Source organism: Amborella trichopoda, chromosome 10 (assembly GCF_054954075.1).
Source record: "Amborella trichopoda isolate Santa Cruz 75 chromosome 10, AtrichopodaSantaCruz75HAP2 v2.0, whole genome shotgun sequence".
Classification (NCBI taxonomy): Eukaryota; Viridiplantae; Streptophyta; class Magnoliopsida; order Amborellales; family Amborellaceae; genus Amborella; species Amborella trichopoda.
In genome coordinates, this window is record NC_142345.1 from 20,815,054 (window position 1) to 20,887,142 (window position 72,089).

The 72,089-nt window shown below is 30.4% G+C and overlaps 1 long non-coding RNA gene across 1 annotated transcript; it reads right to left on the minus strand.

The window, feature by feature from the left end:
* Positions 1–20,565: 20,565 nt before the first annotated feature.
* Positions 20,566–44,457, minus strand: LOC148780078 (uncharacterized). Its single transcript, XR_016042472.1, has 3 exons — positions 44,383–44,457; positions 34,302–34,375; positions 20,566–20,733 (listed from the first exon to the last, which is right to left on the minus strand). It is a non-coding gene; the product is annotated as an uncharacterized LOC148780078 (long non-coding RNA).
* Positions 44,458–72,089: the final 27,632 nt, after the last annotated feature.

The following is a 72,089-nucleotide window of genomic DNA, read 5'->3' on the forward strand; positions in this document are numbered from 1 at the left end:
TCCCTAAAAAATACTTTCAGAAAACAACACAAGTATTAAATAAGGCCGATGGAAGTAAATTAAAAATAAATTATAAATTATCAAATATTGCTATATGTAATAATGGTATTTGCTTAGAAATACCATTTATTATAGTCAGAGGACTAAATCAAGCTGTAATATTAGGAACTCCATTTCTTAGCATGCTATACCCTATTTATATAGATCATACTGGCGTCGAATCAACAATAAAAGGAATAAAAGTCAAATTTAAATTTATTGATAAACAAAAAATAAAAGAAATAAATAATGTCAAACAAAACATAAAAAACAAAGAAACATTTTTATATCAGTTACAAGCCGAAATTAAATATAAAACAAGTGAAGAACAACTGTTACTACCTGAAATTCAGAAAACAATAAGTCAAATTAAAAAGCAAATAGAAACATAAATTTGTAGCGAAATACATACTGCTTTTTAGAATCGATATAAACATATAGTATCACTACCTTAAGAAGAGAACTTTTCTGAATCTAAAATACCAACTAAAGCTCGACCGATTCAGATGAATACAAAAATGGAAGAAATATGTAAAACCGAAATAGATTCTCTCTTAGCTAAAGGATTAATACGGCCTAGCTCATCATCATGGAGCTGTGCCGCCTTCTATGTAGAAAATAATGCAAAAAAGGAACAAGGCATTCCCAGATTAGTTATCAACTATAAACCCCTAAATAACGTTTTAAAATTTATAAGATATCCAGTTCCAAATAAAAAGGATTTATTAGATAGACTACTAAATGCCTACATTTTTTCGAAATTTGATTTAAAGTCAGGATACTGGCAAATACAAATAAAAGAACAAGATCGTTATAAAACAGCATTTAATGTTCCTTTTGGACAATATGAATGGAACGTTATGCCATTTGGAGTAAAAAATGCCCCATCTGAATTTCAAAAAATTATGAATGATGTATTCAATCCCTATTTAAAATTTATGATAGTCTACATAGATGATGTTCTTATTTTTTCTACTGATATACATCAACATTTTAAACATTTATATATATTTCTTAATACAGTAAAAACTGCAGAACTCGTCGTCTTTGCCAAAAAATTAGCTCTTTGTCAAACAAAAGTTCGCTTTTTTGGACATAACATTTTTCAAGGTACAATCATTCTTATTGATAGAGCTATTGAATTTTCTAGTAAATTTCCAGATGTAATATTAACAAAAGTTGAATTACAACGCTTCCAAGGATGTTTAAATTATATAGCCGATTTATTCAAGACTTTGCTACTATTGCTAAACCAATATTTGATCGATTAAAAAAGAATCCGTCTAAATGGACGGATCAACACACTAATGCTATTCGACTTCTAAAAAGCAAATCAAAAGCACTACCCTGTTTAGTTTTATCCGATCCTATTGCATTTAAAATTATTGAATGTGATGCTTCAAAAATAGGATTAGGTGGAATTCTTAAACATCAAAGTAGTTACAATAAAGAACAATTAGTTCGATATACATCTAAAGCTTGGAACCCTGCACAGCAAAACTATTCGACTATTAAAAAAGAAATTTTAGCAATCGTTCTATGTGTGAATAAGTTTCAAAGTGATATTCTAAATACTTTTTTTCTTATCCGAACAGACTGTAAATCTGCTAAAGATATTCTGCAAAAAGATGTTCAAAATCTTGTTTCTAAACAAATTTTTGCTCGTTGGCAAGCTATTTTATCAGCATTTGATTTTTCCATCGAACATCTTCACGACTCTGCTAACTCTCTTCCTGACTTCCTTACCCGTGAATTTTTGCAGGGGGGTCTAGATCTACCACAGTTTGAAATTGTTACCACATTTGGTTGAACAAAATAATTATACAAATTTATTTTTAAAAACCATAGGAAACAAACTATTAGGATAGAAAATATTATCCAGCAACCACAACAGAAAATAGAAGAAAAGAAAAAAACAATCTTATTTAAACCTCCTCCTCTAATAAATAAAGACAGATTTCAAATGAAAGAAGAATCTTCATTTGAACTAATGTAACAGTTAATTACTAAATTAGCTACTCTAGATATTAAAGAAAAGGAGAAATCTAAAAGCAAAGAATCCGTCATAAAAATAGCAGAACCAGCAACTATGATGTCCCATGAAATTCCAGAAATTCCAAATACTATTACTAATATTAAAGATGCCTTCACCCAAGAAGATAAGATTAATAGAATCGATTATGGTAGGAAAATGCGAATTACAGCCCCATCTAGAATGTACCATCATAGACCTACTCCGGTCTATGTACAATTTGAAGAAGATCTGATATCTCATACTGTATCCTATTCTGGAAGAACTATAGTAGACTGGAATATAGACGGAACGTCTGAACTACAAATTCTAGACATAATGAGACATATGACCATGTATGCCACTGCATGCCAGGTTTCGGGCGCCCATAACCAAGATGTAGCGAAAGCTACTATCTGTGGGTTTATAGGCTGGCTTAGAGGATGGTGGGATTTCCACTTATGTGATATATCCAAACAACAAATTTTATCTGCCACCAAACAATCCTATATTAAAAACGAAGTAAATCAAGATATAGTACAATCAGAAATTGATTATGTGAATACTTTATATACACAATTACACTCCATTTTGTTGGAAGTACAGCTTTACTCGAAGCCCGATCTGAAGACTTTCTAAATAACCTACGATGTCCCACTCTTTGTCATTATAAATGGTATAAAGATGTTTTCTTTTCCCCGACTCCTCATACGTGATAGCAGTGCCGATAGATGGAAAGAAAAATTCATCTTCGGCCTTCCCTATTTGTTTGTTGAAAAAGTCCGTAATCGTCTCAAAACAAAAGCCTTTTCTGAAAGCTTTGCCGACTTCTCTTCCTTGAGGCAAGCTCTTATTGAGTAAGATCTTTTCATACTCCTTTTTATATTTCGTTTTCTTTGTACGATGTACACAGATGTGTGAGTGTGTAAGAACTTTTCATATTTTCTTTGTTTATACGATGTATACAAATGTGTGATTGTAATTTTCATAAAGTACTATCGTTTCTTTCGGACGAATGGGCACTCTTTTCTAGTTACTGCATTTGTAAATTGTAAGTGTTTTGATTTGAACCTTATGAACTAAATTTTGTTTATATGCAGTTCAAATTAATTTTTAGCGTAAAAATTAGAGATAGTATTCATACGACTTGGATTATAATTGACAGCTCTGTTATTTCCCTGCTTATCATTCTTTGTTGTTTCCTATATTATACTACGCTTTTATGTTCCTTATTAGACTATACTACAGTATTTTCAATGATTTTAAAATAAAATCAGAATTTAGATCTTGGCGTTCACTTTGGTATCAGAGCCACTAGACCTTCTTACTATTTACCGTTAGACTAATTTTAGTTGTGAATAGTGTTTAGTTGATAAAGTGTTAAGAAAAATAGCTATTTATACGAGCGTGTCAAAACTCATTGCCGCCTAGTCGCTACAGACCATTTAGGCCAGGAAGAGCCGCTCAGGTCATCAAAGACGTAAGAGGTTGACTAGAGTTATTGACTATATCGATAAATGGAGAATTTTATTAAAACCTTATCAAATAAAACGCTATCTACATCTAAACATACTCTAAGGGTAAAAAACAAAGAAGAAGTAGTTATAGATGATATTGAACAACACATCCAGAACTGGAACATACCAAAAGTCCTAATTGCAGATGTTTATAAAAAAAGAAATTTTAATCTAAAGATAGGTTATGCTATTAAAACCGTCGAACAAAGTTTACCTGTTCAAGAAGAACAAGAAAACCTACAACTATTAACAAATAAAATATTACAATCACATAAAAATAAAGAGTATCAATATCTTCATATAGGGTTGATACAAGTAGCGGTAAAACCATTAACTAGATTAGGATTAAATACTTCTATCTTATTATGTCTACGAGATGAAAGACAATATAATTTTTCGGATTCCCTTTTAGGAATAATTGACTCAAGTTTATGTAATGGACCAATATATTTTAATTGTTTTTCAAATTATGCCATGTTTTTACATGATCCTAACGTACTTAAAGTATTAACTTTAAATATTAAAACACAAGTTTTTGATATGTTACAAGGATCTCAGAATTTAGCTATTGTATATCGAATCTATTATAAAGTAATGACTACTTTATGTCATAATGTCATACAAATAGATACGTAAGGACAGACAACCTTCTTTCAAACAAATTCTGCAAGATCAAATATAATAATTCCTAAAACAATTCAATGGTCTCAAATAAAACTTCCACAAGATTGGAAGATTCAAACATCCAATCACTCAGTAAAAACTCTGAAAAATTCTCTCTTAACTAAAGGATTATTATGGCCTAGCTCATCACCATGGAGCTGTGCCGCCTTCTACGTAGAAAATAATGCAGAAAAGGAACGAGGCGTTCCCAGATTAGTTATCAACTTTAAACCCCTAAATAAAGTTTTAAAATGGATAAGATATCCAATTCCAAATAAAAAGGATTCATTAGATAGACTACTAAATGCCGTATCAGATCTTCTTCAAATTGTACATTGACTGGAGTAGGTCTATGATGGTACATTCTAGATGGGGCTGTAATTCGCATTTTCCTACCATAATCGATTCTATTAATCTTATATTCTTGGGTGAAGGCATCTTTAATATTAGTAATAGTATTTGGGATTTCTGGAATTTCATGGAGCATCATAACTGCTGGTTCTGCTATTTTTATGATGGAGTCTTTGCTTTTAGATTTCTCCTTTTCTTTAATATCTAGAGTAGTTAATTTAGTAATTAACTGTTGCATTAGTTCAGATGAAGATTCTTTTTTCATTTGAAATCAGTCTTTATTTATTAGAGGAGGAGGTTTAAATAAGATTGCTTTTTTCTTTTTTTCTATTTTCTGTTGTGGTTGTTGGATAATATTTTCTATCCTAGTAGTTTGTTTTCCTATGATTTGTAAATATAAATTTGTATAATTATTTTGTTCAACCAAATGTGGTAACAATTCTATTTTCAAATAATTTTCTTCAGGAAGCGTTTTATACGGAGTAGCTAGAGTTTCTAATTCTTGTTTTTTATCTATTATTTTTATACTTTCTTCAGGAGGATGAATACTACGGATATGTTTCTGTTGACTTGTAATATAGGTTTCATATTGATTTTCTAAAGTATGTAGTTTAAATTCTAGGATTTTTATTCCTTTTAATAATAAGGTAGTTTTAAGCCATTCAAAAAATCCTAAAGTTATATTTATGAGTCATATCAATTAGTTCTTTTGGAAGATAAGTGTCATCAGTACTGGTTATAGATGGAGATCTATGATTAAATTGTATTTCTATTTCACCATCTAAGTGTTCAATAATTTGATTTGGAAGATTATTTTTCGGAGTTTTTACTGAGTGATTGGATGTTTGAATCTTCCAATCTTGTGGAAGTTTTATTTGAGACCATTGAATTGTTTTAGGAATTATTATATTTGATCTTTCGGAATTTGTTTGAAAGAAGGTTGTATGTCCTTTCGTATCTATTTGTATGACATTAGGACATAAAGTAGTCGTTACTTTATAATAGATTCGATATACAATAGCTAAATTCTGAGATCCTTGTAACATATCAAAACCTTGTGTTTTAATATTTAAAGTTAATACTTTAAGTAGGTTAGGATCATGTAAAGAAATGGCATAATTTGGAAAACAATTAACATTAATTGGTCCATTACATAAACGTGACTCAATTATTCCTAAAAGGGAATCCGAAAACTTATTATGTCTTTCATCTCGTAGACATAATAAGATAGAAGTATTTAATCGTAATCTAGTTAACGGTTTTACCGCTACTTGTATCAACCCTATTTGAAGATATTGATACTCTTTATTTTTATATGATTGTAATATTTTATTTGTTAATAGTTGTAAGTTTTCTTGTTCTTCTTGAACAGGTAAACTTTATCCGACGGTTTTAACAACATAATCTATCTTTAGATTAAAATTTCCTTTTTTATAAACATCTGAAATTGGGACTTTTGGTATGTTCCAGTTCTGGATGTGTTGTTCAATATCTTCTATAACTACTTATTCTTTGTTTTTTACCCTTAGAGTATGTTTAGATGTAGATAGTGTTTTATTTGATAAGGTTTTAATAAAATTCTCCATTTATCGATACAGTTAATAACTCTAGTCAACCTCTTACGTCTTTGATGATCTGAGCAGCTCTTCCTGGCCAAAATGGTCTGTAGCGACTGGGCGACAATGAGTTTTGACACGCTCGTATAAATAGCTAATTTTCTTAACACTTTATCAACTAAACACTATTCACAACTAAAATTAGTCTAACGGTAAATAGTAAGAAGGTCTAGTGGCTTTGATACCAAAGTGAACGCCAAGATCTAAATTCTGATTTTATCTTAAAATATTTGAAAATACTGTAGTATAGTCTAATAAGGAACGTAAAAGCGTAGTATAATATAGGAAACAACACAGAATGATAAGCAGGGAAATAACAGAGATGTCTATTATAATCCATGTCGTATGAATACTATCTCTAATTTTTACGCTAAAAATTAATTTGAACTGCATGTAAACAAACTTTATTTCATAAGGTTCAAATCAAAACACTTACAATTTACAAATGCAGTAACTGGAAAAGATTGCCCATTCGTCCGAAAAAAACGAAGGTACTTTATGCAATTTACAATCACACATTTGTATACATCGTATAAACAAAGAAAATATGAAAAGTTCTTACACACTCACACATCTGTGTACACCATACAAAGAAAACGAAATATAAAAAGGAGTATGAAAAGATCTTACTCAATAAGAGCTTGCCTCAAGGAAGAAAAGTTGGCAAAGCTTTCAGAAAAGGCTTTGGAGTAAGTACGGGAGAGAGAAGGCTTTCGAAAAGAAATCGCAGAGAGGAAGAGTTCGACCTGCTCTTCGAATGAGGGTTCTGAGGGAATTTATAGGCGAAGGAAGTAGCTGTGGATTATTCGAGGTAGCTGAGGTCGATTATTCGAGGCTCAGGGAGGTGATAGAAAGTTGCGGTAGCCGAGGATAGGTGGAAGATTCGCGAGGAGAGGTGGAAGATTCGTGACTCAGGGATGAGACAGAAAGGAATGAGGTGGAAGATTCGTGTCTAAGCATAAATGGATACAAAGAACCGTAGGTGCGAGGATAAAAAGGTGAGGTGACATAAAGAGATGAAATGAGGTAAAGTAGAAGAAAAGACATAAAGAAAGCGAGACTAGACATAAAGCAAACGGAAAAGTTTTTTGCATAGTGTCTTCTGTCGGTCGGTGGCATCTTATTTTGTCTTTTTCTAGGTTGGTGGCATCTTATTTTGTCTTTTTCTTGTGGCAGCATCTTTTTTGTGTTACTTCGTCTTTTGGTCGTGGTTGTGGTCCGGCGGTAGCATCGAAGGTCGTGGTCGTGGTCTGGGTCTGGTGGTAGTAGAGCTTTTTGTAGGGAATCTTTATACAGTGTGTACTGGTGATTTTTACAGGGACTCTTTATACAGTGATTATTTAGGCCATCATTCGGGCCTTTGACTGAATTCTTCTTCGATCAGTTCAGGTCATCAAAAGCTTCTTCTTCAATAATTCGTAATAATTGAGTTTCAAGCTCTTCTTTTGTAGCTCTTGGGTTTTGTCTTTTCATTTATCTAATATATTAGGAGAATTTATTTAGGTCAAATTCAGGAGTATTCTCAGTCTGATATTTGGTAGGAGAAGGAGAGATTCGTTTTAGTCAGATTGAATTCGGGTCCATGCTGAATACATCCCACCATTTAACAAATATTCGTTTTCCCAATCGAGGGATATATTCATAACTATTACTAGTATTTTTTGATATTCCGTATTCCCATTTGAGGATCCATGGTATTTGATGTATAGCCATAAAGTATAAATGATAATCAATATCAATATCTATGGTATTATATTCAGCAAATTTAGCCTGAGCAACTTGGAATGCATCAGGTAATATTTGGGTTCCTGATCCCCATATGATGAACCAATATCTGAACCAACTTGGGAATCTTTCAAGAATTGGCATTTTAAATTGGATATACCAAGTATGTGAATTATTCATATTTTGATAGGAAAATATTTTGTGCCAAGCATCTATATATTCAGTGTATCTATATGATTTGTATTGATATTCTTGAGCTTTCAGCTTTTTTTCTTATGTTGGGGTACATCCCCAATCATCATATGATAATATATTCTTCATCTGTAACTTAGAGTAAGATATTATTTTAGTTGTAGGATTGAAAAAATGTACAAGAGATATGGAGCCTGTTTCCATGAGAACGGTTTCGTACCATTCTCGGGTTTTGTTTCCATTAAAAGGGTTAAGATGATTTTGGAGATATAGAGGGGCTAATTTATTTGGGTCTTTATGGATGTGTTTATCATCAATAGCAATATCTATTAAAAAGGCTGTTTCTTCAAATATTGCCTTGTGTGAGGTAGAGCTGGTTGGTTTATTTTGGTTTGATACAAGAGTAAATATTGAGCTTGGAATTTGGGTAGAGTGTTCAAGGTAATTCAAAGATCTGGCTGGTGATAACGGTGGATGCATAGATACAGGTGAGCCGGGGTTTACTATAGGGACAATGTCCATTAGTGTCTGTAAATTCTTACCTGGTCGTTGATTAGGAGTATTAGTATTCATTGGAGTATTAATATTCATATTAAAGAGCTGTATTGCTAATGGAGTTAATTATATAGCCGATTTTATTCATGACTTTGCTACTATTGCTAAACCATTATTTGATCGATTAAAAAAGAATCCGCCTAAATGGACGGATCAACACACCAATGCTATTCGACTTCTAAAAAGCAAATCAAAATAACTATCCTGTTTAGTTTTATCCGATCCTACTGCATTTAAAATTATTGAATGTGATGCTTCAGAAATAGGATTAAGTGGATATCTTAAACAGCGAAGTAGTCACAATAAAGAACAATTAGTTCGATATACATCTAAAGCTTGAAACCCTGCACAGCAAAACTATTCGACTATTAAAAAAGAAATTTTAGCTATCGTTCATTGTGTGAATAAGTTCCAAAGTGATATTCTAAATACTTCTTTTCTTATCCGAACAGATTGTAAATCTGCTAAAGATATTCTGCAAAAAGATGTTCAAAATCTTGTTTCTAAACAAATTTTATCTTGTTGGCAAGCTATCTCATCAGCATTTGATTTTTCCATTGAACATCTTCACGGCTCTGCTTGCTCTCTTCCTGAGCGTTGTAATTCTAGTTTTGTTAATTTGACTTATTGTTTTCTGAATTTCAGATAGTAACAGTTGTTCTTCAATTGTTTTATATTTAATTTTAGCTTGTAACTGATATAAGAATGTTTCTTTGTTTTGTATGTTTTGTTTGACATTATTTATTTCTTTTATTTTTGGTTTATCAATAAATTTAAATTTGACTTTTATTCCTTTTATTGTTGATTTGATGCCAGTATGATCTATATAAATAGGGTATAACATGCTAAGAAAGGGAGTTCCTAATATTACAGCTTGATTTAGTCCTCTGACCATATTAAATGTTAATTCTAAGCAAATACTATTATTACATATAGCAGTATTTGATAATTTATAATTTATTTTTTATTTACTTCCATCGGCTGTATTTAATACTCGTGTTGTTTTTTGAAAGTAGTTTGCAAGGATTAATCCTTCGTTTATACAATTTAAATCAGCACCTAAGTCGATGAAGGCTAATGTTTGGAAGGTAAATTCGTTCTGGACTATGATTTTAATTAGTGTGTACCATTTTTTATTTAGAATTTTGTTGATTAAATTTAATTGTAGTTCTTGGTTAAGTTTAGAGGATTCAGGTTTACCTTCCATGTTATGTAATAAATTTGCAAATTCTATGTCTTCTTCATCTTCAGAATTATTATCTGTTAATTCGGTTAATTTCAATAATTTAATTCTGTTTTTTAATTTAATCAGTTCAGATTTTACTTCATTGATTTCATGCTTTAGCTTAGCAATAGTAGTTTCCTTTTGACTGTTATTCTTTTGGCCAATTCGTTTCAGAATTTTCGAGAAACTATATTCTTCTGGTGGTTTAATCAATGGAGTTGGTTTATTCCTAGCTTTTGCTATTTGAATATATTGACTGATGATAATTCTTTTATCTTCAGTATTAGGTATTTTCTCTATAATTTCTAGAATTAAATTGTCTTCTTTGGTAAGGGTATGACAAGAACATTTATTGTCTTGGTCAGATAAAGAGGATGTTTCATTTAATAAATCTTCATCTTTTATTATTCCTATGTCTGATTCGTCATCAGAACTATCTGAGGATGAGGAAGAAGTTGTACGAAGATCATTATCGTTATCATAAAGCTGAATGATTTCATATAACCGATTTCTTATATTTTCATCTACTATTAAGGATTCTATCTTTTTCTTAACATTACAGTTATTTTTATAATGTCCTAATTTTCCACATTTATAACACCGATGTATTTTTCTTTTATATCTTTTTCCGTCTTTGGGTTTTTTCTCATATTTTTCGTCTTTATATTTATGTTTCCATTTTGATATAGTTTTTTGTATTATTTTTGTCTTTTTTCTAGCTTTCTATGTTTATGAGGTTTATTATGGGAAAGATCTATACTATATTCGAATTATTCGCAAAAGTCGCCTAATTCTTTTTTGCCAGTCATTTTTTGTTTCTCAAGTTGTCGTTTCAATTTTAGGTCGGTGCAGAGAGATAACCCTTCTACACAAATTTCGACTGACAATTCGATTAGGGCAAAGAGAGGATAAAGAATAATCCCCCCATGTTCTGTTTTGAGACGATTACGGACTTTTTCAGCAAACAAATAGGGAAGGCTGGAGATGAATTTTTCTTTCCAATGATCGACACTAATATCTTCACGTATGAGGAGTCGGAAAAAGAAAACATCTTTATACCATTTATAATGAGAAAGAGTGGGACATCGCAGGTTATTTAGCAAGTCTTCAGATCGGGCTTCGAGTAAAGCCGTACTTCCAACAAAATGGAGTGTAATTGTGTATATTAAAGTATTCACTGCATCACTTTCGGATTGTACTATATCTTGATTTACTTCGTTTTTAAGATAGGATAGTTTGGTGGCAGATAAAATTTGTTGTTTGGATATGTCATTTAAGTGGAAATCCCACCACCTCTAAGCCAGCCTGTAAACCCACAGATAATAGCTTTCGCTACATCTTGGTCATGGGCGCCCGAAACCTTGCATGCAGTGGCATACATGGTCATATCAAATAAAACACTATCTACATCTAAACGTACTCTAAGGGTAAAAAACAAAGAAGAAGTAGTTATAGATGATATTGAACAACACATCCAGAACTGGAACATACCAAAGTCCTAGTTTCAGATGTTTATAAAAAAGGAAATTTTAATCTAAAGATAGGTTATGCTATTAAAACCGTCAAACAAAGTTTACTTTTTCAAGAAGATCAAGAAAACCTACAACTATTAACAAATAAAATATTACAATCACATAAAAATAAAGAGTATCAATATCTTCATATAGGGTTGACACAAGTAGCAATAAAACCGTTAACTAGATTAGGATTAAATACTTCTATCTTATTATGTCTACGAGATGAAAGACATAATAATTTTTCGGATTCCCTTTTAGGAATAATTGAGTCAAGTTTATATAATGGATCAATATATTTTAATTGTTTTCCAAATTATGCCATTTTTTACATGATCCTAACGTACTTAAAGTATTAACTTTAAATATTAAAACACAAGGTTTTGATATGTTACAAGGATCTCAGAATTTAGCTATTGTATATCGAATCTAATATAAAGTAGTGACTACTTTATTTCCTAATGTCGTACAAATAGATACGAAAGGACAGACAACCTTCTTTCAAACAAATTTCGAAAGATCAAATTTAATAATTCCTAAAACAATTCAATGGTCTCAAATAAAACTTTCACAAGATTGGAAGATTCAAACATCCAATCACTCAGTAAAAACTCCGAAAAATAATCTTCCAAATCAAATTATTGAACACTTAGATGGTGAAATAGAAATACAATTTAATCATAGATCTCCACCTATAACCAATACTGATGATACTTATCTTCCAATACCAAGACGAACGTTACCTGCAACTTTCCTAGCCTCATGAAAGTCTGTGTCTAGTATTACTAGACCCGTAACGCCTTCGACTTCAGAATCTGAGTCTGAAATACAAGGACTAGTAAGAACTCAAGAAAATATACTCAAACCAGTATACCAATCCATCCATAATGAATCACCAGATACTGATTTTCAATTATTAACACTACAAAAAGAAAATAAAATAAACAGAGATTATATACAACAAGATTATGTTAGTAAAACTAATAAAGATCTTCAAAATTGGTATTTAACCACTTTCTCAAAAGAATTAATTGATATGACTCATAAACAATATAATAAATTTTTGAAAAAAGAAAAAATTAGAACATTATAAAAATAACTGTAATGTTAATAGTAGATGAAAATATAAGAAATCAGTTATATGAAATCATTCAGGTTTATGATAAAGATAATGATCTTAGTACAACTTCTTCCTCATCCTCAAGTAGTTCTGATGACGAATCAGACATAAGAATAATAAATGATGAAGATTTATTAAATGATATATATATATATATATATATATATATATATATATATATATATATATATATATATATATATATATATATATATATATATATATATATATATATATATATATATATCAATGATAAGTTGAACGTTACCGTTCAAAAAAAAAAAAAAAATGTAGTTTATTGTTAAAGAAAAAAAAAAAAAAACTTGTTTTTGAATCAATGAGAAGTCGCATGTTACCGTACGAAAAAGAATGATATTTTTGAATTAATGATAAGAAAAAAAAAAAATTTGATTGAATGATAATTTGTACGTTAGGATTCAATATATATATATATATATATAATGATAAGTTGTATGTTACCATTCAAAGGAATAATAATATTCTTGAATCAATGATAAGTTGTACGTTATCGTTAAAAAAAAAGAAATATTTTTGAACGAATGGTAAGTCGTATGTCATTGTATCTATGATAAGTCGTAGTTTACAGTTGAAAAAAAAAAAAAATATTTTTGAATCAATGATAAGTCGTAGTTTACCATTCTAGAAAATCATTATTTCTTGAATCAATGAGAAGTCGTACGATACCTTTAAAATAATAATAATAATAATCAACGATGTCGGACGTTATTGTTCCAAAAAAATTTATTTTTGAAACAATGGTAAGTCGTATGTTACCTTTCAAAAAGATATATATATATATATATATATATATATATATATATATATATATATATATATATATTTTGAATCTATGATTAGTCGTAGTTTATCGTTCATTTTTTTTTTTGAATCACTGATAAGTCGTATGTTATCATTCAAACAATAATAATAGTTTTGAATCATTGATAAGTCATATATTATCGTTCAAAAAATTTATAAATATATATTTGAATGAACGATAAGTCGTATGTTACCATTCAAAAAAATAATAATGTGTTCGAATGTTTGATAAGTTATACATTATCGTTCAAATTATTGCTTAAAAAAAAAAAAAATTCTTTTTGAATCAATGATGAGGCGTACGTTACCATTCAAAAATAATATTTTTGAATCAATAATTAGTCGTATGTTACAATTCAAAAAAACAATATTTTTTAATCAATGTAAGTCGTAGTTTACCATTCAAAAACGATATTATTTTTGAATCAATGATAAGTCGTATATTACCGTTCAAATAAATAAATATATATTAAAAAATAAAACTTTTTTTAAACGGTAAACTACGACTTATTATTGATTCAAAAATAAATTTTTTTTGACGATAACATATGACTTATCATTGATTCAAAAGTATTTTTTTTTAACGATAACGTACGACTTATCATTGATTCAAAAATAAATTTTTTTTAAACGGTATGTTGAATATTTTGAACGGTAATGTACGACTTATCATAGATTCCAAAACATTTTTTTTTGAATGGTAATATACGACTTATCGTTCATTCAAATAAATATTTATAAATTTTTTATCCTTGATTGACAATTATTGTTATTTTTGGAACAGTAACAATCAACTTATCATTGATTCTTATATATATATATATATATATATATATATATATATATATATATGTTTAATATGTTGATCTATAGATTCAGAGAAAATCAAAACATCATCTATGTATACTATGAACTGATGGTATGCATTAAAAACATCATTCATTATTTTCTGAAATTCAGATGGAGCATTCTTTAAGCCGAATGGCATAACATTCCATTCATATTGTCCGAATGGGACATTAAATGCCGTTTTATATCTATCTTGTTCTTGGATTTGTATTTGCCAATATCCAGATTTCATATCAAATTTTGAAAAGATACAAGCTTGAGCAACTCTATCTAATAAATCTTTTTTATTAGGGATAGGATATCTGATCCATTTTAAAACTTTATTTAAAGGTTTATAGTTAATAACTAACCTAGGAACCCCTCGTTCCTTTTCAGCATTCTTATTAACATAAAAGGCTGCACAGCTCTAAGGTGAGGAGCTTGGTCTTATGAGCTTTTTATTTTGGAGATCAGTAATCTCTTTGCGACACATATCTAATAAGATGGTATTCATTTGTATTGGTCTAGCTTTTGTAGGTATTTGTTTTTCATCAAATCCTTGTTCATAAGGTAGACTAATGTTATGCTTTTTTCTTTCCCAAAAAGCATTGGGGTGCTCACTGCATATAGAAGTTTCTATATGGTGTTGTATTGATTGGATTTTTTGTTGAATTGAAGGAGTATTTAATGCCAGGGACAGTGGTGATTCGTCGTTTGTGTCAGTATTGCCCCCCTGCAAAAATTCACGGGTTAAAAAGTCAGGGAGTGAGTTGGAAGACCCGGGAAGGTGTTCGATGGAAAAATAAAAGGCGAATAATATATCCTGCCATCGAGCAAATATTTGTTTGGAAACCAAATTCTGAACATCTTTTTGCAAAATATCTTTGGCTGCTTTGCAGTCAGTTCGTATAAGAAATGGTTGATTAAGAACATCACTTTGGAATTTAGAAACACAGTGGACAATGGCTAATAACTCTTTTTTGACCATTGAATAGTTTTTTTTTGTAGAATTCCAAACCTTAGAAGTATACCAGAGTATTTGTTCGTGATTATCAATTTTTTGTTTGAGAATACCGCCTAGACCTATATCTAAAGCATCACATTCTAGGATTTTAAAAGCAGTTGGATGTGGAAGAGAAAGACAATCATGAGTCTTTACCTTTCGTTTGATTACTTGATGGGAGGTGTTTTTTCTTTATTTTTTGTTATAGAAATAAATTGAGTAATGACAGATCTTTTTTCATCTGGATCAGTAATTTTGTCAATAATGTCCAAGATGAAATTATCTTCTTGGATAAGTGTATGTACATTATGTGTAGGTATAGGACAACTACAATCATTATTTTTTATTGAACTAAATGATTATGTATTAGAAGTATTGGAAGAATCAGAGGATTCTGCCCAAATAAGATCATCATCCTGAATTTGGTCTATATGGGAATCAGTAGAGGTAGAAGAAGTTGAATCATAATTGATTATATTATATAATTTTGATTTTATTGTTTCATCTAAATGTAATGATTCTATTTAATTTTTTAATTTAGATGCTTATAATGTCCTACTTTACCACACTTATAACATACTGGTAGTTTTCTCTTACCTTTTGTATTGGGAGAAAATTTATTGATCAGTTTTCTTTTAGACTTTTTATAATATTTTTCCTTATCTTTATCTTTAGATTTATATTTTTCCTTTTTATATTTTTTCGTTTTCTTAAATAATTGTTCAGGCATATTTTTTCTATCATGATAATATCCAAATTGTTCACAAACGTCACCAAGTTCCTTACGCTTAAGGATTTTTTGTTTATCTAAATGCCTTTTGAGTTTCATATCTGTGCATAAGGCTAATTCCTTAGCACATATTTCTGCAGATAACTCTCCAAGTGTATATGATGAATATATTATGATTCCATTATGTTTCTTTCGCAGTTTTTCTTTGACTTTTTCTGTGAATAAATATGGTAAACCAGCTATAAATTTTTCTTTCCAGTGATCTAACAGGCAATCTTCTCTTATTAATAATCTTGAGAAAAATACATCTTTATACCATTTATAATGAGATAGTGTAGGACAGCGGAGATTTGAAAGCAGATCTTCCGATCTTGCTGCTAACAGTGCTATACTGCCTACAAAGTGCAATGTAATGGTATATATCAAAGTGTTGACAGCATCACTTTCTGTATAAATTATTTCTTGATTCTGTTCATTTCTGGCAGTCCATTATCTAGTGTTTGTGAGGATTCTATTCTTGGTTTCATCATCTACATAGAAATCCCACCAACCTCTTAACCAGCCAGTAAATCCATTAACTATTGCTTTTGCAACCTCTTGATCTGGGTTGCCTGCCATTTTATTTGCAGAGGCAAACATTGTCATATGTCTCATGACATCTAATATTTTTAATTCAGATAAGTCATCTATTGTCCAGTTTATTATTGATCTTCCTGAATATGATACTAATTGTTGTATAGCATCTTCTTCCATTTGAATATCAACAGGTGTAAGTCTTTTATGATATGGTAAAGCTGTAATGGGTTTCCAGTTTTTGCCATAAGCTATTCTGTTGAGATCTATGAGAGTGGTATCCATAAATGCATTTTCTTGATTTTGGATCGTATCTTCTATGATTGGTTCTTCTTGGAGCATCATTGTTTCATGCTCAGGCAGCTTTGTTTTTCCTTTATCTGAAGATTCAGGTAATGAACTGCTAATAGTGGGTGAAGGAATATTTATTTTGGGAGAAGGTATTCCTTTAATTTCTAATTGGGATAATTTTGCTATTAATTGATCCATTAAGGACTTATTGTTATCACCAATATGGAATTTATTTTTATTTAATTCTGGAGGTGGTTTAAATAGAACTGCTTTAGGTATAGGTGAAGCAGAAGGTTGTTCTTTTGAAACAGATCTTTCTATTCGTTCTGCCTGTTTACCTAAAGATTGCATATACAAATTTGTATAATTATTTTGTTCCACAATATGAAGAATCAATTCATGTTTCTTACCAAGCTCTTTTGGTAAGACTTTATAAGAAGTAGCTATTATATCATATATTGATTGTGGCTATGGTGGTTCATCCTTAGATGGGATGACTGCTTTGAGTATTATACTCTTTTCAGGAGGGTGTGTACTAGCAGTGGTAGTACCATCCGTACTGATATAGGTTTTTTCTTCTATTGTTTGAATGTTGCAAATGAGGGAATAGTAATACTATATTGACTACACATTTCTTTTAACCATATAAAAATCCTTTGGTTACTCTTTCTTTTTTAAGAAATTTATTATATTTTATGTGCATTAATTCTATTAATCTAGGTTGAAATGTTTTCAAATACCATTCTCGAAATTGTTTATTTTCATCAGATAAATAATCTTGTCTGATATAATCTTTATTAATTTTCCTTCTTTTCCTTTCTAATTTGGCTGCCAAGTATGCTGCCATATATTCATCAGAATATTGATCATAGGGATTTATTTCTTCTTCCATATCATCTTCAATTTGTAATGTTAATATTTGAAATTCTTCTATACTAGGTTCAGGAGTGTATGCTATATTTGATTCAGGGGTATATGTGGGAATAACAACATGATCAGTTGTTCTTCTTATTCCTTGTAATTGTAAATCTGAACGAGGTATTGATTGTGAAGAAGATTGGGAAGGTGAAGGTAGTATAATAACATCAGGAGTAGTAGAATAAGATTTTCTACTAGGTATTAATGGAGTTTTATTCTTTTTCCGATTAATATTTATATCATCCTGTATTTTCGATTGTTGGAATTTGATTTCAATATTTCTATCTGGATGTTCTATTATTTGATTTGGAATACTATTTCTTGGAATTTCTTGGGGTTGATTTGCATGTTGTAGTGCCCATGACTGTGGTAGAACAATGTCTGACCACTTAATGGTTTTGGGTACTATTGTATGATATTTTTCCATATTTGTTTGAAATAATATAGTTTGATCTTTTTCATCTATTCTCATAATATTTGGACACAAGGTGTTCATGACTTTGTAATATATTCTGTATACTATAGCTAAATTTTGGGAACCATGTGTCATATTAAAACCATGAGTTTTTAAATTTATTGTTAGTATATCTAGAATATTTGGATTAGTTAAAGAAACCACAAAATGTGGAAAACAGTTAAAATATATTGGACCACTACATAGGCTTGATTCAACCATGCCAAGTAGAGAGTCTGTGAAATTATTGTGTCTTGTATCTCTTAGGCATACAAGCACTGAGGTGTTCAACCCTAGTGGGGTCAAAGGTTTAACAGCTATTTGAATGAGGCCAATGTGTAAATATTTGTAATTATTTTCTTTATGTTTTTCAATAACTTTTCTTGATAGTAGTTGAAAGTCTTCTTGATTCTGAGTTACAGATAAACTTTCTTCTACTGTCTTGATGGCAAAACCCATCTTGAATTTAAATGATCCCATATGATAAATGTCATGTATTGGTACCTTTGGTATATTCCAATTTTGAATATGATCTTCAATATCATTTATTATGATTTGCTCCTTATTTTTCACTCTAAGTGTTTGAGATGAAGTTGTACTGTTACTTCTAAGATTCCTAATTATATTTGCCATCTGTAGATTGCGGATAATGACAATCTGGACGATCAAGGGTCCAGCGTGTTCCCCTAAGCGGCTCTTCCTGGCCTTGAAGTACCTAGACTTGTCCTTTCGTCTCTTGTCTTAACTCTCGGACCAACTTGCTCAGTGGTAAATTTAAGTCGGTTTCCCTAGTAATAGTATAACTTTTACTCTAACAGGACTAGTGAACTATTGGGACAGGTTATAGTGTACTGTTTATGTACTGTATAAACAGATTCCTGTTTGCACAGTTTTTACTGTATGGCTCTGATACCACAAACGCCCAGGATCTACAGTCCGATCATATTTACATATCTACTTTAGATTCAATTATCACCTGCAAAAATACGATAAATAGGATCGGACTGTAGATCCTGGGCGTTTGTCCCGGGTCTTCCAACTCACTCCCTGACTTTTTACTATTCCTTCTTAATTATTATAAAATTATGCAAGAATTAATTAAATACAATAGTCTCATATTTACATATCTACTTTAGATTCAATTATCACCTGCAAAAATACTATAAATAGGATTGGACTGTTGATCCTGGGCGTTTGTAGTATCAGAGGCATACAGTAAAAACTGTGCAAGCATTGGGGTGCTCACTGCTTATAGAAGTTTCTATATGGTGTTGTATTGATTGGATTTTTTGTTGAATTGAAGGAGTATTTATTTGTTCTTCAATAGACTTATATTTAAGTTCTTGTTTTAGGGTGCAAAGAAATTTTTCTTTATTCTGTAACTGACTTTTGACATTATTTAGTTCTTTTAATTTGGGTTTATGGATAAAATTAAAATGTATTGGTATATTTTGAATAATTGAAGATATTCCTATTTGATCTATGGTCAAAGGATATAGCAGAGTAAGGAATGGGACTCCAAGTATTACCGCTTGGCTTAATCCTTTTACAATAATAAATGGTGTATCAAGGCATTGGCGATTATAGATTCAGAGAAAATCAAAACATCATCTATGTATACTATCATGAATTGATGGTATGCATTAAAAACATCATTCATTATTTTCTGAAATTCAGATGGAGCATTCTTTAAGCCGAATGGCATAACATTCCATTCATATTGTCCGAATGGGACATTAAATGTCGTTTTATATCTATCTTGTTCTTGGATTTGTATTTGCCAATATCCAGATTTCATATCAAATTTTGAAAAGATACAAGCTTGAGCAACTCTATCTAATAAATATTTATATCATCCTGTACTTTCGATTGTTGGAATTTGATTTCAATATTTCCATCTGGATGTTCTATTATTTGATTTGGAATACTATTTCTTGGAATTTCTTGGGGTTGATTTGCATGTTGTAGTACCCATGACTGTGGTAGAACAATGTCTGACCACTTAATGGTTTTGGGTACTATTGTATAAGATTTTTCCATATTTGTTTGAAATAATATAGTTTGATCTTTTTTATCTATTCTCATAATATTTGGACATAAGGTGATCATGACTTTGTAATATATTCTGTATATTATAGCTAAATTTTGGGAACCATGTGTCATATTAAAACCATGAGTTTTTAAATTTATTGTTAGTATATCTAGAATATTTGGATCAGTTAAAGAAACCGTAAAATTTGGAAAACAGTTAAAATATATTGGACCACTACATAGGCTTGATTCAACCATGCCAAGTAGAGAGTCTGTGAAATTATTGTGTCTTGTATCTCTTAGACATACAAGCACTGAGGTGTTCAACCCTGTCCCAATAGTTCACTAGTCCTGTTAGAGTAAAAGTTATACTATTACTAGGGAAACCTACTTAAATTTACCACTGAGAAAGTTGGTCCGAGAGTTAAGACAAGAGACGAAATGACAAGTCTAGGCAAAGTACACGCCAAGGCCAGGAAGAGCCGCTTAGGGGAACACGCTGGACCCTTGATCGTCCAGATTGTCATTATCCGCAACCTACAGATGGCAAATATAATTAGGAATCTTAGAAGTAACAGTATAACTTCATCTCAAACACTTAGAGTGAAAAATAAGGAACAAATCGTAATAAATGATATTGAAGATCATATTCAAAATTGGAATATACCAAAAGTACCAATACATGACATTTATCATAAGGGATCATTTAAATTCAAGATGGGTTATGCCATCAAGACAGTAGAAGAAAGTTTATCTGTAACTCAGAATCAAGAAGACTTTCAACTACTATCAAGAAAAGTAATCTTTTTTGCTGAGACTACCAATCCAGCATTCTGGACTGCATGTATAAAAGTATTAATATGTTTAATATGTTGATCTATAGATTCAGAGAAAATCAAAACATCATCTATGTATACTATCATGAATTGAAGGTATGCATTAAAAACATCATTCATTATTTTCTGAAATTCAGATGGAGCATTCTTTAAGCCGAATGGCATAACATTCCATTCATATTGTCCGAATGGGACATTAAATGCCGTTTTATATCTATCTTGTTCTCTGATTTGTATTTGCCAATATCCAGATTTCATATCAAATTTTGAAAAGATACAAGCTTGAGCAACTCTATCTAATAAATCTTTTTTATTAGGGATAGGATATCTGATCCATTTTAAAACTTTATTTAAAGGTTTATAGTTAATAACAAACCTAGGAACCCCTCGTTCCTTTTTAGCATTCTTATTAACATAAAAGGCTGCACAACTCCAAGGTGAGGAGCTTGGTCTTATGAGCTTTTTATTTTAGAGATCAGTAATCTCTTTGCGACACATATGTAATAAGATAGTATTCATTTGTATTGGTCTAGCTTTTGTAGCTATTTGTTTTTCATCAAATCCTTGTTCATAAGGTAGACTAATGTTATGCTTTTTTCTTTCCCAAAAAGCATTGGGGTGCTCACTGCATATAGAAGTTTCTATATGGTGTTGTATTGATTGGATTTTTTATTGAATTGATGGAGTATTTATTTGTTCTTCAATAGACTTATATTTAAGTTCTTATTTTAGGGTGTAAAGAAATTTTTCTTTATTCTGTAACTGACTTTTGACATTATTTAGTTCTTTTAATTTTGATTTATGGATAAAATTAAAATGTATTGGTATATTTTGAATAATTGAAGATATTCCTGTTTGATCTATGGTCAAAGGATATAGCAGAGTAAGGAATGGGACTCCAAGTATTACCGCTTGGTTTAATCCTTTTCCCATAATAAATGGTGTATCAAGGCATTGGTGATTATTACAAACAGAAGCATTAGATAATTTATAATTGATAAATAATCTACTTCCATCTACTGTATTTAATATTTGAGTAGTCTTATCAAAATATTTTGAAGGTACTAGACCTTCATTGATATAATTCAAGTCGGCGCCTGAGTCTATTAAGGTTGAAGTTTCAAAACTATAAATATTTTTGGTTGCTTTGCAGTCAGTTCGTATAAGAAATGGTTGATTAAGAACATCACTTTGGAATTTAGAAACACAATGGACAATGGCTAATAATTCTTTTTTGACCATTGAATGGTTCTTTTGTGTGGAATTCCAAACCTTAGAAGTATACCGGAGTAATTGTTCGTGATTATCAATTTTTTGTTTGAGAATACCGCCTAGACCTATATCTGAAGCATCACATTCTATGATTTTAAAAGCAGTTGGATGTGGAAGAGAAAGACAATCAAGTGTCTTTACCTTTCATTTGATTACTTGTACGGCCTGAGTATGAATATTGGTCCATGGTGGAGGATTCTTTTTGAGTCTATCATATAGCGGCTTAGAATCGATAGCAAGATTAGGATAAAAGTCGAGAGTAAGTGAACAACATACTTCTCAATAAAAAGAACCTACAATTTCAGATCTCAAAAGAGAAATTAAAGAAATAAAAACCGAAGTATTCCAATTAAAAAATAGGATTAAATCTTTAGAATTACAACAACTATCTCAACAAGATACTGATACTGATGAAATAGAATTTGATCAACTTATGACATATGTACCAGATCCACCATCAGATATTCCAGAAACATCAGAAGCCAAACCACATGTAATAACCATTCCCTCTGTCAATTTAATAGACAAAATAGTAATTCAAAAATGGTTTGTCCAAGTCAAAATTATAGTGGCAAAAGATTATAGTTTTGAAACTTCAGCCTTAATAGACTTAGGCGCCGACTTGAATTGTATCAATGAAGGTCTAGTACCTTCAAAATATTTTGATAAGACTACTCAAATATTAAATACAGCAGATGGAAGTAGATTATTTACCAATTATAAATTATCTAATGCTTCTGTTTGTAATAATCACCAATGCCTTGATACACCATTTATTATGGTAAAAGGATTAAGCCAAGCGGTAATACTTGGAGTCCCATTCCTTACTCTGCTACATCCTTTGACCATAGATCAAACAGGAATATCTTCAATTATTCAAAATATACCAATACATTTTAATTTTATCCATAAACCAAAATTAAAAGAACTAAATAATGTCAAAAGTCAGTTACAGAATAAAGAAAAATTTCTTTGCACCCTAAAACAAGAACTTAAATATAAGTATATTGAAGAACAAATAAATACTCCTTCAATTCAACAAAAAATCCAATCAATACAAACGGGATCCATTTCCATTGTTCACTATTACCAACAGAATACCAGGACCATTGCATACTCAAAGGTCCAAATTAAAAACTTACTTTCCTATGAAGAGTGGGGTTACAATCCCGCGCAAGGAAAGAAACTTCACAACCCAGACTTTTCTTATAAATATTATACGTATGCCGAATATATTGAAGCTTGGCATAAGTTTTTCTATTACCAAAATCCAAATAACACACACAGCTGGTACATTCAGTTTCGGCTCCCTATTTTCGAAAGATTCCCCACATGGTTTAAAAATTGGTTTTTTGTGTGGGGCTCAACATCTCAAGTTTTACCTCCTGCTTTTAAAACTGTGCAGGAACAATTCAAAGAATATAACCATGCTGATAATACCATTGATATCCATTTATATTTCATGGCCTTATATCAAATCCCTTGGATCATGAAATGGGATTATTCAATCTCAGTTGATACCACTGCTGACTATTCCTATATTCCCAGACTAGGAAAAACTATCTCTGTAAAGTGGTGGGACATATTCAATATGGACCCTACAACACTCACTCCCAAAAGAATACCTCAGCAAACCTCTGAGAAACCACCAAGCCCTCATACTGCTAATACCTCCTTTGATTTCCCAACCTATTTACGAAATATGCTCCAGCAAAACCCCAATGCTTCAAAAGAGACCTTAGAAAACCAAATGAGAGAAATATTTGCTGAAGCTGGGAAGAAACCAGTTTCTTCTGAAGAAACTGTACAATCATCTCCTTTACACACCAACCAATATCTTAATCTCCCTGAAGAAGATTCGGATGAAGAAACAGAACCAGAGGAAGACGACCCGGATGAATTCAGTCAAAGACCATGAAGGAATCAATAATTGAATGAAGAAAGACTCATCAATCATCATCACTGACAAAGTATAAAGCATCACCGACAAAAAGCACCATCAACAGTCATCACCGACATATAATGACAAAAGAAGATGCTGTCACTATAGCAAAGGAGTAGCTATTATATCATATATTGATTGTGGCTGTGGTGGTTCATCCTTAGATGGAATGACTGCTTTGAGTATTATACTCTTTTCAGGAGGGTGTGTACTAGCAGTGGTAGTACCATCCATACTGATATAGGGTTTTTCTTCTATAGTTTGAATGTTGTCAAATGAGGGAATAGTAATATTATATTGACTACACATTTCTTTTAACCATATAAAAAATCCTTTGGTCACTCTTTCTTTTTTAAGAAATTTATTATAGTTTATGTGTATTAATTCTATTAATCTAGGTTGAAATGTTTTCAAATACCATTCTCGAATTTGTTTATTTTCATCAGATAAATAATCTTGTCTGATATAATCTTTATTAATTTTTCTTCTTTTCCTTTCTAATTTGGCTGCCAAGTATGCTGCCATATATTCATCAGAATATTGATCATAGGGATTTATTTCTTCTTCCATATCATCTTCAATTTGTAATGTTAATATTTGAAATTCTTCTATACTAGGTTCAGGAGTGTATGCTATATTTGATTCAGGGGTATATGTGGGAATAACAACATGATCAGTTGTTCTTCTTATTCCTTGTAATTGTAAATCTGAACGAGGTATTGATTGTGAAGAAGATTGGGAAGGAGAAGGTAGTATAATAACATCAAGAGTAGTAGAATAAGATTTTCTACTAGGTATTAATGGAGTTTTATTCTTTTTCCGATTAATATTTATATCATCCTGTATTTTCGATTGTTGGAATTTGATTTCAATATTTCCATCTGGATGTTCTATTATTTGATTTGGAATACTATTTCTTGGAATTTCTTGGGGTTGATTTGCATGTTGTAGTGCCCATGACTGTGGTAGAACAATGTCTGACCACTTAATGGTTTTGGGTACTAATGTATGAGATTTTTCCATATTTGTTTGAAATAATATAGCTTGATCTTTTTTATCTATTCTCATAATATTTGGACATAAGGTGTTCATGACTTTGTAATATATTCTGTATACTATAGCTAAATTTTGGGAACCATGTGTCATATTAAAACCATGAGTTTTTAAATTTATTGTTAGTATATCTAGAATATTTGGATCAGTTAAAGAAACCGTAAAATTTGGAAAACAGTTAAAATATATTGGACCACTACATAGGCTAGATTCAACCATGCCAAGTAGAGAGTCTGTGAAATTATTGTGTCTTGTATCTCTTAAGCATACAAGCACTGAGGTGTTCAACCCTAGTTGGGTCAAAGGTTTAACAACTATTTGAATGAGGCCAATGTGTAAATATTTGTAATTATTTTCTTTATGTTTTTCAATAACTTTTCTTGATAGTAGTTGAAAGTCTTCTTGATTCTGAGTTAATGATAAACTTTCTTCTACTGTCTTGATGGCATAACCCATCTTGAATTTAAATGATCGCTTATGATAAATGTCATGTATTGGTACTTTTGGTATATTCCAATTTTGAATATGATCTTCAATATCATTTATTATGATTTGTTCCTTATTTTTCACTCTAATTGTTTGAGATGAAGTTGTACTGTTACTTCTAAGATTCCTAATTAAATTTGCCATCTGTAGGTTGCAGATAATGACAATCTGGACGATTAAGGGTCCAGCGTATTCCCCTAAGCGGTTCTTCCTAACCTTGGCGGGTACTTTACCTAGACTTGTCCTTTCGTCTCTTGTCTTAACTCTCGGACTAACTTTCTTAGTGGTAAATTTAAGTAGGTTTCCCTAGTAATAGTATAACTTTTACTCTAAAGGGACTAGTGAACTATTGGGACAGGTTATAGTGTACTGTTTATGTACTGTATAAACAGATTCATGTTTGCACAGTTTTTACTGTATGGCTCCGATACCACAAACGCCCAGGATCTACAGTCCGATCCTAATTATCGTATTTTTGCAGGTGATAATTGAATCTAAAGTAGATATGTAAATATGAGACTATTGTATTTAATTAATTCTTGCAGAATTTTATAATAATTAAGAAGGAACAGTATTAAGCAAATAAGAGGGATAACAGATACATTTATTACTAACCATTGAGCATAATTTAAATTTCCAATTTTTACACTAGATAGTATCTTAAATTGCATAGTGAAAATTCATAACACACTTAACTTTATTTATAAACAACTTGTAGCCAACGAGTACAATGAAAGTAACAAACTAGTATCTTACATACACTTACCGTCACTCATACAACAAAGGGAAATAGAAGAAATAGAAGGTCGACAGAAAAACAACAGAAAGTAGAAAAAACAGGGAAACTGAGAAACATAAATACTATGAAACTTACTGAGTACAGATGCAGTAACTGGAAAAGAGTTTCCAGTGATGCCGGCGGTATGAAGGAAGAGAGTTTATATTGCAGTCACACATCAGATATTAAAAGATAGAGAACAGGGATAAAATCTGGTAAATTATGGAGCTATGAAGGTCAGGATAGCTCGAGTAATGCTGTATTTCCAAGGATCAGAGAGAAAGAAGAGAGGAGCTCTGTAAGAGAGGAGCTCTGTGAGAGAGGCTGCACAGCTCCAAGGTGAGGAGCTTGGTCTTATGAGCTTTTTATTTTAGAGATCAGTAATCTCTTTGCGACACATATGTAATAAGATAGTATTCATTTGTATTGGTCTAGCTTTTGTAGGTATTTGTTTTTCATCAAATTCTTGTTCATAAGGTAGACTAATGTTATGCTTTTTTCTTTCCCAAAAAGCATTGGGGTGCTCACTGCATATTATAAGTATGCCGAATATATTGAAGCTTGGCATAAGTTTTTCTATTACCAAAATCAAAATAACACACACAGCTGGTACATTCAGTTCCGGCTCCCTATTTTCGAAAGATTCCCCACATGGTTTAAAAATTGGTTTTTTGTGTGGGGCTCAACATCTCAAATTTTACCTCCTGCTTTTAAAACAGTGCCAGAACAATTCAAAGAATATACCCCAATGCTTCAAAAGAGACCTTAGAAAACCAAATGAGAGAAATATTTGCTGAAGCTGGGAAGAAACCAGTTTCTTCTGAAGAAACTGTACAATCATCTTCTTTACACACCAACCAATATCTTAATCTCCCTGAAGAAGATCCGGATGAAGAAACAGAACCAGAGGAAGGAGACCCGGATGAATTCAGTTAAAGACCATGAAGGAATCAATAATTGAAGAAAGACTCATCAATCATCATCACCGACAAAGTATAAAGCATCACTGACAAAAAGCACCATCAACAGTCATCACCGACATATAATGACAAAAGAAGATGTTGTCACTATAGCCATTTGTAGATACGCCAAAATATCACTGTAGCCATGTGCATATACGCCAAAAATGTCACTGTAGCCATGTTAGGAAGCGATAAAGGGAAACACTGTTCCCAGATGCTTCTTTTTCCTTTTTTGCCTGCTTTTGTTTTTGTTTTACTTCTTTACGTCCTCTCATCTTGCTTTATGTCTTCTCCTCCTGCTTTCTGCTTTATTCCTTGCTTGGTGGCGAAGCAACTTCGCCTATATAAGGACCAAGCCTCCTCCATTTGAGGCAGGGTCGAAGCCTGTCCTTCTCCCACTCCTTCCTCTGCTCTTTCTCTCTCACAGAGCTCCTCTCTCACAGAGCTCCTCTCTCACAGAGCTCCTCTCTTACAGAGCTCCTCTCTTCTCTCTCTCTGATCCTTGGAAATACAGCAATACTCTAGCTATCCTGACCTTCATAGCTCCATAATTTACCAGGTTTTATCCCTCTTCTCTATCTTTTAATATCTGATAGATGACTGCAATATAAACTCTCTTCCTTCATACTGCCCCCATCACTGGAAACTCTTTTTGCAGACCGATCCTATTATCGTATTTTTGCAGGTGATAATTGAATCTAAAGTAGATATGTAAATATGAGACTATTGTATTTAATTAATTCTTGCAGAATTTTATAATAATTAAGAAGGAACAGTATTAAGCAAATAAGAGGGATAACAAATAAATCTATTACTAACCATTGAGCATAATTTAAATTTCCAATTTTTACACTAAATAGTATCTTAAATTGCATAGTGAAAATTCATAACACACTTAACTTTATTTATAAACAACTTGTAGCCAACGAGTACAATGAAAGTAACAAACTAGTATCTTACATACACTTACAGTCACTCATACAACAAAGGGAAATAGAAGAAATAGAAGGTAGACAGAAAAACAACAGAAAGTAGAAAAATTAGGGAAACTGAGAAACAGAAATACTATGAAACTTACTGAGTACAGATGCAGTAACTGGAAAAGAGTTTCCAGTGATGCGAGCAGTATGAAGGAAGAGAGTTTATATTGCAGTCACACATCAGATATTAAAAGATAGAGAAGAGGGATAAAACCTGGTAAATTATGGAGCTATGAAGGTCAGGATAGCTCGAGTATTGCTGTATTTCCAAGGATCAGAGAGAGAGAAGAGAGGAGCTCTGTAAGAGAGGAGCTCTGTGACAGAGGAGCTCTATGAGAGAGGAGCTCTGTGAGAGAGGAGCTCTGTGAGAGAGAAGGAGCAGAGGAAAGAGTGGGAGAAGGAGAGGCTTCGACCCTGCCTCAAATGGAGGAGGCTTGGTCCTTATATAGGCGGAGTTGCTTCGCCACCAAGCAAGGAATAAAGCAGAAAGCAGGAGGAGAAGACATAAAGCAAGATGAGAGGACGTAAAGAAGTAAAACAAAAACAAACGAAGACAAAAAAGGAAAAAGAAGCATCTGGGAACAGTGTTTCCCTTTGTCGCGTCCTATCATGGCTACAGTGACATTTTTGGCGTATATACACATGGCTACAGTGATATTTTGGCGTATCTACAAATGGCTATAGTGACAGCATCTTCTTTTGTCATTATATGTCGATGATGACTGTTGATGGTGCTTTTTGTCGGTGATGATGATTGATGAGTCTTTCTTCAATTATTGATTCCTTCATGGTCTTTGACTGAATTCATCCGGGTCGTCTTCCTCTGGTTCTGTTTCTTCATCCGGATCTTCTTCAGGGAGATTAAGATATTGGTTGGTGTTTAAAGGAGATGATTGTACAGTTTCTTCAGAAGAAACTGGTTTCTTCCCAGCTTCAGAAAATATTTCTCTCATTTGGTTTTCTAAGGTCTCTTTTGAAGCATTGGGGTTTTGCTGGAGCATATTTCGTAAATAGGTTGGGAAATCAAAGGAGGTATTAGCAGTATGAGGGCTTGGTTGTTTCTCAGAGGTTTGCTGAGGTATTCTTTTAGGAGTGAGTGTTGTAGGGTCCATATTGAATATGTCCCACCACTTTACAGAGATAGTTTTTCCAAGTCTGGGAATATAGGAATAGTCAGCAGTGGTATCAACTGAGATTGAATAATCCCATTTCATGATCCAAGGGATTTGATATAGGGCCATGAAACATAAATGGATATCAATGGTATTATCAGCATGGTTATATTCTTTGAATTGTTCCTGCACTGTTTTAAAAGCAGGAGGTAAAATTTGAGATGTTGAGCCCCACACAAAAAACCAATTTTTAAACCATGTGGGGAATTTTTCGAAAATAGGGAGCCGGAACTGAATGTACCAGCTGTGTGTTTTATTTGGATTTTGGTAATAGAAAAACTTATGCCAAGCTTCAATATATTCGGCATACTTATAATATTTATAAGAAAAGTCTGGGTTGTGAAGTTTCTTTCCTTGCGCGGGATTGCAACCCCACTCTTCATAGGAAAGTAAGTTTTTAATTTGGACCTTTGAGTATGCAATGGTCCTGGTATTCTGTTGATAATAGTGAACAACGAAAATAAATCCCGTTTCCATAAGGATGGCTTCAAAGTATTCTCTGGTTTTGACACCATTGGATGGGTTAAGATGATTTAGCAAATATAAAGGAGCAAGTTTTATTGGTTCTGTCTTGACATGTTTCTCATCGATAGTAATATCCATGAGATAAGCTCTTTCTATATAAGAAGATCTGGGTATATTTGGTTGTGAAGCAGACTTGGTCTGAGCTGGAGAATATATGGGTTTTGAAGCAGTTGCTTCGGGATAGGTGATTTGGTGGATAGGAGAATGGGAAGGTGAACGAATTGCCAAAGTCGAAGGTTCCCCTTCAAATGGTATTATATTTGACATGGGTTGTTTGTCTCGGCGAGAAGTGCCTCGAGAATCCATTGGACTAGGTGAAGGTGAAAGTGAAATATTATTATTTTTATTCTCCTCGAACAGCTGTAATGCCAGGGACAGTGGTGATTCGTCGTTTGTGTCAGTGTTGCCCCCCCTGCAAAAATTCACGGGTTAAAAAGTCAGGGAGTGAGTTGGAAGACCCGGGAAGGTGTTCGATGGAAAAATCAAAGGCGAATAATATAGCCTGCCATTGAGCAAATATTTGTTTGGAAACCAAATTCTGAACATCTTTTTGCAAAATATCTTTGGCTACTTTGCAGTCAGTTCGTATAAGAAATGGTTGATTAAGAACATCACTTTGGAATTTAGAAACACAGTGGACAATGGCTAATAATTCTTTTTTGACCATTGAATAGTTCTTTTGTGTGGAATTCCAAACCTTAGAAGTATACCGGAGTAATTGTTCGTGATTATCAATTTTTTGTTTGAGAATACCGCCTAGACCTATATCTGAGGCATCACATTCTACGATTTTAAAAGCAGTTGGATGTGGAAGAGAAAGACAATCAAGAGTCTTTACCTTTTGTTTGATTACTTGTACGGCCTGAGTATGAATATTGGTCTATGGTGGAGGATTCTTTTTGAGTCTATCATATAACGGCTTAGAATCGATAGCAAGATTAGGATAAAAGTCACTAACATCGTTTAAACATTCCAAGAACCTTTGGAGTTCTTTTTTATCAAGTGTCTGATCAGGGAATTTATCAACAAATTGTATTGATCAATCTATGGGAATAATTGTTCCATGATGAATCATATGGCCAAGAAACCTAATATTGGTTTTGAATAAAGTAATCTTTTTTGCTGAGACTACCAATCCAGCATTCTGGACTGCATGTATAAAAGTATTAATATATTTAATATGTTGATCTATAGATTCAGCGAAAATCAAAACATCATCTATGTATACTATCATGAATTGATGGTATGCATTAAAAACATCATTCATTATTTTTTGAAATTCAGATGGAGTATTCTTTAAGCCGAATGGCATAACATTCCATTCATATTGTCCGAATGGGACATTAAATGGCATAACATTCCATTCATAACTATGGTCAAAGGATATAGCAGTGTAAGGAATGGGACTCCAAGTATTACCGCTTGGCTTAATCCTTTTACTATAATAAATGGTGTACCAAGGCATTGGTGATTATTACAAACAGAAGCATTAGATAATTTATAATTGATAAATAATCTACTTCCATCTGCTGTATTTAATATTTGAGTAGTCTTATCAAAATATTTTGAAGGTACTAGACGTTCATTGATACAATTCAAGTCGGCGCCTGAGTCTATTAAGGCTGAAGTTTCAAAACTATAATCTTTTGCAACTATAATTTTGACTTGGACAAACTATTTTTGAATTACTATTTTGTCTATTAAATTGACAGAGGGAATGGTTATTACATGTGGTTTGGCTTCTGAAGTTTCTGGAATATCTGATGGTGGATCTGGTTCATATGTCATAAGTTGATCAAATTCTATTTCATCAGTATCAGTATCTTGTTGAGATAGTTGTTGTAATTCTAAAGATTTAATCCTATTTTTTAATTGGAATACTTCGGTTTTTATTTCTTTAATTTCTCTTTTGAGATCTGAAATATTAAGTTCTTTTTGTTGAAAAGTATGTTGTTCACTTACTCTCTTCATTATTGAAGCAAAATTGTATTCATCAGGAGATTTATTGATGGGAGGTGTTTTTGCTTTATTTTTTGTTATAGAAATAAATTGAGTAATGACAGATCTTTTTTCATCTGGATCAGTAATTTTGTCAATAATGTCCAAGATGAAATTATCTTCTTGGGTAAGTGTATGTACATTATGTGTAGGTATAGGACAACTACAATCATTATTTTTTATTGAACTAGATGATTCTGTATCAGAAGTATTTGAAGAATCAGAGGATTCTGTCCAAATAAGATCATCATCCTGAATTTGGTCTATATGGGAATCAGTAGAGGTAGAAGAAGTTGAATCATAATTGATTATATTATATAATTTTGATTTTATTGTTTCATCTGAATGTAATGATTCTATTTTATTTTTTAATTTACATTGATGTTTATAATGTCCTACTTTACCACACTTATAACATACTGGTAGTTTTCTCTTACCTTTTGTATTGGGAGAAAATTTATTGATCCGTTTTCTTTTAGACTTTTTATAATATTTTTTCTTATCTTTATCTTTAGATTTATATTTTTCCTTTTTATATTTTTTCTTTTTCTTATATAATTGTTTAGGCATATTTTTTCTATCATGATAATATCCAAATTGTTCACAAAAGTCACCAAGTTCTTTACGCTTAGTGATTTTTTGTTTATCTAATTGCCTTTTGAGTTTCATTTCTGTGCATAAGGCTAATCCCTCAGCACATTTCTGCTGATAACTCTCCAAGTGTATATGATGAATATATTATGATTCCATTATGTTTCTTTCGCAGTCTTTCTTTGACTTTTCTACGAATAAATATGGTAAACCAGCTATAAATTTTTCTTTCCAGTGGTCTAACTGGCAATCTTCTCTTATTAATAATCTTGAGAAAAATACATCTTTATACCATTTATAATGAGATAGTGTAGGACAGCGGAGATTTGAAAGCAGATCTTTCGATCTTGCTGCTAACAGTGCTGTACTGCCTACAAAGTGTAATGTAATGGTATATATCAAAGTGTTGACAGCATCACTTTCTGTATAAATTATTTCTTGATTCTGTTCATTTCTGGCAGTCCATTTTCTAGTATTTGTGAGGATTCTATTTTTGGTTTCATCATCTACATAGAAATCCCACCAACCTCTTAACCAGCCAGTAAGTCCATTAACTACTGCTTTTGCAACCTCTTGATTTGGGTTGCCTTCCATTTTATTTGCAGAGGCAAACATTCTCATATGTCTCATGACATCTAATATTTTTAATTCAGATAAGCCATCTATTGTCCAGTTTACTATTGATCTTCCTGAATATGATACTACTTGTTTTATAGCATCTTCTTCCATTTGAATATCAACAGGTGTAGGTCTTTTATGATATGGTAAAGCTGTAATGGGTTTCCAGTTTTTGCCATAAGCTATTTTGTTGAGATCTATGGGAGTGGTATTCATAAATGCATTTTCTTGATTTTGGATCGTATATTCTATGATTGGTTCTTCTTGGAGCATCATTGTTTCATGCTCAGGTAGCTTTATTTTTCCTTTATCTGAAGATTCAGGTAATGAACTGGTAATAGTGGGTGAAGGAATATTTATTTTGGGAGAAGGTATTCCTTTAATTTCTAATTGGGATAACTTTGCTATTAATTGATCCATTAAGGACTTATTGTTATCACCAATATGGAATTTATTTTTATTTAATTCTGGAGGTGGTTTAAATAGAACTGCTTTAGGTATAGATGTAGCAGAAGGTTGTTCTTTTGAAACAAGTCTTTCTATTCGTTCTGCCTGTTTACCTAAAGATTGTATAAATATTTTGTTCCACAATATGAGGAATCAATTCCTGTTTCTTACCAAGCTCTTTTGGTAAGACTTTATAAGGAGTAGCTATTATATCATATGTAGATCCTGGGCGTTTGTGGTATCAGAGCCATACAGGAAAAACTGTGCGAACAGGAATCTGTTTATACAGCACATAAACAGTACGCTATAACCTGTCCCAATAGTTCACTAGTCCTGTTAGAGTAAAAGTTATACTATTACTAGGGAAACCTACTTCAATTTGCCACTAAGAAAGTTGGTCCGAGAGTTAAGACAAGAGACGAAAGGACAAGTCTAGGCAAAGTACCCGCCAAGGCCAGGAAGAGCCGCTTAGGGGAACACGCTAGACCCTTGATCGTCCAGATTGTCATTATCCGCAACCTGCAGATGGCAAATTTAATTAGGAATCTTAGAAGTAACAGTACAACTTCATCTCAAACACTTAGAGTGAAAAATAAGGAACAAATCATAATAAATGATATTGAAGATCATATTCAAAATTGGAATATACCAAAGGTACCAATACATGACATTTATCATTAGGGATCATTTAAATTCAAGATGAGTTATGCCATCAAGACAGTAGAGGAAAGTTTATCTGTAACTCAGAATCAAGAAGACTTTCAACTACTATCAAGAAAAGTTATTGAAAAACATAAAGAAAATAATTACAAATATTTACACATTGGCATCATTCAAATAGTTGTTAAACCTTTGACCCGACTAGGGTTGAACAGCTCAGTGCTTGTATGCCTAAGAGATACAAGACACAATAATTTCACAGACTCGCTACTTGGCATGGTTGAATCAAGCCTATGTAGTGGTCCAATATATTTTAACTGTTTTCCAAATTTTACGGTTTCTTTAACTGATCCAAATATTCTAGATATACTAACAATAAATTTAAAAACTCATGGTTTTAATATGACACATGGTTCCCAAAATTTAGCTATAATATACAGAATATATTACAAAGTCATGAATACCTTATGTCCAAATATTATGAGAATAGATAAAAAAGATCAAACTATATTATTTCAAACAAATATGGAAAAATCTCATACAATAGTACCCAAAACCATTAAGTGGTCAGACATTGTTCTACCACAGTCATGGGCACTACAACATGCAAATCAACCCCAAGAAATTCCAAGAAATAGTTTTCCAAATCAAATAATAGAACATCCAGATGAAAATATTGAAATCAAATTCCAACAATCGAAAGTACAGGATGATATAAATATTAATGGGAAAAAGAATAAAACTCCATTAATACCTAGTAGAAAATCTTAGTCTACTATCCCTGATGTTATTATACTACCTTCTCCTACCCAATCTTCTTCACAATCAATACCTTGTTCAGATTTACAATTACAAGGAATAAGAAGAACAACTGATCATATTGTTATTCCCACATATACCCCTGAATCAAATATAGCATACACTCCTGAACCTAGTATAGAAGAATTTCAAATATTAACATTACAAATTGAAGATGATATGGAAGAAGAAATAAATCCCTATGATCAATATTCTGATGAATATATGGCTGCATACTTGGCAGCCAAATTAGAAAGGAAAAGAAGAAATATTATAAATTATCTAATGGTTCTGTTTGTAATAATCACCAATGCCTTGATACACCATTTATTATGGTAAAAGGATTAAGCTAAGCGGTAATACTTGGAGTCCCATTCCTTACTCTGCTATATCCTTTGACCATAGATCAAACAGGAATATCTTCAATTATTCAAAATATACCAATACATTTTAATTTTATCCATAAACCAAAATTAAAAGAACAAAATAATGTAAAAAGTCAGTTACAGAATAAAGAAAAATTTCTTTGCACTCTAAAACAAGAACTTAAATATAAGTCTATTGAAGAACAAATAAATACTCCTTCAATTCAACAAAAATTCCAATCAATACAACACCATATATACTACCTTCTCCTTCCCAATCTTCTTCACAATCAATACCTCGTTCAGATTTACAATTGCAAAGAATAAGAAGAATAACTGATCATGTTGTTATTCCCACATATACCCCTGAATCAAATATAGCATACACTCCTGAACCTAGTATAGAAGAATTTCAAATATTAACATTACAAATTGAAGATGATATGGAAGAAGAAATAAATCCCTATGATCAATATTCTGATGAATATATGGCAGCATACTTGGCAGCCAAATTAGAAAGGAAAAGAAGAAAAATTAATAAAGATTATATCAGACAAGATTATTTATCTGATGAAAATAAACAAATTCGAGAATGGTTTTTGAAAACATTTCAACCTAGATTAATAGAATTAATGCACATAAAATATAATAAATTTCTTAAAAAAGAAAGAGTAACCAAAGGATTTTTTATATGGTTAAAAGAAATATGTAGTCAATATAATATTACTATTCCCTCATTTGACAACATTCAAACAATAGAAGAAAAAACCTATATCAGTACGGATGGTACTACCACTGCTAGTGCACACCCTCCTGAAAAGAGTATAATACTCAAAGCAGTCATCCCATCTAAGGATGAACCACCACAGCCACAATCAATATATGATATAATAGCTACTCCCTATAAAGTCTTACCAAAAGTGCTTGGTAAGAAACAGGAATTGATTCCTCATATTGTGGAACAAAATAATTCTACAATCTTTAGGTAAACAGGCAGAACGAATAGAAAGACTTGTTTCAAAAGAACAACCTTCTGCTACACCTATACCTAAAGCAGTTCTATTTAAACCACTTCATAAATTAAATAAAAATAAATTCCATATTGGTGATAACAATAAGTCCTTAATGGATCAATTAATAGCAAAATTATCCCAATTAGAAATTAAAGGAATACCTTCTCCCAAAATAAATATTCCTTCACCCACTATTACCAGTTCATTACCTGAATCTTCAGATAAAGGAAAAACAAAGCTACCTGAGCATGAAACAATGATGCTCCAAGAAGAACCAATCATAGAAGATACGATCCAAAATCAAGAAAATGCATTTATGGATACCACTCCCATAGATCTCAACAGAATAGCTTATGGCAAAAACTGGAAACCCATTACAGCTTTACCATATCATAAAAGACCTACACCTATTGATATTCAAATGGAAGAAGATGCTATACAACAAGTAGTATCATATTCAGGAAGATCAATAGTAAACTGGACAATAGATGGCTTATCTGAATTAAAAATATTAGATGTCATGAGACATATGACAATGTTTGCCTCTGCAAATAAAATGGCAGGCAACCCAGATCAAGAGGTTGCAAAAGCAATAGTTAATGGATTTACTGGCTGGTTAAGAGGTTGGTGAGATTTCTATGTAGATGATGAAACCAAGAATAGAATCCTCACAAATACTAGACAATGGACTGCCAGAAATGAACAGAATCAAGAAATAATTTATACAGAAAGTGATGTTGTCAACACTTTGATATATACCATTACATTGCACTTTGTAGGCAGTACAGCACTGTTAGCAGCAAGATCGGAAGATCTGCTTTCAAATCTCCGCTGTCCTACACTATCTCATTATAAATGGTATAAAGATGTACTTTTCTCAAGATTATTAATAAGAGAAGATTGCCAGTTAGACCACTGGAAAGAAAAATTTATAGTTGGTTTACCATATTTATTCGCAAAAAAGTCAAAGAAAGACTGCGATAGAAACATAATGGAATCATAATAAATTCATCATATACACTTGGAGAGTTATCATCAGAAATATGTGTTGAGGGATTAGCCTTATGCACAGATATGAAACTCAAAAGGCAATTAGATAAACAAAAAAATCACTAAGCGTAAAGAACTTGGTGACTTTTGTGAACAATTTGGATATTATCTTGATAGAAAAAATATGCCTGAACAATTATATAAGAAAAAGAAAAAATATAAAAAGGAAAAATATAAATCTAAAGATAAAGATAAGAAAAAATAGTCTAAAAGAAAACTGATCAATAAATTTTCTCCCAATACAAAAGGTAAGAGAAAACTACCAGTATGTTATAAGTGTGATAAAGTAGGACATTATAAACATCAATGTAAATTAAAAAAGAAAATAGAATCACTACATTTAGATGAAACAATAAAATAAAAATTATATAATATAATCAATTATGATTCAACTTCTTCTACCTCTACTGATTCCCATATAGACCAAATTCAGGATGATGATCTTATTTGGACAGAATCCTCTGATTCTTCCAATACTTCTGATATAGAATCATCTAGTTCAATAACAAATAATGATTGTAGTTGTCCTATACCTACACATAATGTACAATAGTACCCAAAACCATTAAGTGGTCAGACATTGTTCTACCACAGTCATGGGCACTACAACATGCAAATCAACCCCAAGAAATTCTAAGAAATAGTATTCCAAATCAAATAATAGAACATCCAGATGGAAATATTGAAATCAAATTCCAACAATTGAAAGTACAGGATGATATAAATATTAATCGGAAAAAGAATAAAACTCCATTAATACCTAGTAGAAAATCTTATTCTACTACTCCTGATATTATTATACTACCTTCTCCTTCCCAATCTTCTTCACAATCAATACCTCATTCAGATTTACAATTACAAGGAATAAGAAGAACAACTGATCATGTTGTTATTCCCACATATACCCCTGAATCAAATATAGCATACACTCCTGAACCTAGTATTATTTATCGTATTTTTGCAGGTGATAATTGAATCTAAAGTAGATATGTAAATATGAGACTATTGTATTTAATTAATTCTTGCAGAATTTTATAATAATTAAGAAGCAACAGTATTACGCAAATAAGAGGGATAACAGATACATCTATTACTAACCATTGAGCATAATTTAAATTTCCATTTTTTACACTAAATAGTATCTTAAATTGCATAGTGAAAATTCATAACACACTTAACTTTATTTATAAACAACTTGTAGCCAACGAGTACAATGAAAGTAACAAACTAGTATCTTACATACACTTACAGTCACTCATACAACAAAGGGAATAGAAGAAATAGAAGGTAGACAGAAAAACAACAGAAAGTAGAAAAAACAGGGAAACTGAGAAACAGAAATACTATGAAACTTACTGAGTACAGATGCAGTAACTGGAAAAGAGTTTCCAGTGATACGGGCAGTAAGAAGGAAGAGAGTTTATTATAAAAAGTCTAAAAGAAAACTGATCAATAAATTTCTCCCAATACAAAAGGTAAGAGAAAACTACCAGTATGTTATAAGTGTGGTAAAGTAGGACATTATAACATCAATGTAAATTAAAAAAGAAAATAGAATCATTACATTTAGATGAAACAATAAAATCAAAATTATATAATATAATCAATTATGATTCAACTTCTTCTACCTCTACTGATTCCCATATAGACCAAATTCAAGATGATGATCTTATTTGGACAGAATCCTCTGACTCTTCCAATACTTCTGAATACAGAATCATCTAGTTCAATAAAAAATAATGATTGTAGTTGTCCTATACCTACATATAATGTACATACACTTACCCAAGAAGATAATTTCATCTAGGACATTATTGACAAAATTACTGATCCAGATGAAAAACGATCTGTCATTACTCAATTTATTTCTATAACAAAAAATAAAGCAAAAACACCTCCCATCAATAAATCTCCTGATGAATACAATTTTGCTTCAATAATGATGAGAGTAAGTGAACAACTATCTCAACAAGATACTGATACTGATACTGATGAAATAGAATTTGATCAACTTATGACATATGAACCAGATCCACCATTAGATATTCCAGAAACGTTAGAAGCCAAACCACATGTAATAACCATTCCCTCTGTCAATTTAATAGACAAAATAGTAATTCAAAAATGGTTTGTCCAAGTCAAAATTATAGTGGCAAAAGATTATAGTTTTGAAACTTCAGCCTTAATAGACTCAGGCGCCGACTTGAATTGTATCAATGAAGGTCTACTACCTTCAAAATATTTTGATAAGACTACTCAAATATTAAATACAGCAGATGGAAGTAGATTATTTATCAATTATAAATTATCTAATGCTTCTGTTTGTAATAATCACCAATGCCTTGATACACCATTTATTATGGTAAAAGGATTAAGCCAAGCGGTAATACTTGGAGTCCCATTCCTTACTCTGCTATATCCTTTGACCATAGATCAAACAGGAATATCTTCAATTATTCAAAATATACCAATACATTTTAATTTTATCCATAAACCAAAATTAAAAGAACTAAATAATGTCAAAAGTCAGTTACAGAATAAAGAAAAATTTCTTTGCACCCTAAAACAAGAACTTAAATATAAGTCTATTGAAGAACAAATAAATACTCCATCAATTCAACAAAAAATCCAATCAATACAACACCATATAGAAACTTCTATATGTAGTGAGCACCCCAATGCTTTTTGGGAAAGAAAAAAGCATAACATTAGTCTACCTTATGAACAAGGATTTGATGAAAAACAAATACCTACAAAAGCTAGATCAATACAAATGAATACTATCTTATTACATATGTGTCGCAAAGAGATTACTGATCTCCAAAATAAAAAGCTCATAAGACCATGCTCTTCACCTTAGAGCTGTGCAGCCTTTTATGTTAATAAGAATGCTGAAAAGGAACGAGGGGTTCCTAAGTTAGTTATTAACTATAAACCTTTAAATAAAGTTTTAAAATGGATCAGATATCCTATCCCTAATAAAAAAGATTTATTAGATAGAGTTGCTCAAGCTTGTATCTTTTCAAAATTTGATATGAAATCTGGATATTGGCAAATACAAATCCAAGAACAAGATAGATATAAAACGACATTTAATGTCCCATTCGGACAATATGAATGGAATGTTATGCCATTCGGCTTAAAGAATGCTCCATTTGAATTTCAGAAAATAATGAATGATGTTTTTAATGCATACCATCAATTCATGATAGTATACATAGATGATGTTTTGATTTTCTCTGAATCTATAGATCAACATATTAAACATATTAATACTTTTATACATGCAGTCCAAAATGCTGGATTGGTAGTCTCAGCAAAAAAGATTACTTTATTCAAAACCAATATTAGGTTTCTTGGCCATATGATTCATCATGGAATAATTATTCCCATAGATAGATCAATACAATTTGCTGATAAATTCCCTGATCAGATACTTGATAAAAAAGAACTCCAAAGGTTCTTCGGATGTTTAAACTATGTTAGTGACTTTTATCCTAATCTTGCTATCGATTCTAAGCCGCTATATGATAGACTCAAAAAGAATCCTCCACCATGGACCAATATTCATACTCAAGCCGTACAAATAATCAAACGAAAGGTAAAGACTCTTGATTGTCTTTCTCTTTTACATCCAACTGCTTTTAAAATCATAGAATGTGATGCTTCAGATATAGGTCTAGGCGGTATTCTCAAACAAAAAATTGATAATCACGAACAATTACTCCGGTATACTTCTAAGGTTTGGAATTCCACACAGAAGAACTATTCAATGGTCAAAAAAGAATTATTAGCCATTGTCCATTGTGTTTCTAAATTCCAAAGTGATGTTCTTAATCAACCATTTCTTATACGAACTGACTACAAAGCAGCCAAAGATATTTTGCAAAAAGATGTTCAGAATTTGGTTTCCAACCAAATATTTGCTTGATGGCAGGCTATATTATCCGCCTTTGATTTTTCCATCGAACACCTTCCCGGGTCTTCCAACTCACTCCCTGACTTTTTAACCCGTGAATTTTTGCAAGGGGGGCAACACTGACACAAACGACGAATCACCATTGTCCCTGGCATTACAGCTGTTCGAGGAGAATAAAAATAATAATATTTCACTTTCACCTTCACCTAGTCCAATGGGTTCTCGAGGCTCTTCTCGCCGAGACAAACAACCCATGTCAAATATAATACCATTTGAAGGGGAACCTTCGCCTTTGGCAATTCGTTCACCTTCCCATTCTCCTATCCACCAAATCACCTATCTCGAAGCAACTGCTTCAAAACCCATATATTCTCCAGCTCAGACCAAGTCTGCTTCACAACCCAATATACCCAGATCTTTTTATATAGAAAGAGCGTATCTCATGGATATTACTATCGATGAGAAACATGTCAAGACAGAACCAATAAAACTTGCTCCTTTATATTTGCTCAATCATCTTAACCCATCCAATGGTGTCAAAACCAGAGAATACTTTGAAGCCATCCTTATGGAAACGGGATCCATTTCTGTTGTTCACTATTATCAACAGAATACCAGGACCATTGCATACTCAAAGGTCCAAATTAAAAACTTACTTTCCTATGAAGAGTGGGGTTGCAATCCCGCGCAAGGAAAGAAACTTCACAACCCAGACTTTTCTTATAAATATTATAAGTATGCCGAATATATTGAAGCTTGGCATAAGTTTTTCTATTACCAAAATCCAAATAACACACACAGCTGGTACATTCAGTTCCGGCTCCCGATTTTTGAAAGATTCCCCACATGGTTTAAAAATTGGTTTTTTGTGTGGGGCTCAACATCTCAAATTTTACCTCCTGCTTTTAAAACAGTGCAGGAACAATTCAAAGAATATAACCATGCTGATAATACCATTGATATCCATTTATATTTCATGGCCTTATATCAAATCCCTTGGATCATGAAATGGGATTATTCAATCTCAGTTGATACCACTGCTGACTATTCTTATATTCCCAGACTTGGAAAAACTATCTTTGAAAAGTGGTGGGACATATTCAATATGGACCCTACAACACTCACTCCCAAAAGAATACCTCAGCAAACCTCTAAGAAACAACCAAGCCCTCATACTGCTAATACCTCCTTTGATTTCCCAACCTATTTACGAAATATGCTCCAGCAAAACCCCAATGCTTCAAAAGAGACCTTAGAAAACCAAATGAGAGAAATATTTGCTGAAGTTGGGAAGAAACCAGTTTCTTCTGAAGAAACTATACAATCATCTCCTTTACACACCAACCAATATCTTAATCTCCCTGAAGAAGATCCGGATGAAGAAACAGAACCGGAGGAAGACGACCCGGATGAATTCAATCAAAGACCATGAAGGAATCAATAATTGAAGAAAGACTCATCAATCATCATCACCGACAAAAAGCACCATCAACAGTCATCACCGACATATAATGACAAAAGAAGATGCTGTCGCTATAGCCATTTGTAGATACGCCAAAATATCACTGTAGCCATGTGTATATACGCCAAAAATGTCACTGTAGCTACGATAGGAAGCGACAAAGGGAAACATTGTTCCCAGATGCTTCTTTTTCCTTTTTTGTCTTCTTTTGTTTTTGTTTTACTTCTTTACGTCCTCTCATCTTGCTTTATGTCTTCTCCTCCTGCTTTCTGCTTTATTCCTTGCTTGGTGGCGAAGCAACTCCGCCTATATAAGGACCAACCCTCCTCCATTTGAGGCAGGGTCGAAGCCTCTCCTTCTCCCACTCCTTCCTCTGCTCCTTCTCTCTCACAGAGCTCCTCTCTCACAGAGCTCCTCTCTTCTCTCTCTCTGATCCTTGGAAATACAGCAATACTTGAGCTATCCTGACCTTCATAGCTCCATAATTTACCAGGTTTTATCCCTCTTCTCTATCTTTTAATATCTGATGTGTGACTGCAATATAAACTCTCTTCCTTCATACTGCCCGCATCACTGGAAACTCTTTTCCAGTTACTGCATCGGTACTCAGTAAGTTTCATAGTATTTATGTTTCTCAGTTTCCCTGTTTTTTCTACTTTCTGTTGTTTTTCTGTCTACCTTCTATTTCTTCTATTTCCCTTTGTTGTATGAGTGACTGTAAGTGTATGTAAGATACTAGTTTGTTACTTTCATTGTACTCGTTGGCTACAAGTTGTTTATAAATAAAGTTAAGTGTGTTATGAATTTTAACTATGCAATTTAAGATACTATTTAGTGTAAAAATTGGAAATTTAAATTATGCTCAATGATTAGTCATTGATGTATCTGTTATCCCTCTTATTTGCTTAATACTGTTCCTTCTTAATTATTATAAAATTCTGCAAGAATTAATTAAATACAATAGTCTCATATTTACATATCTACTTTAGATTCAATTATCACCTGCAAAAATACGATAAATAGGATCGGACTGTAGATCCTGGGCGTTTGTGGTATCAGAGCCATACAGTAAAAACTGTACAAATAGAAATCTGTTTATACAGTACATAAACAGTACACTATAACCTGTCCCAATAGTTCACTAGTCCTGTTAGAGTAAAAGTTATACTATTATTAGGGAAACCTACTTAAATTTACCACTAAGAAAGTTGGTCCGAGAGTTAAGACAAGAGACGAAAGGACAAGTCTAGGCAAAGTACCCGCCAAGGCCAGGAAGAGCCGCTTAGGGGAACACGCTGGACCCTTGATCATCCAGATTGTCATTATCCGTAACCTACAGATGGCAAATTTAATTAGGAATCTTAGAAGTAACAGTACAACTTCATCGCAAACACTTAGAGTGAAAAATAAGGAACAAATCATAATAAATGATATTGAAGATCATATTCAAAATTGGAATATACCAAAGGTACCAATACATGACATTTATCATAAGGGATCATTTAAATTCAAGATGAGTTATGCCATCAAGACAGTAGAAGAAAGTTTATCTGTAACTCAGAATCAAGAAGACTTTCAAATACTATCAAGAAAAGTTATTAAAAAACATAAAGAAAATAATTACAAATATTTACACATTGGCCTCATTCAAATAGCTGTTAAACCTTTGACCCGACTAGTGTTGAATACCTCAGTGCTTGTATGCCTAAGAGATACAAGACACAATAATTTCACAGACTCTCTACTTGACATGGTTGAATCAAGCCTATGTAGTGGACCAATATATTTTAACTGTTTTCCAAATTTTGCGGTTTCTTTAACTGATCCAAATATTCTAGATATACTAACAATAAATTTAAAAACTCATGGTTTTAATATGACACATGGTTCCCAAAATTTAGCTATAGTATACAGAATATATTATAAAGTCATGAACACCTTATGTCCAAATATTATGAGAATAGATAAAAAAGATCAAACAATATTATTTCAAACAAATACGGAAAAATCTCAAACAATAGTACCCAAAACCATTAAGTGGTCAGACATTGTTCTACCACAGTCATGGGCACTACAACATGCAAATCAACCCCAAGAAATTCCAAGAAATAGTATTCCAAATCAAATAATAGAATCTCTAGATGGAAATATTGAAATCAAATTCCAACAATCGAAAGTACAGGATGATATAAATATTAATCGGAAAAAGAATAAAACTCCATTAATACCTAGTAGAAAATCTTATTCTACTACTCCTGATGTTATTATACTACCTTCTCCTTCCCAATCTTCTTCACAATCAATACCTCGTTCAGATTTACAATTACAAGGAATAAGAAGAACAACTGATCATGTTGTTATTCCCACATATACCCCTGAATCAAATATAGCATACACTCCTGAACCTAGTATAGAAGAATTTCAAATATTAACATTACAAATTGAAGATGATATGGAAGAAGAAATAAATCCCTATGATCAATATTCTGATGAATATATGGCAGCATACTTGGCAACCAAATTAGAAAGGAAAAGATGAAAAATTAATAAAGATTATATCAGATAAGATTATTTATCTGATGAAAATAAACAAATTCGAGAATGGTATTTGAAAACATTTCAACCTAGATTAATAGAATTAATGCACATAAAATATAATAAATTTCTTAAAAAATAAGAGTAACCAAAGGATTAGTCAATATAATATTACTATTCCCTCATTTGACAACATTCAAACAATAGAAGAAAAAACCTATATCAGTACGGATGCTACTACCACTGCTAGTACACACCCTCCTGAAAAGAGTATAATACTCAAAGCAGTCATCCCATCTAAGGATGAACCACCACAACCACAATCAATATATGATATAATAGCTACTCCTTATAAAGTCTTACCAAAAGAGCTTGGTAAGAAACAGGAATTGATTCCTCATATTGTGGACCAAAATAATTATACAAATTTGTATATGCAATCTATAGGTAAACAGGCAGAACGAATAGAAAGACTTGTTTCAAAAGAACAACCTTCTGCTACACCTATACCTAAAGCAATTCTATTTAAACCACCTCTAGAATTAAATAAAAATAAATTCCATATTGGTGATAACAATAAGTCCTTAATGGATCAATTAATAGCAAAATTATCCCAATTAGAAATTAAAGGATTACCTTCTCCCAAAATAAATATTCCTTCACCCACTATTACCAGTTCATTACCTGAATCTTCAGATAAAGGAAAAATAAAGCTATCTGAGCATGAAACAATGATGCTCCAAGAAGAACCAATCATAGAAGATACGATCCAAAATCAAGAAAATGCATTTATGGATACCACTCCCATAGATCTCAACAGAATAGCTTATGGCAAAAACTGGAAACCCATTACAGCTTTACCATATCATAAAAGACCTACACCTGTTGATATTCAAATGGAAGAAGATGTTATACAACAAGTAGTATCATATTCAGGAAGATCAATAGTAAACTGGACAATAGATGGCTTATCTGAATTAAAAATATTAGATGTCATGAGACATATGACAATGTTTGCCTCTGCAAATAAAATGGCAGGCAACCCAGATCAAGAGGTTGCAAAAGCAATAGTTAATGGATTTACTGGCTGGTTAAGAGGTTGGTGGGATTTCTATGTAGATGATGAAACCAAGAATAGAATCCTCACAAATACTAGACAATGGATTGCCAGAAATGAACAGAATCAAGAAATAATTTATACAGAAAGTGATGTTGTCAACACTTTGATATATACCATTACATTGCACTTTGTAGGCAGTACAGCACTGTTAGCAGCAAGATCGGAAGATCTGCTTTCAAATCTCCGCTGTCTTACACTATCTCATTATAAATGGTATAAAGATGTATTTTTCTCAAGATTATTAATAAGAGAAGATTGTTAGTTAGACCACTGGAAAGAAAAATTTATAGCTGGTTTACCATATTTATTCGTAGAAAAAGTCAAAGAAAGACTGCGAAAGAAACATAATGGAATCATAATATATTCATCATATATACTTGGAGAGTTATCAGCAGAAATATGTGCTGAGGGATTAGCCTTATGCACAGATATGAAACTCAAAAGGCAATTAGATAAACAAAAAATCACTAAGCGTAAAGAACTTGGTGACTTTTGTGAACAATTTGGATATTATCTTGATAGAAAAAATATGCCTGAACAATTATATAAGAAAAAGAAAAAATATAAAAAGAAAAAATATAAATCTAAAGATAAAGATAAGAAAATATATATATATATATATATATATATATATATATATATATATATATATATATATATATATATATATATATATATATATAAATCAATTATAAGTAGTTTACCGTTCAAATATTTTTTATTTTTAAATGACTAATAAGTCGTAGTTTACCGTTCAAAAAAACATATATAGTTTTGAATCAATGATATGTCGTATGATACTGTTAAAAAAATAAATTTATTTTTGAATCTATGATAAGTCGTAGTGTACTATTCAAATAAGTCGTATGTTACCGTTTATAAAAAAATATTATTTTTGAATCAATGATAAGTAGTATGTTACAGTTTAAAAAATAATAATATTTTTAATCAATGATAAGTCATACGTTATTATTAATATATATATATATATATATATATATATATATATATATATATATATATATATATATGTATATATATGTATTTTTGAATGAATAATAAGTCGTTTGTTATCGTAAATTTTTTTTTTTTGAATTTATATATATATGTATACTATTCAAAAAAATAAATATATGTATTTTACAATCAATGATAAGTTGAACGTTACAGTTTAAAAAACAAACAATTTAAAAAAAATTTATTTTTACCGATCAAAAGTATAAAAAATTGAATCAATGATAAGTTGGAAAGTTATCGTTAAAAAAAAAAAAATTTTAATCAAAAAGTTTTTGAATTTATGATAAGCCATACATTACTATATATATATATATATATATATATATATATCAATTATAAGTTGTAGTTTACCGTTCAAAATAAAATTTATTTTTGAATCAATGATTAGTCGTACATTACCATTAAAATATATATATTTTTTTGAATAAATGATAAGCAGTAAGTTACCGTTTAAAAAAAAAAATTAAAAAAATTTACTTTAGCTATTTAAAAATAAAAAAATTTGAATCAACGATAAGTTGGATGTTACCGTTAAAAAAAAAAAAAATGAATGAATTTTTTTTTGCATTTATGAGAAGTCGTACGTTACTATTCAAAAAAATATAAGTTGTACGTTATTTTTGAATTTATGATAAATCGTAGTTTACCGTTCAGAAAAAACATTATTTTTGAATCAATGATAAGTTGTACCGTTCAAAAAACTATTGAATTAATGATAAGTCATAGTTTACCTTTCAAAAATATATATATTTTTCAGAATCCATGATAAGCCGAACGATATTGTTAAAAAAAATTTATTTTTTAATCTATGATAAGTTGTAGTAATTGTTTTTAAATCTATAATAAGTCGTAATTTACCGTTCTTTAATTATTTTTTTGAATCACTAATAAGTCGTATGTTACTGTTCAAAAAATAATAATAATTTTTAATCAATGATAAGTCGGTCGTTACCATTTAAATATATATATATATATATATATATATATATATATATATATATATATATATATATATATATTTGAATAAATGATAAGTCGAATGTTACCGTTCAAAAAATATATATATTATTGAATCAATGATATATCGTACTTTACAGTTGCAATATCTATAGATATATATATATATATATATATATACATATATATATATCAATGATAAGTCGAACTTTATCGTTCAAAAAAAGAAAAATAAAAGTATTTTGAATCAATGATAAGTCGTAGTTTACCGTGTAGAAAAAAACTATATTTGAATGAATGATAAGTTGTACGTTACCGTTCAAATATATATATATATATATATATATATATATATATATATATTAGAATCAATGATTATTGAGAATGTGAAATTATTTTTGAATTAATGATAAGTCGTAGTTTACCGTGAAAAAAAAAATTACTTTTGAATGAATGAAATGTCGTACGCTACCATTCAAATAAATAAATAATATATATATATATATATATATATATATATATATATATATATATATATATATATATATATAGATATTAGAATCAACGATAAGTGGAATATTACCATTCAAAAAAAAGTATTATTGAATAAATGATATGTCGTAGTTTACCATTGAAAAAACAATTATATTTTTGAATCAATGATAAGTCGTAAGTTACCGTTCAAAATTAAAAAAATATTTTTGAATCAATGATAAGTCGTTGATTACCGTTCAAAACTATATATATTGATAATAAGTCGAACGTTACTGCTGAAAAAAATTGTATTTTGAATCAATGATAAGTCATAGTTTACCGTTCAAAAAAATATATATTTTTGAATTGATGATATGTGGAACCTTATCATTCAAAATATATATTTTTGAATGAATGATAAGTCGAAAGTTATCATTCAAAAGAAAAATATTGAATAAATGATAGGTCGTAGTTTAACGTGCAATATATATATATATATATATATATTAATCAATGATAAGTCGTACTATACCGTTCAAAAACAAATTTATTTTTGAATCTATGATAAGTCGTAGTTTACTGTTCAAATTTTTTTTTTTTTTGAGTCATTGATAGGTCTTAGTTTACTATTAAAAAAATTATACTTGTGAATCAATGATAAGTCATATGTTATCGTTCAAAAAATATATATGTATTTTTTAATAACTTGTTGATGAATCTTAATCCATAATAAGTTGTAAGTTATCGTTCAAAAAACAAATATTTTTTAATCGATGATAAGTCTAACGTTACCATTCAAAATATATATGTATATATATTCTAGAATCAATGATAAGTTGCAAGTTACCATTCACTGATAGGTCATTTTTACCGTTCAAAAAATAATAATAATTTTGAATAAATGATAAGGCCTATGTTATCGTTAAAAAAATGTATATATATATATATATATATATATATATATATATATATATATATATATATTTGAATGAATGATAAGTCGTATCTTATTGTTAAGATAAAAAAAAAAACGTCTTCAAAACTATGATAGGTTGTATGTTACCATTAATTACATATATATATTTTTGAATCAATGACAAGTCGTAATTTACGATTCAAAATAAACTTATTTTTGAATCAATGATAAGTCGTAGTTTACAGTTCAAAAAAAATATATTTTTGAATAGAAGATAAGTCGTAAGTTACCGTAAAAAAAAAAAATATTTTTGAATCAATGATAACCCGTAAGTTATCGTAAAAAAAAATATATATTTTTGAATCAATGATAATTCGTAGTTTACCGTTCAAAAAAAAAATATTTTTGATTCAATGATAAGTCGTATGTTACCGTTCAAATAAATATATATATATATATATATTTTTAGAATCAATGATAATTTGAAGGTTACCGTTAAAAAAAAAAAAAATGTATTTCGAATCAATGATAAGTCGTAGTTTATCGTTAAAAAAACAAATTTATTTTTCAATCAATGATAAGCTCTATGTTACCATTCAGAAAAAGAAAATTTTTGAGTCTATGATAAGTCGTACGTTACGGTTCCAAAAAAAATTTATTTTTGAATAAATAATAAGTCGTAGTTTATCGATAATTTTTTTTTTTTTGAATCAATGATAAGTCGTACGTTACGATTCAAAAAACAATTATTTTTGAATAAATAATAAGTCGTAGTTTACCTTTCAAAAAAATATATTTTTGAATAAATGATAACTCGTACGTTACCATTCCAATAAATAAATAAATAAATATATATATATATATATATTAGAATCAATAATAAGTCTAACGGTATCGTTCAAAATATATATATATCATTGAATCAATGATAAGTCGTACGTTACCGCTAAAAAAAAATTTATTTTTGAATAAATAATAAGTTGTAGTTAGAATCAATGATAAATCGAACGTCACCAAAAAACATATATATTATTGAATCAATGATAAGTCGTATGTTACCGTTAAAAAAAAAATTTATTTTTGAATAAATAATAAGTCGTAGTTTACCGTTCAAATTTTTTTTGTTTTTTGAATCAATGATAAGTCATACGTTACCATTCAAATAAATACATATATGTTTTTGAATCAATGATAAGTCGAACGCTACCGTTAAGAATAAATAATAAGTCATAGTTTACAGTTCAAAAAAAATTTATTTTTGAATCAATGATAAGTCATATGTTACCGTTAAAAAAAAAATTTATTTTTGAATAAATAATAAGTTGTAGTTAGAATCAATGATAAGTCGAGCGTCACCGTTCAAAATATATATATTTTATTGAATCAATGATAAGTCGTATAAGTCGTAGTTTACCGTTCAAAAAAATTATTTTTAGATAAATGATAAGTCATACATTACCATTCAAATAAATATATATATGTTTTTGAATCAATGATAAGTCGAATGTTATCATTAAGAATAAATAATAATTTGTAGTTTACAGTTAAAAAAATATATATTTTTGAGTCAATGATAAGTAGTATGTTACCGTTCAAATAAATATATATATGTTTTTTAATCAATGATAAGTCGAACGTTACCGTTAAAAATTATATATATTATTGAATCAATGATAAGTCAATGTTTGCCGTTCAAAAAACAAAAAGTTATTTTTGAATAAATGATAAGTCGTAGTTTACTGTTCAAAAAAATATATACATTTTTTAATTAGTGATAAGTCGTACTTATAAAAAAAAAAAAAAATTTGAATATACTCTAAGTCGTAGTTTACTGTTCAAAAAACAAAAAAGTATTTTTTTATCATTGATAATTGTATGTTAAAAAATTATTTTTAATCATTGATAAGTCGTAGTTTATCGTTCAAAAAACTATATACATTTTTTAATCAATGATAAGTCGTACTTACAAAAAAAAAAATATTTTTTGAATATACGATAAGTCGTATGTTACCGCTCAAAAAATACTAATTTGAATCAATGATAAGTCGTACGTTATTTTATATATATATATATATATATATATATATATATATATATATATATTTGAATGAATGATAAGTCGTACGTTATTATTCAAAAAATGAATAAAAAATATTTTTAAATCTATGATAAGTAGTAGTTTACCATTTTAAAAAATATATATATTTTTGAATCAATGATAAGTCATAAGTTACCGTTTAAATAAATATATATTTTTTAATCAACGTTAAGTCGTAGTTTACCGTCTAAAAAAAATTTATTTTTAATCAATGATAAGTCGTATGTTACCGTTCAATATAAATATATATATATATATATATATATATATATATATATATATATATATATATATATATATATATATATATGAATGATAAGTCGTATATATATATATATATATATGAATGATATATATATATATATATATATATATATATATATATATATATGAATGATAAGTCGTATGTTACCATTCAAAAAAAAAAATTATCAATTCAATGATAAGTCGTAGTTTTCCTTTCAAGAAAAAAAATGTATTTTTGAATCAATGATAAGTCAATAGGATATCGATAATTTTTTTTTATCGGTATCATATTGACTTATCATTGATTCAAAAATATATATATTTTTTTGGAAGGAAAACTACGACTTATCATCCGTTCAAGTTTTTTTTTTTGGAATCACTGATAAGTCGTATGTTACCGCTCAAAAAATATTAATAATTTTGAGTCAATGATAAGTCGTAAGTGCCGTTCAAAAAATGTACAAATATATTTTTGAATGAATGATAAGTCGTATGTTATAATCAATGATAAGTCGTACAATACCGTTAAAACAATATATATATGTATTTTTTAATCAATGATAAATCGTATATATGGTTTACCATTAAAAAAAAAAATATTTTGAATCATTGATAAGTTGTACGTTACCATTCAAAAAGAAAAATTAATGTTTGATTCAATGATAGGTCGTAGGTTACCATTTAAAAAAAAAAAAAAATCTTTTGAATCAATGATAAATCGTAGTATACCGTTAACATTTTTATTTTTTTTGAATCAATGATAAGTAGTACGTTACCGTTTTAGTTTTTTTTTTTTTTTTGAATCAACATTAAGTCGGGCATTACCGTTAAATTTTTTTTTTTTTTTTTCAAGCAAAGATAATTGTACATTACCGTTAAAAAAGATATATATATATATTTGAGTCATTGATAAGTAGAACGCTACCATTAAAAATATATATATATATATATAAATCAATAATAAGTCGTAGTTTATCGTTCAAAAAAAAGTTTTATTTTTCAATCAATGATAAGTTGTACGTTACCATTCAAAACAAATTTTTTTTTTGAACGTAGGATTTATCATTGATTCAAAAATATTTATTTTTTAGAATAGTAAACTACGACTTATCATTGATTCAAAACTATATATTTTTTTGAATGGTAAACTACAACTTATCATTGAATCAAAAGTATTTTTTTTTTAACGGTAAACTACGACTTTTCATAGATTCAAAAATAATTTTTTTTATCAGTATTGTATTGGCTTATCATTGATTCAAAAGTTTATATATTTTTGTGAAAGGAATACTACGACTTATAATTGACTCAATTTTGTTTTTTGTGAATCATTGATAAGTTGTATGTTACCGCTAAAATAATAATAATAATTTTGAATCAATGATAAGTCGTAGTTTTCCTTTCAAACATATATATATTATTTTGAATAATTGATAAGTCATACGTGCCGTTCAAAAAATGTAAACTATATATTTGAATGATTGATAAGTCTTATGTTATCATTGATTTGAAATACTTTTTTTATAAGTGATAAAAAAAAAATTTGATTCATAGTTTTTTTTTTAATGGTAAACTATGACTTATTTTTGATATAAAATATATATCACGAATGGTAAACTTATCTAAATATAATATATATTTGAAAGGAAAGCTCCGTCATGTATATATATATATATATATATATATATATATATATATATATATATATATATATATATATCATTGAATATTTCTTTTTTTGAACGGTATCGTAGGACTTATATATAAGAAACAAATAATAACTCTGTAAATCTAATAAATAGAGTCATCACACAAAAATGGTTTGTATTAATAAAAATTATAGTAAGAAAAGAATATAATTTCCAATCATTAGCCTTGATAGACTCAAGAGCAAATTTAAATTGTATTAATGAAGGTCTAGTACCTACTAAATATTTTGATAAAACAACACAAATATTAAATACTGCTAATGGAAGTAGATCATTTATTAATTATAAATTATCTGATGCTGTTGTCTGTAATAATGGACATTGTTTTAAAACTCCCTTTATAATGGTAAAAGGATTAAGCCAAGCAATAATACTTGGAGTACCATTTCTTACCTTACTTTATCCAATAACCATAAACAACACAGGAATAGAAACAAACATAGCAGGCCAAATAATAAAATTTGAATTTATAAATAAACCAAAAATAAAAGAAATTAATAGAGTCAAAGATAGTATTAAACAAAAAAAAACTTTCTTTGTTCTTTAAAAGAAGAAATCAAATACAAAATGATAGAAAAAAAATTACAATATAATGAAATCATAGAACAAATAAAAAATATTACAAAACAAATAGAGAATGAAAGTTGTAGTGAATTACCCAATGCCTTTTGGGATAGAAAAAAGCATATGGCTAGTTTACCTTATGAATCCAATTTTATTGAAGCCAAAATTCCTACAAAAGCCAGACCTATACAAATGAATGTAAAATTATTAGAATTCTGTAAAAAAGAAATAGATTAATTATTAAGAAAATGATTACTAAGGAAAAGTACTTCTCCCTAGAGTTGTGCTGCATTCTATGTACATAAAAATACAGAAAAAGAACGAGGAGTCTCAAGATTAGTAATAAATTATAAACCATTAAATAAAGCACTCCAATAGATAAGATATCATATACCAAATAAAAAAGACCTATTAGATATATTACTAAATGCTTAAATCTTTTCTAAATTTGATTTAAAATCTGGATATTGACAAATTCAAATAAAAGTAGAAGATAGGTATAAAACAGCTTTTAATGTACCATTTGGACAATATGAATGGAATGTTATGCCCTTTGGATTAAAAAATGTCCCATCATAACTCTAAAGGATAATGAATGATGTCTTTAATTCCGATTTGAAATTTATGATAGTCTACATTGATGATGTATTGATTTTTTCTGAAGATATACCACAACATATTAAACATATTAATGTTTTTATCAATGCTGTAAAACATACAGGACTAGTAGTCTTTGTAAAAAAGATGAGTTTAATCTAAATAAAAATTAGATTTCTAAGACATAATATATCCCAAGGGACAATTATATCAATAGATAGATCTATGCAGTTTGCTGATAAATTTCCAGATGTTAAATTAGATAAAAAAGAATTACAAAGATTCTTAGGATGCCTCAATTATATAGTAGATTTTTATGAGAATCTAGCTTTAGATGCAAAACCATTATATGATAGGTTAAAAAAGAATCCTCCCAAATGAACTGATATTCATACTCAAGCAGTAAAAAGACTTAAACTAAAATCTAAAGAATTACCCTGTCTTTCACTTCCAGATCCGAATGCTTTAAAATAATTGAATGTGATGCATTTGAATTCGGATTAGAAGGAATCCTAAAACAAAAGGTAAATACTACTGAACAATTAGTATGTTACACTTCTAAAGAATGGAGTCCAACACAATAAAATTATTCAACTGTTAAAAAAGAGATTTTAGCTATAGTTCATTGTGTTACTAAATTTTAAAGTGATATTTTAAATACTAAATTTCTTATTCGTACTGACCGTAAAGCTGCTAAAGATATTCTTCTTAAAGATGTGCAAAACTTAGTCTCTAAACAAATCTTTGCTAGATGGCAAGCTATCCTCTATACCTTCGATTTTACTATTGAACATTTGCATGGCTCTGCTAATCATTTCCCTGACTTTCTTCCTCGTGAATTTTTTTAAGGGGGCAAAACAGATAAATTTGATCCAGAAGAACTTTCTTTAGCTTTAATATTATTCAATAACAATAAGACCATGAATACTAATAATAATAGAGGAAAAGCACCAATGGATATGTCTCTTGATATAGTACCACCAACCTCTTCACCATCACCAGGAAGAAATCTTACACCATACTCTCCAAGTACCCCAAATAGTCCAATAATAAATTATCCAGCCTATTATAGCCAGCCATCATCATTTCCTCAAACACCAGTATTTTTGGAATCACCAATACTAAAGAAAACCACTTCTACTGGAAGATCCCAGTATGAAGAAACTGCTTTTGTTGAAGACTCTATCATAGAAGATATCCATATAAATGATGACCCAAATGTTGTAGCCAAATATTATATCTGTAACAATCTCAATCCTTCTAATGGTATAAAAACTAAAGAATGGAATATTTGGTTCATCCAGTTTAAAATGCCAGTAACTGACCCCTTCCCAAACTGGTTCAGAAATTGGTTTGCGGTATGGGGATCAGGATCCCAATTAATGCCAGAATCCCAACAAATATCCCAATCCAAGTTCATAGAACATAATGGGAGAGATCCCAATATTGATTATCATTTATATTTTGTTGCTTTATATCAAATTCTCTGGATCCTAAAGTGGACATTTGCAATATCACAAAATAATACCCAAAATTATGAATATATTCCATGTGTGGGAAAAAGAATTTCAATCAAATGGAGGGACGTCTTTGTCTACCATAATTTGGAACCTGAGAATATTCAAATAAAACAAATACCTTTAGCATATAAATCATATTCATATGTCAACCCAAATAGCTTAGAAGAATATATATCCCTTATGAGAAAGCAAAACCCCCAGGCTACAAAAGCAGAGCAAGAAAAACAGCTATTGCAAATTTTAACTGAAGAAGCAGAGACAACCCAGATCCATAATGAAGAAGACAAAACATCTGAAGACAATGAAGACCAGTCTGCTCACGGCTGTTCCCAAAAGCAGACTATGTATTGACCCGACCCTGCTCAATTACCCAACAATCCAAAAGAAGTCATCTCAAGAAAAGACAGAGTACCTGTACCAGATTCCTCTTTAAAGGTCGCCGACAACGAACTAGTGCCACGTGTTTCTCTCTCATTCTGTCGACACTACAAGACAAAGAACTACAATGCCAGATGAATTCCACCAAGGATAGTGCCGACAAAAGGTTATCAGAAACAGTAAAAAGTACCGACCAACTATATCAGCCACAATGAAAAGATATCCACTCAAAGATTCCCTTCTTCTTTCAACCATCCACGTGTCCAATCCTTTTACTTTTATTTTATCTCTTTTAAAAAGAAGATTCCTTCCATCGCTGCCGTCCACCTGCCATCCTTTGTTGCCGACTAGCCGACCACCGGTAAAGAAGCAATGCAAGTTTATTAATCCAATTGAAGTCCGTTTCAACTCCAAGGCTATAAATAGCAGATCCCTCTTCTGAAGCAGGCAGGAGCGAAGTTCAGAAACTCCAAATGATCTTTCTCAGTTCTCTCTACTCCAGGAGTTCTTCCTTCTCTTTCTATCCTCTCTTGTTTCTCAAAGCTCTTTATATGTGTGATTGTAACCTTAGTAGGTTACCTAGTTATTGTCCAGGTGAGTTGCGAGCCTTCTGCAGCTACTGTCTTTGTAAATTGTAGGCCTTCTTACTTTCTGTTATTTCTATAATTTGTTTTTGATATAGTTTGGATACAGTCTGTTGATTACAGTCTGTTCATATTTGTTTAATACAGTTAGTTAGTATGTTCATGTCTGTTTGACACAGTCCGTTAGAGTATTTTATACAGTCTGAGTCTGTAATCTCTATTTAGTGTATGGATGCTTTGAGTCTGTAATCTCTGTTTATGTATTCAATAAAGTGTATGAATGCTTTGTTATAATGCAATTTAGAGCAGTATTCAATATTAAAGTATACCAATCTTCTTATGGTACTTGGTTACTGATTGATATATCTCCATTCTCATTATTTATTATCATCATCATTTTAGTATATCTAGGATATCTAAGATTGCTAGCATAGTTAGCGCAAGATAGTTTAGGTTCACTCAAAATAAATTAAGAAAAATAAGAAAAATAAACATAGGGAAGATCTTGGCTTGAAATGGTATGAAAGCCAACCCTGTAAAAGACTTATCCAATAGAACTGAGTTAATATTTTATAGATAGAAACCTAATTAAATTATCCATTAGAGAAAGCTGGACCGAGAGTTGACGCTAGAGACACCCAGTCTAAGAGACAGTTAAGGCCAGGAGAGCCGCTGAGGTCAAGAAAGACGTAAGAGTTTGGTCCAAGAGCACTCATCCGCAACCTAATAATGGAAAATTTCATTAGGAATCTGTCTCATAAAACATTACCTCAAGCTAGTAATACTTTTAAGATAAAAAATAAGGAAGAAGTTTTAATTGATAATATAGAAAAACAAATACAGAATTGAAATATACCTAAAGTACCCATAACCGATATATATGAACAAGGTACCTTTAATCTAAAAGTAGGCTATGCAATTAAAACAGTAGAACAAACCTTATCAGTTACAAGTAATCAAGAAAATTTCCAGCTACTATCAAATAACATAATTAAAAATTTATAGAGGCAGATTACTTATCTAATGACAATAAAGAAATTAGAAATTGGTATCTTTCCACTTTTGAACCCAGATTAATAGAATTATTCCATAAAAAATATAATAAGTTTCTTAAAATAAAAAAGCAAAATAAAGGATTTTTTATATGGTTAAGAGAAATCTTAACAGAAAAAGGAGTTTCAGTTCCTAATTTTGAAATACATACTTTAGAAAGTCAATATAGTACTTATAATACCTCAGAAGGAAATAAAATTACTAGTATACATCCTCCTGAAAGAAGCCTTGTAATAAAAGGAAAAGAATCAGATAGCTCACCCACTTTAGAAACAAAAGCTACTCCATATAAAATGACTACTGGTGAAATAGTACATAGATCAGAATTAATTCTTCATATAATAGAACAAAATAATTATACTAATTTATATATGCAATCCATAGGCAGACAAACATTAAGAATCGAAAAATTGTTAAGACCAGCCCCTGTACAGGAATCACAAAAATCTTTATTATTCAAACCAGCTCCCGTTATGAATAAAGAAAGATTCCATATTGGAGATAATAATAAAACCCTTATGGATCAATTAATATCAAAATTAGCTAAACTTGAAATAGAGGATAATATTAAAAAAGATGTTATAGATATAAAAAGTAAAGGGAAAATCCAAGAATCAGAAACCTTAACTATTCAAGAAGAAGAACCCATGATAGAGGATACAATAGAAAACATGGAGACAGCATTTATTGAAAGTAATAATAATGAACAAACTCTCCAAAGAATATCTCATGGTAAAACTTGGAAACCTGCTACAGCAAGACCATATCACCATAGACTAACCCCAGTAGATATTAAATTTTAAGAAGATCTAATATCGCATACTACCTCTTATTCAGGAAGAACAATAGTCAATTGGAATATAGATGGCATGTCTGAATACCAAATCCTTGATACAATGAAACATTGACCATGTATGCATCAGCCTGTAAAATGGTAGGCAACCATGACCAGGAAGTTGCAAAAGCCATAGTGTGTGGATTCATTGGATGGCTTCGTGGTTGGTGGGATTTCCATCTACCTGAAAATACAAAAAACCAAATTCTTAATACAACTCGTCAATGGACCATAAAAAATGAACAAAATCAAGATGTTTTATATTCCGAAAGTGATGCTGTCAATACTCTTTATATATACTATCACTATTCAATTTGTAGGGAGTACAGCCCTACTTGAAGCTAGATTTGAAGACTTATTATCTAATTTAAAATGTCTCACATTATCACATTATAAATGGTACACAGATGTATTTTTCTCAAGATTATTAACTAGAGAAGATAGTCTATTAGACCATTAGAAAGAAAAATTTATAGCAGAGTTACACTATTTATTTGCTAAAAAAGTAAAAAATAGACTTAAAAATAAACATGTAGGTATAATACCATATTCTATTTATACTTTAGGAGAATTATCTGCTGAAATATGTGCAGAAAGATTAGCCCTATGCACATAAATGAAATTAAAGAAACAATTAGATAAGCAAAAAATGACTGGTAGAAAAGAACTTGGAGATTTTTGTGAACTAATTGGATATAATATTGAAAAATCTAAAGATAAAAGTTCTAAAAAGAAAAAATATAAATATGAGAAAAAAGAAATAAAGCCATATAAGAAGCATAAAAGAGAACCAAGATCTTCCCTATGTTTGTTTTTCTTATTTTTCTTAATTTATTTTGAGTGAACCTAAACTATCTTGCGCTAACTATGCTAGCAATCTTAGATATCCTAGATATACTAATATGATGATGATAATAAATAATGAGAATGGAGATATATCAATCAGTAACCAAGTAGCATAAGAAGATTGGTATACTTTAATACTGAATACTGCTCTAAATTGCATTATAACAAAGCATTCACACACTTCATTGAATACATAACAGAGATTACAGACTCAAAGCATCCATACACTAAATAGAGATTACAGACTCAGACTGTATAAAATACTCTAACGGACTGTGTCAAACAGAGATGAACATACTAACTAACTGTATTAAACAAAGATGAACAGACTGTTTTCTAACAGACTGTAAACATCCTAACAGATTGTATACAAACTATATAAAAAAGAAATTACAGAAATAATAGAAAGTAAGAAGGCTTACAATTTACAAAGACAGTAGATGCAGAAGGCTCGCCACTCACTTGGACAATAACTAGGTAACGTAATAAGGTTACAATCACACATATAAAGAGCTTCGAAAAAGAAGAGAGGATAGAAAGAGAAGGAACAACTCCTAGAGTAGAGAGAACTGAGAAAGATCGTCTGGAGTTTCTAAACTTCACTCCTACTTGCTTTTGAAGAGGGATCTGCTATTTATAGCCTTGGAGTTGAAACGGACTTCCATTGGATTAATAAACTTGCATTGCTTCTTTACAGGTGGTCGGCTAGTCGGCAACAAAGGATGGCAGGTGGACGGCAGCGATGGAAGGAATCTTCTTTTTAAAAGAGATAAAGTAAAAGTAAAAGGATTGTACATGTGGATGGTTGAAAGAAAAAGGGAATCTTTGAGTGGATATCTTGTCACTGTGGCTGATAATGTTGCTCGGTACTTTTTACTGTTTCTGATAACCTTTTGTCGGCACTATCCTTGGTGGAATTCATCTGGCATTGTAGTTCTTTGTCTTGTAGCTCGGCAGAATGAGAGAGAAACACGTGACAGTAGTTCGTTGTCGGTGACCTTTAAAGAGGAATCTGGTCTAGGTACTCTGTCTTTTCTTGAGATGACTTCTTTTGGATTGTTGGGTAATTGAGCCGAGTTGGGTCAATACAGAGTCTGCTTTTGTGAACAACTGTGAGTAGACTGGTCTCAATTGTCTTCAGATGTTTTGTCTTCTTCATTATGGATCTGGGCTGTCTCTGCTTCTTCAGTGAAAATTTGCAATAGCTGTTTTTCCAACTCTGCTTTTGTAGCCTGGGGGTTTTGCTTTCTCATAAGGGATATATATTCTACTAAGCTATTTGGGTTGACATATGAATATGATTTATATGCTAAAGGTATTTGTTTTATTTGAATATTCTCAGGTTCCAAATTATGATAAACAAAGACGTCCCACCATTTGATTGAAATTCTTTTTCCCACATATGGAATATTTATAATTTTGGGTATTATTTTGTGATATTGCAAATGTCCACTTCAGGATCTAGGGAATTTGATATAAAGCAACAAAATATAAATGATAATCAATATTGGGATCTCTCCCATTATGTTCTATAAACTTGGATTCGGATATTTGCAGGGATTCTGGCATTATTTGGGATCTTGATCCCCATACCGCAAACCAATTTTTGAACCAGTTTGGGAAGCGGTCAGTTACTAGCATTTTAAACTGGATGAACTAAGTATGAGAATTGTACTGGTTTTGAAAATTCAAGACTTTATGCCATGCATCCATGTATTCTGAATATCTGTAATATTTATTTGGGAATTCTGGGGATATTAATTTCTTTGTTCTTGAAGGGTTGGATCCCTAATCACTAAATTGTAACACTTTTCTAATTTGTAATTTTGAATATGAAATTATTTTAGAATTTTTCTGGTAATAATGAGCTACACTAATAAAACCAGTTTCCAGTAGGATCATCTCATACCATTCTCTGGTTTTTATACCATTAGAAGGATTGAGATTGTTATAGAGATAATATTTGGCTACAATATTTGGGTCATCATTTATGTGGATATCTTCTATGATAGAGTCTTCAACAAAAGCAGTTTCTTCATACTGGGATCTTTCAGTAGAAGTGATTTTCTTTGGTATTGGTGATTGCAAGAATACTGGTGTTTGAGGAAATGATGATGGCTGGCTATAATAGGCTGGATAATTTATTACTGGACTATTTGGGGTACTTGGAAAGTATGGTGTAAGATTTCTTCCTGGTGATGGAGAAGAGGTTGCTGGTAATATATCAATAGACATATCCATTGGTGCTTTTCCTCTATTAGTATTATTATTAGTATTCATGGTCTTATTGTTATTGAATAATATTAAAGCTAAAGAAAGTTCTTCTGGGTTAGATTTATTTGTTCTGCCCCACTGCAAAAATTCACAAGTAAGAAAGTTAGGGAGATGATTAGCAGAGCCATGCAAATGTTCAATAGTAAAATCGAAGGTAGAGAGGATAGCTTGCCATCTAGCAAAGACTTATTTGGAGACTAAGTTTTGCACATCTTTAAGAAGAATGTCTTTAGTAGCTTTACAGTCAGTACGAATAAGAAATGTAGTATTTAAAATATCACTTTGAAATTTAGTAACACAATGAACTATAGCTAAAATCTCTTTTTTAACAGTTGAATATTTTTGTTATGTAGGATTCCATGCTTTAGAAGTATAACGTACTAATTGTTTAGTAGTATTTACCTTTTATTTTAGGATTCCTCCTATGCATCACATTCAATTATTTTAAAAGCATTCGGATCTGGATGTGAAAGACAGGGTAATTCTTTAGATTTTAGTTTAAGTCTTTTTACTGCTTGAGTATGAATATCAGTTCATTTGGGTGGTTTATTTTTTAACCTATCGTATTATGGTTTTGCATCTAAAGCTAGATTCTCATAAAAATCTACTATATAATTGAGGCATCTTAAGAATATTTGTAATCTGTTTTTATCTAATATAACATCTGAAAATTTATCAGCAAACTGTATAGATCTATCTATTGGTATAATTGTCCCTTGGGATATATTATGTCATAGAAATCTAATTTTTGTTTGGAATAAACTCATCTTTTTTGTAGAGACTACTAGTCCTGCATGTTTTACAGCATTGATAAAAACATTAATATGTTTAACATGTTGTGGTATATCTTCAGAAAAAATCAATACATCATCAATGTAGACTATCATAAATTTCAAATAGGTATTAAAGACTACATTCATTATCCTTTGGAATTCTGATGGGGCATTTTTTAATCCAAAGGGCATAACATTCCATTCATATTGTCCAAATGGTATATTAAAAGCTGTTTTATACCTATCTTCTTCTTTTATTTGAATTTGCCAATATCCAGATTTTAAATCAAATTCAGAAAAGATATAAGCATTTAGTAATCTAGCTAATAAGTCTTTTTTATTTGGTATAGGATATCTTATCCATTGGAGTGCTTTATTTAATAGTTTATAATTTATTACTAATCTTGGGACTCCTCGTATTTTTTCTGCATTTTTATTTACATAGAATGCAACACAACTTAAGGGAGAAGTACTTTTCCTTATTAATCCTTTTCTTAATAATTCATCTATTTCTTTTTGCCAGAATTCTAATAATTTTGCATTCATTTGTATAGGTCTGGCTTTTGTAGGAATTTTGGCTTCAGTAAAATTGGATTCATAACGTAAACTAACCATATGCGTTTTTCTATCCCAAAAGGCATTGGGTAATTCATTACAAATTTCATTCTCTATTTGTTTTGTAATATTTTTTATTTGTTCTATGATTTCATTAGATTGTAATTTTTCTTCTATCATTTTGTATTTGATTTCTTCTTTTAAAGAGCAAAGAAAGTGTTCTTTTTGTTTAATACTATCTTTGACTCTATTAATTTCTTTTATTTTTGGTTTATCTATAAATTCAAATTTTATTATTTGGCCTGCTATGTTTGTTTCTATTCCTGTATTGTTTATGGTTATTGGATAGAGTAAGGTAAGAAATGGTACTCCAAGTATTACTGCTTGGGTTAGTCCTTTTACCATTATAAAGGGAGTTTTAAAATAATGTCCATTATTACAGACAACAGCATCAGATAATTTACAATTAATAATCTACTTCCATCAGCAGTATTTAATATTTTTGTTGGTTTATCAAAATATTTAGTAGGTACTAGACCTTCATTAATACAATTTAAATCTGCTCCTGAGTCTATCAAGGCTAATGATTGGAAATTATATTCTTCTCTTACTATGATTTTTATTAATACAAACCATTTTTGTGTGATGACTCTATTTATTATATTTACAGAGTTATTATTTGTTTCATCTTTTATTCCTGATGATTCAGGTTCTTCTATTCTTATAGATTGATTATGATTATCTATTTTATCGGTATCTGTTATATTTCCTGAAACTTCATTTTATAATTCTAATATTTTAATTCTATTTTTTAATTGTTGTACTTCTATTTTCATTTCATTGATTTCCTTTTTTCATTCTATGATTGTTGGTTCTTTTTGAATCATATATTTTCTATTAATCCTCTTAATTATTTCTGCAAAATTATATTCATCAGGAGGCTTTATCAAAGGAGTAGGTTTATTTTTTGACTTTGTTATATTAATAAATTGAGTTATAATTTCTCTTTTTTCCTCTAAGTCTGTAATTTTCTCTATTAAATCTAATATTAAATTGTCTTCCTTAGAGAGCATATTACATGAACATTCATGATTATCAGATTCTTCAGTAATGCTAGTCCATACAAGATTTTCATCTTCAATATTTCCTATTAATGAAGTATCACTAGAACTTTCTATAGAACTTTCTTCAGAGCTATCGTCATTATATATTTGTATAACATCATATATTTTATTTCTAATAGCTTCATCTAATATTAATATATCTGTTTTCTTTTTAACTTTACAATTATTTTTATAATGACCTACTTTTCCACACTTATAACACACAGGTAATTTTTTCTTTCCTTTTTTATATTTTTGTTTTGGTGAAAACCTTTTCATAAATTTTTCTCTTTTATGTTTCTTATATGGCTTTCTTTATTTTTTCTCATATTTATATTTTTTCTTTTTATAACTTTTATCTTTAGATTTTTCAATATTATATCCAAATTGTTCACAGAAATCTCCAAGTTCTTTTCTACCAGTCATTCTTTGCTTATCTAATTGTTTCTTTAATTTCATGTCTGTGCATAAGGCTAATCCTTCTGCACATATTTCAGCAGATAATTCTCTTAAAGTATAAACAGAATATGGTATTATACCTCAATGTTTATTTTTAAGTATATTTTTTACTTTTTCCTTAAATAAATAGGGTAACCCTGCTATAAATTTTTCTTTCCAATGGGTCTAATTGAATATCTTCTCTAGTTAACAATCTTGAGAAAAATACATCTTTGTACCATTTATAATTTGATAATGTGGGACATTTTAAATTAGATAATAAGTCTTCAGATCGAGCATCAAGTAGGGCTGTACTCCCCACAAAATGAAGAGTGATAGTATAGATAAGAGTATTGACATCATCATTTTCAGAATATAAAACATCTTGATTTTGTTCATTTTTGATGGTCCATTGACGAGTTGTATTAAGAATTTGGTTTTTTGTATTTTTCAGGTAGATAGAAATCCCACCAACCAAGAAGCCATCCAGTGAATCCACACACTATGGCTTTTGCAACTGCCTGGTCATAGTTGCCTACCATTTTACAGGCCGATGCATACATGGTCATATGTTTCATTGTATCAAGGATTTGGTGTTCAGACATGCCATCTATATTCCAATTGACTATTGTTCTTCCTAAATAAGAGGTAGTATGTGATATTAGAACTTCTTCAAATTGAATATCTACTGGGGTTGGTCTATGGTGATATGGTCTTGCTGCAGCAGGTTTCCAAGTTTTACCATAAGATATTCTTTGGAGAGTTTGTTCATTATTATTACTTTCAGTAAATGCTATCTCTATGTTTTTTATTGTATCCTCTATCATGGGTTCTTCTTCTTGAAGAGTTAAGATTTCTGATTCTTGGATTTTCCCTTTACTTTTTATATCTATAACATCTTTTTTAATATTATCCTTTATTTCAAGTTTGGCTAATTTTGATATTAATTGATCCATAAGGGTTTTATTATTATCTCCAATATGGAATCTTTCTTTATTAATAATGGGAGGTGGTTTGAATAATAAAGATTTTTGTGATTCCTGTACTAGGGCTGGTCTTAACATATTTTCGATTCTTAATGTTTGTTTGCCTATGGATTGCATATATAAATTAGTATAATTATTTTGTTCTATTATATGAGGAATTAATTTTGATCTATGTACTATTTCACCAGTAGTCATTTTATATGGAGTAGCTTTTATTTCTAGAGTGGGTGAGCTATCTGATTCTTTTCATTTTATTACAAGGCTTCTTTCAGGAGGATGTATACTAGTAATTTTATTTCCTTCTGAGGTATTATAAGTACTATATTGACTTTCCAAAGTATGTATTTCAAAATTAGGAACTGAAACTCCTTTTTCTGTTAAGATTTCTATTAACCATATAAAAAATCTTTTATTTTGATTTTTTATTTTAAGAAACTTATTATATTTTTTATGGAATAATTCTAATAATCTGGGTTCAAAAGTGGTAAGATACCAATTTCTAATTTCTTTATTGTCATTAGATAAGTAATCTGCCTCTATCAATTTTTTATCTATTTTTTTCTCTTCTTGCAAAGTTAATATATGAAAATCCATTTCAGAGTCAGAGAAATCTGGGTCACTTTTAGATTCATTTTGTATCTTTTTATATTGGGGTATTACAATATTTTCTGTTGTTCTTATTACTCCTTGTATTTTTGGATTAATGGATGAAGTAGAACTTCTAGATGGTTCTAAATATGTCTTATGTGGTTTTATTTCAGAATCATCTTTACTATTTTTATCTTTCTTCTGATTAGTAAATAATATTTCTATGTTTCCATCTATATGTTCTATTATTCTATCTGGAATATTTTTAGAAGGTGCTTGGAAATGTTGATTTTCATTTTGTATAGACTAAAATTCTGGTAATACTATTTTTGACCATTCTATAGACTTAAGTATAATAGTTTTAGACTTTTTTATATTGGTTTGAAAGAATGTAGTTTTTCCTTTAGTATCCATTTGTATTACTTTTGAGCATAATGTATTCATTACCTTATAATATATTATGTATATTATCGCAATATTTTGTGATCCTGGGGTCATATCAAAACCCTGAGTTTTTAGATTTAATGTTAATACCTTAAGGATATTAGGATCTTTTAGTGAGACTGAATAATTAGGAAAGCAGTTAAAATATATTGGTCCACTGCATAAACTAGACTCTACCATTCCTAACAATGAATCTGAAAAATTTATTATGTCTAGTATCCCTTAGACATACTAATATAGAGTTATTAAGTCCTAACTTAATTAAAGGTTTAATTGCTACTTGTATTAGTCCTATATGTAGATAATTATAGTTTTTATCTTTATGTTTTTGAATTATGTTATTTGATAGTAGCTGGAAATTTTCTTGATTACTTGTAACTGATAAGGTTTGTTCTACTATTTTAATTGCATAGCCTACTTTTAGATTAAAGGTACCTAGTTCATATATATCGGATATGGGTACTTTAGGTATATTCCAATTCTGTATTTGTTTTTCTATATTATCAATTAAAACTTCTTCCGTATTTTTTATCCTAAGAGTATTACTAGCCTGAGGTAATGTTTTATGAGACAGATTCCTAATGAAATTTTCCATTATTAGGTTGCGGATGAGTGCCCTTGGACCAACCTCTTACGTCTTTCTTGACCTCAGCGGCTCTCCTGGCCTTAACGGTCTCTTAGACTGGGTGTCTCTAGCCTCAACTCTCGGTCCAACTTTATCTAATGGATAATTTAATTAGGTTTCTATTTATAAAATATTAACTCAGTATAGTAGTATTATGTTGGATAAGTCTTTTACAGGGTTGGCTCTGATACCATTTCAAGCCAAGATCTTCCCTATGTTTATTTTTCTTATTTTTCTTAATTTATTTTAAGTGAACCTAAACTATCTTGTGCTAACTATGCTAGCAATCTTAGATATCTTGGATATACTAATATGATGATGATAATAATAATGAGAATGGAGATATATCAATCAGTAACCAAGTAGCATAAGAAGATTAATATACTTTAATACTGAATACTGCTCTAAATTGCATTATAACAAAGCATTTACACACTTTATTGAACGCATAAACAGAGATTACTGACTCAAAGCATCCATACACTAAATAGAGATTACAGACTCAGACTGTATAAAATACTCTAACGGACTATGTCAAACAGACATGAACATACTAACTAACTATATTAAACAAAGATGAACAAACTGTATTCTAACAAACTGTAAACATCCTAACAGACTGTATAAAACTATATCAAAAAGAAATTACAGAAATAACAGAAAATAAGAATGCTTACAATTTACAAAGACAGTAGCTGTAGAAGGCTCGCCACTTACTTGGACAATAACTAGGTAACCTACTAAGGTTACAATCATACATATAAAAAGCTTTGAGAAAGAAGAGAGGATAGAAAGAGAAGGAAGAACTCCTGTAGTAGAGAGAACTGAGAAAGATCATCTGGAGTTTCTGAACTTTGCTCCGGCCTGCTTCTGAAGAGGGATCTGCTATTTATATCCTTGGAGTGGAAACAGACTTCAATTGGATTAATAAACTTGCATGGCTTCTTTACAGGTGGTCGGCTAGTCGGTAACAAAGGATGGCAGGTGGACGGCAGCGATGGAAGGAATCTTCTTTTTAAAAGAGATAAAGTAAAAGTAAAAGGATTGGACATGTGGATGGTTGAAAGAAGAAGGGAATCTTTGAGTGGATATCTTTTCACTGTGGCTGATAAAGTTGGTCGGTACTTTTTACTACGTCTGATAACCTTTTGTCGGCACTATCCTTTGTGGAATTCATCTGGCATTGTAGTTCTTTGTCTTGTAGTGTTGGCAAAATGAGAGAAACACGTGGCACTAGTTTGTTGTCGGCGACCTTTAAAGAGGAATCTGGTACAGGTACTTTGTCTTTTCTTGAGATGACTTCTTTTGGATTGTTGGGTAATTGAGCTGGTTGGGTCAATACAGAGTCTGCTTTTGTGAACAGCCGTGAGCAGACGGGTGCTCATTGGCTTCAGATGTTTGGTCTTCTTCATTATGGATCTGGGCTGTCTCTGCTTCTTCAGTGAAAATTTGCAATAGTTGTTTTTCTAACTCTGCTTTTGTAGCCTGGGGGTTTTGCTTTCTCATAAGGGATATATTTTCTGCTAAGCTATTTGGGTTGACATATGAATATGATTTATATGCTAAAGGTATTTGTTTCATTTGAATATTCTCAGATTCCAAATTATGGTAGACAAAGACGTCCCACCATTTGATTGAAATTCTTTGTGCCAACATGGAATATATTCATAATTTTGGGTATTATTTTGTGATCTTGCAAATGTCCACTTCAGGATCCAGGGAATTTGATAAAAAGCAACAAAATATAAATGATAATCAATATTGGGATCTCTCCCATTATGTTCTATAAACTTGGATTCGGATATTTGCAGGGATTCTGGCATTATTTGGGATCCTGATCCCCATACCTCAAACCAATTTCTGAGTCTGTTTAGGAAGCGGTCAGTTACGAGCATTTTAAACTGGATGAACCAAGTATGAGAATTGTACTGGTTTTGAATTGCAAGACTTTAGGCCATGCAACCATGTATTCTGAATATCTGTAATATTTATTTAGGAATTATGGGGATATTTATTTCTTTGTTCTGGAAGGGTCTGATCCCCAATCACTGAACTGTAACACTTTCTAATTTGTAATATTGAATATGAAATTATTTTAGAAGTTTTCTGATAATAATGAGCTACAGTAATAGAACCAGCTTCCAATAGATTCATCTCATACCATTCTCTGGTTTTTATACCTTTAGAAGGATTGAGATTGTTACAAAGATAATATTTAGCTACAATATTTGGGTCATCATTTATATAGATATCTTCTATGATAGAGTCTTCAACAAAAGCAGTTTCTTCATACTAGGATCTTCTAGTAGAAGTGGTTTTCTTTGGTATTGGTGATTGCAAGAATACTGGTATTTGAGGAAATGATGATGGCTGGCTAGAATAGGCTAGATAATTTATTACTGGACTATTTGGGGTACTTTGAGAGTATGATGTAAGATTTCTTCCTGGTGATGGAGAAGAGGTAGCTGGTAATATATCAAGAGACATATCCATTGATGCTTTTCCTCTATTATTATTAGTATTAGTATTCATGGTCTTATTGTTATTGAATAATATTAATGCTAAAGAAAGTTCTTCTGGGTCAGATTTATCTGTTCTGCCTCCTACAAAAATTCACGAGTAAGAAAGTCAAGGAGATGATTAAGAGAGCAATGCAAATGTTCAACGGTAAAATCGAAGGCAGAGAGGATAGCTTGCCATCTAGCAAAGATTTGTTTAGAGACTAAGTTTTGCACATCTTTAAGAAGAATATCTTTAGCAGCTTTACAGTCACTACGAATAAGAAATGTAGTATTTAAAATATCACTTTGAAATTTAGTAACACAATGAACTATAGCTAAAATCTCTTTTTTAACAGTTGAATAAATTTGTTGTGTAGGATTCCATGCTTAGAAGTATAACGTACTAATTGTTTAGTAGTATTTACCTTTTTCTTTAGGATTCTTCCTAATCCTAATTCAGATGCATCACATTTAATTATTTTAAAAGCATTCGGATCTAGAAGTGAAAGACAGGGTAATTCTTTAGATTTTAGTTTAAGTCTTTTTACTGCTTGAGTATGAATATCAGTCCATTTGGGAGGATTCTTTTTTAATCTATCGTATAATGGTTTTGCATCTAAAGCTAGATTCTCATAAAAATCTACTATATAATTGAGGCATCCTAAGAATCTTTGTAATTCTTTTTTATCAAATATAACATCTGGAAATTTATCAGCAAACTGTATAGATCTATCTATTGGTATAAGTCCCTTGGGATATATTATGTCCTAAAATCTAATTTTTGATTGGAATAAACTCATCTTTTTTGCAGAGACTACTAGTCCTGCATGTTTTATAGCATTGATAAAAATATTCATATATTTAATATATTGTGGTATATCTTCAAAAAAAATCAATACATCATTAATGTAGACTATCATAAATTTTAAATAGGAATATATATATATATATATTCCTATTTAAAATTTGTGATAGTCTACATTGATGATGTAAGTATTTTTTTTTTGAAGATATATATATATATATATATATATATATATATATATATATATATATATATATATATATATATATATATATATATATATATATATATATATATATATATATATATATATATATATATATATATATATATAGGGAAAAGATGGGATTAGCGCACTAGCTCATATGAACATGTGAGCCTAACGTCTCAGATTGAATTTGGGCCGATCTGATGAATAAAGATGT